The sequence below is a fragment of the Lepisosteus oculatus genome, chromosome 1 (assembly GCF_040954835.1).
Source record: "Lepisosteus oculatus isolate fLepOcu1 chromosome 1, fLepOcu1.hap2, whole genome shotgun sequence".
Classification (NCBI taxonomy): Eukaryota; Metazoa; Chordata; class Actinopteri; order Semionotiformes; family Lepisosteidae; genus Lepisosteus; species Lepisosteus oculatus.
The window spans coordinates 2,919,848-2,972,385 of NC_090696.1; the positions used below are offsets into that span (position 1 = coordinate 2,919,848).

At 41.6% G+C, this 52,538-nt stretch overlaps 1 protein-coding gene and 1 long non-coding RNA gene across 3 annotated transcripts; one reads left to right on the top strand and one right to left on the bottom strand.

Moving 5' to 3' along the window:
• Positions 1-2,634: 2,634 nt before the first annotated feature.
• On the bottom strand, positions 2,635-37,401 carry m1ap (meiosis 1 associated protein). 2 transcript variants are annotated; one of them, XR_001478096.2, is made up of 11 exons: positions 36,624-37,401; positions 32,697-32,963; positions 31,622-31,807; positions 30,937-31,123; positions 17,312-17,494; positions 12,604-12,763; positions 10,709-10,850; positions 9,124-9,330; positions 8,198-8,356; positions 4,851-5,132; positions 2,635-3,642 (listed from the first exon to the last, which is right to left on the bottom strand). XR_001478096.2 is itself a non-coding variant. In XM_015343809.2 (10 exons), exons 2-10 carry the CDS (start codon positions 32,937-32,939, stop codon positions 4,989-4,991), a joined length of 1,611 nt encoding a protein of 536 aa, XP_015199295.1. In that variant the 5' UTR covers positions 32,940-32,963; positions 36,624-37,401; the 3' UTR covers positions 2,635-4,988. The 2 variants fall into 2 exon arrangements, 1 of the variants encoding a protein (XP_015199295.1); XM_015343809.2 differs by having other exon boundaries at positions 2,635-5,132.
• On the top strand, positions 21,917-31,712 carry LOC107076974 (uncharacterized). The gene is made up of 3 exons (XR_001478097.2): positions 21,917-22,297; positions 30,965-31,051; positions 31,630-31,712. It is a non-coding gene; the product is annotated as an uncharacterized lncRNA (long non-coding RNA).
• Positions 37,402-52,538: the final 15,137 nt, after the last annotated feature.

The window sequence follows — 52,538 nt, forward strand, 5'->3', positions numbered from 1 at the left end:
TGTGTCCCAGGGGACAGTTCTGGACACACTGCATGTTAGTTGTATTATAAACATTTACTGATGACCACAATCGTTGTTGTAACCTACATACGCACAATACATAAAATAACAACACAAGTTTCAAATGAAAAATAATTTAAGTATTGATTCATTTGATTTGAAAGCACAAATCTGATTTCCTTTGTGCAGAATTTTCTCTAGCCATACATTTCTTTCCTTGAGTGTTTTGCTGATGCAAAACAACATTACTAGGCTTTGTTGAAAAATGAAAACAACTTTATTAAGACCATATATTTATTTAGTAAATAGCGGGCACTGGAGGTTTTTTTTAAAAACAGAACAGTACAAAGTTCGCACTCACTTTCGCCTTGCCATACTCTAGTCAGTGTCATACATTTTTTTATTAAACCGCTGCAAACCACTCAGTCACTCTTTGCTTCTTCACCCCTGCCCCCACATTTCCCTGAGAACAGGCCAGTGATTATTTATTGATTGTCACAACTCCACAATATAAGAACATAAGAGTATCAGCAAACAAAAGCAGGCCACTTGGACCATTACGTTTGCGTAGTAGCCTGTGGCTAGTACAGTATATCCAAGGATCCAGCTGTTTCCTGAAAGAAAGCAACCACATGGCTTTGTGGCTAGTTCCATTCTCCTACGATCCTTTGCGTAAAGTACTGCCCCTTGTTCACCATTTTAAATGCAGATCCATTAAATTCCTTTGTATTTCCACAGACACTATACTGTGCAAATAATAAAACACTGAGCACAATCTCAACACAGTACAAGCACCTTCATCCACATCCTGGGCCTGGCATTGTGTACCAACAGAGAAAGTCCACAGCCATCACATTAATATTTGAGAAATCCCTTCAGTTTACAATATCACCTTCTGCTGTGGAGAGCCTAGTAATTAATACTCTGATGAGGTGTTGCAATAGATACCATTGGTCCATTTAGACGCCACATCTTATGAAAGATTCATTCTGATTATAATTTCAGATCTACAGTATGTAGTTCTACAGTACATGACAACAAGCTGCAAAAACAGCCCAACATCTCTTAAGCTTTATTTACTTAGTCTTCAACCTGTAAAATGTGTATTTTCAGGTATTCATACTGGTAAAATCACAGAAATGTAGATCAGGTGACATGATAGACTACAAATAACAGAAGAGCCACTTCGTCCACCGCTGAAGTGCTGAAGCCATGCTGCACCAGCAGCCCCGCCCCCTGCAGCAGATCAGGTGCAGAAGTGTGATGTCACCAGTCCCATTCAGCAAGAGCTTTAGAAAGGCCACACAGTACAAACCCAGAGTCTAAGCCAGGACTAATACACCCCTACTCCTAGGCATTATATAATGCTTTGGTCTCTCTAATGATCAAATAGATAAATAGTCATAAATGACCTCCTGACTGACACCAATGCATATATTCCTATATCACCTGAAACCTGGCCTCTTCAAAACTGATTTTCTTATCTTCACAAGGACTGTGCATTGGTCAAGTGGGACTAGCTGTAACCCACAGAGGAATACTCATCCTTTCAACTACATTCACTACATCTTAAGTGGTAATGTCCATCCTTAGGTGCCTGTAGGCCTGCAGGACCTTTATGGTGGAGTTTAATGCATTCCCCTCTAAGTCTAAGTGATTTTAACATGTTGATGTAGAAAATGATTACTCCCAAGTTAGTAAACATAATGCTGTATGATAATTGATTATTGTTTTTAAAAATTAAAACAAAAACAATCCCGTAATTTATCCAATTAGTTCTGTCTCTATATTTTTCCTCTGAACTCTCTGTTCAAGTTCCCAAAATTCCCAATTCCAGAGCCTTTGGGATTGGTCTTTTGTTGCAGGATTTGCCATTTTCTCCTGCTGCAGTTTAAGCTATTCTTAATTGTCCAATACAGAAATAAAACTACAGAAGCTACAACTCACTCATCAACATCAAATATTGCATGAGAGACATTTTAAAGCTGATTCACGTGTATTTCAAATGCTACAGGAACATCTAAATTCTTCCCATGTCATCAGCAGTTTCTTGTTATGACTTAAGCTGTCATTTACCCTCAGATGCAAGCAAAAATGAAAGAAAAAATATTGAACTCTTTTGTTTTTGCATTTATATGTGAAAGAGATTCAGGTATTATTATTTCTGGTTGTGTTAAAACACTGCTGAACAGTATTCAATTGTCATGGTGCAATGTTAGAGGTCTCAAGTTTCTACATTAGGTTTGCAAACACCATTTTTCTCAAATAAAAGTGGCTGAAACGCTGTCATAGTGCTGGCTGTTTCTGTTTGAAGTCAGTGCTTCAGAAAAAGGTCAGTGAGGTAAAGCTTAGTGTTCTGTGCTTCTCTCTTTAACTTCCTCTATTTTTAGAGATTTAAATAAGCAATTAAATACACTTAACCTACTGTGCAAAACATTCTTTGAAATGGAGGTGTACAATCTGAAGATAAGTAAATTCCTTTCTGCAACAAGTGTACCATATTACAGAACAATGATAGCCACCACAAGCCCTGACCCAGAGGAGCTGCAGGGTCTTCTGGTGTAAACTGCTAATTTTTTACAACCTACATAACACAGAGATATGAACACTTCTGTCAGGCATTTCACTTTGCAAACCTTTTAATGAGAGCTGTTTGCCAATGCAAAATAATAAAGAATTACCATAAAACAAAATAATTCCATAAACCACACAACAATCAAACCTTCCCTCCTAGAGTGGGAAAGGAAAAACTCTTAAAATCACACAACACAACTTCAAGGCCAATGGTCAGAGAACATCTTCCATAAATACAAAACATACATTTAAAAAGCAAACACACAATCTCCACTTTTTAAGTGAACTAAAATTAATTTTAAAAATTAAGGTTTTACTTCCTCTGAAGAAATATGGACAAGTAGAATTAATACACTTCACAGAACAGTGAAATAACATACAAATATTGGTATGGCTGTGGACTGTAATATGGATAAATAAGGAACATATCTAAACTGCTGTCAAGAGAGCATGAAAAACAGAACGGGAAATACCATTTAATCTCAAACAGTAATTAAGTACCTCTGAGATTTAAACTACATTTCTCAACAGATATTTTTGTTGAAAATTGTTCAGTTGTAGTTCACTACAATGTCTTTATACACTAGTTTCTATCCACTGAGAATAAATGTTATTAAACAATAGTTATAATAATAGCTTTAGGGTTATTAAAACCCATTGCAAGTTTTAATGTGACACTGTTAAAAGAAAAAAAGGGAACATAGTTTATGAGTGCTACTTCTTTCTCTGAAAACAATAGATTTCAATAGTTATCTGCCTCTTATCTTGAGATTCTTATCTTGTGTTGCTATCATCAGTGCTGAGTCACTGAGTTACACCTTGCAAATGCAGCAGGTACTAACTGGGAAACTGCCTAATGGAACAGTGTAAACAACGCTGCTGGCAGCATTACCTAGTGGGACAATGTGCTCATGTGTTTAACATGTACTTACGGCAACCCTTCTGTGAAGTTCTCTTCACTAATTATAACTGAATCACTGAAAGCCAAGAGAAACGATGATGAACCTCTCCTCTTCAATCTGTAAGGCTCTGGACTGAAATGCAAATGACTGACTCCTTCAAATCACCCTTGAAGGAGTCGAGGCATAGTTTAAAGGCTTTTTTTGTTCAACTGCATCAATATTATATATTTTAAAAAAATGTTTCAGCATAGCAAAAAAAAAAACACAAACCAGCCGCAACAAGAACATTTGCGTGGTAAACGAATGAATTTCCTTTCAAAACAGCAAATGCGGGACTTGTGGAACCTAGACCATTGGTGTAAATGGACGAGCATATTCTCACATATTTAAATGTGTTCTTTTCAGAAAGTTACTCCATACATACAGTCTTTACAGCGGGCGGCGGGTTCTGCTGTGAAGACGTGAGTGTTTCCATAAGAGGCCGGTGACCCTGACTCAGTCTGAACACTATTCAGTCTGACCTCCAGTTCAGGCCTGTATGTAAATGCCGGAGGCTGTGAAAGGGGTGATTATGAGAGGCCCTTGGCTCGTGCTTTATTGTTACACTGGATTGTCTTTGACCTACACATCTTAAACTGCGTAATACTCCTACGTTGACTTTTAAACACGATTGTGACATCATCCTCCGACCTACTGGTTGAAATTATCTCTGGACGACATCAACAATAAAAATTATCCACAGTAGAATTAGCTTTTGATTGTCGGTGAATTGCTTCTTGACCGGCCAGACCATTTCAGGTCCACGCCACCGATAAAAGCCTAATCTAAGATCTAAGAAACCGCGAAGGTTTGGTAACTGACTTTTTAAAATAATCTACCGCTGCCACATCCTAAAGTCCTAAAGGCAGCAGATCTTGCACAAACTTGAATCTTCTATTACAAGAATTCTCATTGTTTCTGCTTTGTCGAAGTCAAAGTCCAGATCGTAGTTTACGAGATAAGCAGTGCATTAAGTAAGATCAAAGACAGAATTCTCAGTGATATAAAAGGATACAATAATAATGTTTTTTTAGGGTTTTGTTTGTCCCTGATGTTTTTGGATTTGTGCTGAAATTTGAGAGACTCGTCCTATTGAACCTGTATAATCAGTGGCGGGGCAGGTAGGCCATGCCTGCGAGGAACGATCAGACTGAACCGCCTCTCCAGGTTAGAGCAGGGCTGACTGAAGCCAGCCAGGTGTGGCTCAGGGCTCAGGGATGCAGGATCTGAGGTGTCGGTAGTGTACCCACTGCCAAGGAAAACACAAAGTGTCTGGGCTCTGCTGGACACATGCTCATTTCAAGGTTTTGGCCGCGTGGTCAGTAGGATACTCACGTGTTTTCAAACTTCCATCGTGTTAGAGAGAAGCAAGTCCGCAGATGGGCACTTTGAGAACCAAAGTGGGAGATAACGCACTGCACTGGTGAGAAAGACAGCAGCTGAGCCCACCTCCCCCCGTGTCCCAGAGAGGCGCTAGAGTGCAGCCAGCAGCTCGTCGTCATCGGAGAGGCAGAGGCTGTCCGAGCGGTTCATGGCGAGAGGCGGGCGGAAGGTCCTGGGGGCTGATGGGAGAGGCGCCACGGTCGCCCTGACTTTGTTCTGGAATGCCCGGCTTGGCTGCACACCAACACAGAAAAGGGGCAAATTCACGTTTTTTAGAACACGACATGTTCTTTTCTCTTGCTTTTATCTCTCTTACGCTGAATCCACTAACACAAAAAGTCATCAAGCCAAGAGCTGCACTTCCTTTTTCCTCACTTCCCTTCCAGCATTTATCAGTGCAGTAGGCAGGGTTCGGTGGGCACTCACTCCCATGAGTATTCCTTTGAAAAGTGAAAACTTTAAAAAAAAAATTAAAAAAGCAATATGTAAAAATGCAAATGCAAACTGAAAGCACATGTCTGGAAATTATAGTGAATCACTTTTTACCATACAGACGTAGTGTGACATGGCCATACAGAAAACCTCTGCATGAATTCACGTGGAGCGTTCCAGCTTTTTTGTATCCCTGCCCAGATTAATACACAGATTTTTATGCCTGCTACTCTTGGACAAGCCTGTATACTTTTAATTAACTGGTGTCTCATAAGCTTTCATAAACAAGATACAGTACAAAGACACATCGCAAGACACAGTGCTTCAAATGAGCCACTTAAGAGACATAAAGAAATGAGAACTACTGTACAAAGAGGATTAACAGAAATGTTGTTCAGGCACCATCCACCTTGGGAAAAGCAGGAAACACAAGGATGTTCCAGGCAAGAATGTCCAGAACAGATAAAACAAGCCTTTCAAGCCATATTTGGAGTCATGACCTGAGGTGTTATGCATACAGTATCTCTGAATACTGAAATATCTGGCCATGCACTTTGCATTATGCCAAACAGAGCACCGTACAGAACTAGGTAGGTGCTCTGCAAGGAAACCTCGATGTGTTGCTATACTTGTGAAATGGAATGTTAAGCAGGAACTAGTCTTACTGAAGCTATAACACTTTTTGGATAGCAAAAAACACTGCTTCCAAGTTATGCATATGATCTTTTTCTTACACCCAAGATGAATGCAATGAGATCACTGACACGTACAGTGTAGTTTACAGACTCTGCAAGCGACATACGTTTTGGCTGAAATTTCAAGTGACATGCTGACCACATAAAAAAAGAAATGTCTCTTGCCCTACCATGGTTTTCATACTATTGACGTCAAAACAATGAAGGAAACACAGAAAACGTCTAAGTCATTAGTCATCTTTTAGTATTATATACAGATACAAGGAGCATTCAAAAAGTTTTCAAGTCAGGCATATAGAAATATAAAAAGGAAGGAAGATAAAACAGATAAGGAAGGAAAATGTTTTGGCTACAGAGCATTCTTTTGGTATGAGAGCTCCATAAATATTGTTTATTTTCAGTTTCACTATTTTTGCATGGAATTAACACCTGCTTATTGCTTTACAGCTCATTTACTGAAGCTGCTCCCTGCTCTAACATAAAATATTTGAAAATATTTACATGCAGAGACCCATCTCCTTCAGAACATAACAGCATTTAACGCTCAAAAATGGTATCTTTTAAGAGGAAGTTGAGGAACTTCTTCTGTTTTGCTGAAAGCTGGGTTATCTGTAAACAAGTTTTATCTGCTCTCAGCTAATGTTCTTCAAAACTGAATAACTTGCTGTTAACTCAAAAGCATGTTGGTTAATAAGAATACTGCCACCTAGTGCCCAAGAGGTTGAATGGCTGAAATCTTTTTAAAAAACATCAGTACTCCCCTTTTTTCAGTGTGTTTTGATAGTGTTTTAAACTGCCCTGCTACAATCTGCTTTTGTGATTCATGGTCTTTCATTCCACCAGTCATCATCAGTGTCTAAAAACCATTTCTGGAGAATCCACCCACCTATCTCTTATTTAGTTCTAGAAACAGTGAAGGACTAGATGCATTAATATTCTAAGATGCATTATTGTTAACAGTTTAAAAACAATCTGCTGTCTTTGAAGCACACAAAAAAGGCAATTTCTTTTACAAATGACCAACTGGGAATGAATGCTAAAAACAGCACATTGGTATTTGTTACTTTTACTAAAATTACAAACTTGAGCACGCCATTCACACTATAAAATGTTTGGTATTTACTTGCTAATTGAACCTTGTTCCACACTCCCAGAACCCTTTGGGTAAAGACGTGGCCCTTGGTCTTGGTTGTAACTGCACTTCCAAAGTTTCCATTTGTGCTCTCTGGTTCATGTTTCATTGAGAATGTTGAAGAAGTCTATCTTTGAGGGATGTGAACGCCTGTGTCAAGTCCCCTTGGTCACTGAAGGCTCAGTTTCTGCAGGCTTTTATTGCAGGCTATTGTATTAAGTGATCGTGACAAATTATCACTTAAGCTTAGGATGCATCTCTGGACAGTTTCCACAGATATTATTGCAGAAACATCTTGTTTGTAACAAGAAATAGGGATAAAAAAAATTATGTTTGATTTTCATGTTTCATGTTCACAACTAGTCTGACAGGATGTCACTATATAGCACAATACAGATTTCTCCTCTTCGATTGTGAGGCTCTTTAATGTCCCTGTCATTGGGAGTTCAAGCAGCACAATGTTTCACCAAGAAAGAAATAACTGGAGGAAGAAAGGATAAGTATTAAAAAAAATGTTCCCCACACCTGTCGTTTCATGTTACAGGCTGACTGGTAAGCACTGCATGGTAAGTTCGTGACTGGCTGAGGCACCTGACTGTGACAATATAACTACAGTATGTAGCTTCTGCATGTTAAGCTCATATGAATACATATACAGGCTGACTGAAGGCTGACTGAAGTATCAATGACTACAAATGTCGATGAAAGTTTGCACTTACACTAGAGTGGACAGAAATCTGTATTCTGGCATGTTTTCTGTTCTGCCAGAACTTTAATTTGGTGTCTCTTGATCACACAACTGGAATTTACAGAGCTTGTTTTCTTTTTTTTAAGGTTTTAAGACAGTTTTCTCTGCAAATGCATTTCTCCCCACGCAGGTTGTCTCGCCTAATGCTGGGGAGAGGGGGTCTCTGCTCCCTGAGCACACCTGCCCCCCTCCCTGCGTTGCTGACCTGCCGGGGACAGGGGGTCTCTGGGGGGCACTGCTCCCTGAGCACACCTAGCCCCCCCCCCACCCCCTCCCTCCCTGGGAGGCTCACCTGTCGGGGAGAGGGCGTCTCTGGGGGGCGCTGCTCCCTGCGCTGCCCGAGTGGGCGGCAGGGCTTGTGGGCCAGGACCCTCCGCAGGTGCTGGTACAGGTTGCTCTTCAGACACAGCGGGTTGTAGGCAGGGTCCTCCTCCAGCACGTCTAGAGAGCGCTGAGCAAGAGCAGCACAGAACAGGGAATTCATGTCCCAATTCATCCTCCACCCATTTTCTAATCACTTTATCTAGTACAGGGTCACAGGAGAGTCAAGGTCTAATACCTGAGACCACACTCTGGACAAGACGCCTGTAATTAATAATAATAATTCCTCACACTTATAAAGCGAGTTTCTGGACACTCCATTCAAAGCGCTTCACAGGTAATGGGGATCCCCTCCACCACCACCAGTGTGCAGCCCCACCTGGATGATACCATAGTACACCAGTACACTCACCACACACCAGCTCTCAGTGAGGAGGAGAACAGAGTCATGAAGCCAATTCACGGATTAGGGTTATTAGGAGGCCATTATTGGTAAAGGGCAGAGGGAAATTTGGGCAGGACGCTGGGGTGACACCCCTATTCTTTTTTGAGAAACACCCTGGGATTTTTTACCACAGAAAGTCAGGACCTTGGTTTTATGTCTCATCCAAAGGACAGCCCTTTTTACAGTATTGTGTCCCCATCACTATACCAGGGCATTAGGACCCACACAGACTGCAGGGTGAGCACCCCCTACTGGCCCCACTAACACCTCTTCCAGCAGCAGCCTTAGTTTTTCCCCGGAGTCTCCCTTCCAGGTACTGACCAGGCTCACGCCTGCTGAGCTTCAGTGGGTTGTCCTAATTCAAAGGATATTAATTAACACTGCAAAGAAGACATGAATATTTGCCTCAGGACCATGCTGGACATAAGTGAAGGAGCTGCTGTATAGCAGACCTGCATTCGGAGGAGGGCCGTTTCTGGGGGCTCCTCACTGGCAATGGGGAGGTGGCAGGGCAGCAGCAGCTCTCTCACAGCCACAGGCTTCAGAAGCAGAGTGAGGGACTCCGAAGGCTGGATGACATAGTAAGAGTACACCTTGGTGCTCCAGCTGGGACCCAAGCTCTGGGGCTCAGATCGTGCTAGCAGAAACCATTCCCGATTCTGCAGTATAGAAAAAAATACAGGCTTAAGAAAATATGAAGACCTAACTTAAACCAGGATCTCACCCAGCTGTCACCTGAAAGAGGACAGGGTATCTTGTTCCAACTCTGTTCTATCTCTTTAACAAAGAACATGTTTTTCTCACTCTTATACAGTATAAAGAAACATGAAACTTTTAAACAGTATAAAGACCAGTGGAAAGAATATCTGGAGTATCAAAATGAATGTGTGATATTGATATTGTTTAAAACTTTTTGGTTTAATTCTGATTGATTATTCACGGTTGACCGTGATTCGCTTGAGTCACTTTGACTGTTACATCACTAAACCATCTTTTTAGCGGGAGCCGGGCAGAGGTTATGGGGTGATGTAGTCTGTTCAGCGTCAAGCCTGGCGAAAATCAAGGAAAGAAAAACACAGAAAGGGCTGATATGCCTCACTAGTAGAACAAGGTCTTTGAGCCACTGATATAGTGAAGGCTGTCGCTCACTGTCTGGGCTGTTCAAAACCATCCATTTCTAACTGGTCAAGACAATACTGCCAAACACAGCCCATGACCAATAATCAAAACACCTCATCAAGACAGATGGGGCAGTCCAAGCTCGTTGGTCAGAGCAGGAATGTCTAGTCACTACAGATAGTTATTGACTGCATGGTGCTACTCTTCTTCAGACTTTCTTAAGTTTCTGTCCTTGCTGCAGGCTCTTCATGTCCTGACAACCTTCCAGCAGGACAATGTGACAATGTATGTTCTGATGCTGCGGGCAACAACAGATTTTCTTGCGAGATAAGAATATGATAGTAATGCCATAGATCCCCCACACACCAGACCTGAGCCCACATTTGTGATGAGGTGGTACAATGTGACATCTAAGGTTCAAGAGACTGGTGAACAGGCCCAGGGTCTACAACCCAACCAGGGATGATACAGAATCCCAGGAAACACCATCTATAAACTAGTGCAAAGCATGTGCCCAAGATGTACACAGATGCTCTGCTTCCAATAGTAGCGACACATTTTATTAGTCTAAGACTTTTACAGTAGATCCACTGTTGATCAACCATGTTGATAACAAATGTTAATCAGTATAATACATTACATATGTTATGTTTAATAAAATGTCTGCTACAATTGTTTGTCATTTCCTGACCATGGTAAATTTGTTGCAGTTGTCAGTGATTTGTATCTTTTAATGTGAAGTATAGTTATTGATCTATAGAACAGCATAGATCTTACACATCAGATGAAACACTGTACAAAAATACCATGAAGTGAGCTTTACTGATGAAAATTATTTGCTACAATTTTTTTAAAAGACAGCTTCTTTATGGTGAACTGAGACTTTGCAGTCCATGCATGCCTTAATCCTAGACTCACTCTGAGAGTATGGCACAGAGCGTGGAAATTGTGGTGGTTGGTCTCCAGCTCATCCCAGTCCAGCTGCCAGCAGGTCGTGGGCCTAATGATGAGTGGAACCCCATAGGAGACTGACTCACACATTCCCTCTGACTTCAGGGCTCTGGAACACGCATGCAGAAAAAACACAAAGACACACAAAACATGCACAAAGGGAATTATACCATTATAACATTAAAATTGCCTTCAAGTAAAAAAAAGACTGACCTCTGAAAACTAAAAATTAGATTTTTTTTTGCTATAGTGCATATGGATATTTACAAAATACATTTTGGTTGTTTTATTGGGTATAAACCGATTCTCCTGCTACTACGGTTCCTTCCTAAAGCTTGAAAAATTAACTGTGAATCTGACCCCAAGCTTCCCTCCCTGTCTGTTTGTCTCATGGAGAGCAAGTTGGGGTATGCGAAAAGACAACTTCCTGATACAAGAAACTGTATATGGCCAATAAAGTGATCTTATCTTATCTTAATGAGCCTTCCTCCAGTATCTGTCTCAAGACTAAATCTTCACTCTGACAATGAAGCAAATAAGTCCATTTAAAGTAACGCAATTATGGAGACTTTTGAACTGGTTTTCTTGCCTCTTCATCAGTTCTGTATTGTTGATCAGTGCTTCCCCAGCTGTATGCCACAGCATGCTGGTATGCTGTGGAAAAGTCTCAGATGAGCTGTGGTGGAAAGGTCTCAGGTATATTGTGGTGGAAAAGTTTTAGGTGTGCTGTAGTGGAAAGGTCTCAGGTGTGCTTATTGCTGAATATTTTAAAAATCTTTTGGTGTGCTTTGACAATTTTGGTAAGTTAAAAGTGGGCCACCAGCTGAAAAAGCACTGTTCTCAAATTTAACATTACTCAGTGTCTATGTTGTAAGTAATATAATGACCTATTATTAGCTTCAAACCGATATTCAAAGTGGTTCGCACTTCTGCAACAGTTAATGCTTGTGCACAGTAAAAGTGAACTGTGACATCATGAGATCTTATCAGCAGAAACACCTTAACAAGGTGAGGTGGAATGGTAACTGAAATTTGAAGGGTCAATAGTATGAAAATCACATGCAAATTCAATGACGGAAGTTTAACAGGGACACAATACAGTTTTGATGTTTCCAACAATGTTGGTTTGCAGGACAACATTTCAAACAGGACAACACAGAGGCTTTATACACCTGACTGAGTAAAAGAATAACACAACTTCAGAGATATTTTGCTCTGCACATACACCTTGCAAAGCCAACAAGGGTGCAGAAGGAAATTAGTGAAACTGTACTGTAGAATCAGTCTGAATAAGTAGCTACAGGAAATGGGTGCTTAATTAGCTGGGTTCTCTATGACTCCAGTCCTTCAGGGCCTAAGGGTCCTCTATTTTGCATTCAACACCTAATTGAGTCAATAATTTGGATAAGACATTAATCCATTATTTTAGGTCTTGACAATGAGAGGTTTCTAACTGAAAAGTACATATAACATCTGGAGCAACCCTTCCCTGGAAAGGACTGGAGGTGTTCAAGTCAATTTTCTTTTGTTAAAAAGGCTCTCTTGTTTCTGAAGCTGCAAAACCTTGAAAAAATATACAACTATTTTATTCTTTATCATATAATATGTATATCATAAACAGGATTCCTGTTGTTTATTGAAAAAAAAACAATATTAAGGTAGAATAACATGCTTACAGATTTTTCACATGATCAAATTGAAAAAAAATATATTTTGCTTTGTTTTACACTGCTCTTGCAAGAACACATTACGAAGGTTATAGCAAGTCTGGCCATTCAAGGCTGGCTTGTCTGCTACAAGCCTAAGGTGACGAGGCCTAGCGATGCTGGGGGCAGGGCTGTATCTGGAGGGAGGGCCCTTACTTGATAACCCTGAGGCGGTACAGGGGGGCAGTACGATTGCCGGGCCCCTTGCTGGGCTGGAGCACGTCTTTGATGCTCTCAGTCTTCGTCGTGATGCCATCAGGACCAGGCAACAGAGCGGGGCTGAGGAGTCTCTCTTGGACATCACACTTTAGACAGACTAGCAAAGCAAAGACATTTTTTTCAAGTAATCTTCAAGATTCCCCTTACTTAGAGATCATTCTACACACATAAGAATACAAGACCATCTAGCCCTTTTGGTTGCTAGTATCTAATTGATCAAAGGATCTTAGTTAGCCATTTCCAGGGAGAGACTAGTGTATCTGGTTCAACAGCATTAGGGCTATTTTTTTCCACATCTCCACACTTGTGAGTAAAAAAAGTGTCTCCAGTTCCTAGTTTTAACTACTACTTTACATGTTTGCTGTCACTTGTGTCCTCTGTCTCAAGTTTAATTGTTGATACTGAAGAAATAATGTTGGGTTATCTCTTGCCAATGCCTTTGAGATTTTTAGATACTTGAATCCCCTTACAGTTTAAAACTGAAGAGATTTAGTAAGTGTAGGACCTCTTTTCTACAACTTGCTGACCACAATTGTACACTATTTTATTTACTAGTCTTACTAGTGAATTACACACTTGAAACATAAAATTCCTCATTATAAATTCTGTATTCAAACTTTTTATCCTAACATCATGTTTGTGTTTTTTATTGCTTCGGTATTCAGTACACAAAGAGTTTCGTGTGCCCTTTACTGTTGTTTAATACAGCTGTTGTTTTACATGTTTAAATAATTCTAACAAGTTAGTTGAGCTTTTTTTAAAATCCATTTTGACTGTCCCTTAGAATCTTTGACATGCAGATGATCCTCTAGTTTTGTTTCGATTATTGTTACTATAGCCTTGGATGTAATAGATGTATTTTTCGTTGGTCTTATTTGGCTCTTTTGTGCAAACAGCCCGCTCTGCCACATCTGGATAACTTAAATAACACTGTCTAGATGACTAGTGTACTTGAAGGCTTTGTAACCAGGGAGCTACCAGGGGAGACAGGAAGACTCACATGAGGAGTAACAGAAACTTATTTTCTGTAAAGAAAATAAAAAATGGTTTAGCCCTTTAAAGGCTATAATACATTAACAAAGGCAAATGAGCAAACAGAAGCAAGCTTAAACATAACATAATGTAAGAGCTTAAACAATGAAAAATGTGAACTTGAACTAGTTCACTCTTTGATTCCACTGATCCTAACTGTGTGGAGCCCACAGGAGAACTGAGCTGAGGCAGGACCACCATCCTTTTACACAGTAGGTGCAATCTGCACAGTGGCAAATTGGCTCATGTCCTGCGTAATGAACATGAGGCCTGTGTCTGGAGTCAGGCAGCTCAAGGAAGCAGCAGTCCACCAACTAATTAGGACAGGATTTCATTTGCTCAGGTTCTGTAAGTAGTATGAAAACACCAACTAGTTTGAACAGTGAAGCACAGAAGGGCTTAATGAGTCATGTGTTGTCCTTATGCTGCACTTTCTACTGTAACCCATTTTCCTGAGTCTAGTTTATTCAGGACATCAGTACATTGAAACACAAACAAAAATCCTAAAGTTCACTCTTCTAAGGAAAGCAAAAACAATCCAAGTTCCTCCTTTCAGGATAAGCACAACCAAACTGCAAGTCCACTCTTCCAAGTAAAGAAGCATTACTGGAAGGCAGGAACTGTGAGAGTTTGTAAAAGCCAAACATTTAATAACTGATTAGTGGCACTGTTATTTTCAGTTTGGATCATCAGCAAGATCATGAAAACCCCAAAGCAGATTTTTGATTAACAGTATGTGCAAGAGACACAGGGAAATACACCATAAATCCAAATGAAATAAACACCCAATATAGTACTTAGCAGTTAGGGTAATTATTATTTTCCAAAGTGGTAACAGTCTAAGCACACTGATACATTTGGTAAATGACTGTCAGGCAGTCATTACTTTAAAGTGGTAAGCTAATTAATGTACTTCATACTGATACTTTAAACAATTTCAGGAGTAATAGCTAATTTAAAAATGGTAGTAATAAGAACAGCGCCAGCAGCCATGTCACCCTGCAACTCACAGCTGGTGTGAGCCTGGTCAGTACCTGGATGGGAGACCTCCTGGGAAAAAGGTGTTAGTGGAGCCAGCAGGGGGTGCTCACCCTGTATCTGTGTGGGTCCTAATGCCCCAGTATAGGGACGGGGACACTATACTGTAAAAAGGCGCCATCCTTCGGATGAGATGTAAAACCAAGGTCCTGACTCTCTGTGGTCATTAAAAATCGAGAGACTTTCTGTAAGTAAGAATTCCATTGTACCAGTACCGGTTACATATGGCAATAAAGTTCAAGTTCAAAAATCCCAGGGTGCACTATGGCTGCTGTCACATCACCCAGGTGGGGCTGCACACTGGTGGTGGTGGAGGGGATCCCCATTACCTGTAAAGCGCTTTGAGTGGAGTGTCCAGAAAAGCACTATATAAGTGTAAGCAATCAATTATTATTCAATACTAGTTATAGTAAATGTAATGTAGAGCAGCAGAACCAGCACTAGCAGCATTAAAACCAGTGGTAGACTAAATGAAATTTCTGTTCTACTATTCCTGTCTGCCCCAATCATAGTAGCAGGCTATTACTGCAATCACAGTCCTTTGTAGTTAAATGAATCAGTTGCAAACAGACTCATTGTGACAAATTCCTTTGACAAAGATTTCAATCAAACTATCAAAGGCTCTGAAGAACTGGGCTTTAGTGTGGGCTAACATAACTGAAATTATAACATATCCACATAAACTCTATAGTTCGTGTCAACACTTTAATTATAGTTCCTTTTGTGTACCACAGCTTGAGTAAGTGTTGCTAGATCTGATCTGCTGGTTACAGATTTGAGAAGAGCCTACCTCCTTGTGCTGTGTAGTTGAAAAAACAGTCCCTTTTCCTGCCGTCAAGGCAGAGGTGTTAAAATGATGTCCAAATGGATATTCTGCCTTCATTTTCTTAGTAGTCTATTAAGACTTTTTTAGTCTAAAAATACCATATTATTCTATGTATTTTGAGTCTAATAATACCATAGTGGTGAAAAATACTAAGAAATAATATTTACAGTCTGGTCACAGGAATGCAATTAAAAAGGACGAGTATCTCATATTTCTCATCAAACAACACAAGTTTCAGAGTCCAGTAACGTATCAAAATATTGGCTGCACTAAATGTTTAGTTGATTATACAAATAGAAAGAGCCATTTTAGCACAAGGTGTCAGAACAAAACATTTTTGCTTAATTTAGTTTGGTACAAAAACCACAGTCAACAGCAATGTCTGCTTCCTTAACAGTTGTGAGATTAATATTATAATACCTGAAATTTTATTCTGGTTGTTAGTCTTCTTTCATTAATACAAAGCCTGAGTCATAGGTTAAAAGGAATGCTTTGTCTGTGTTTCGCTGTGGGTGCCATTATGTTTTGCTGCTCAAAATCAGCAGAGAAATTTGAGATGAGATGGTGACAGGGATGGTGTACAATTCTGTAGGACAGAGCAGTGTGAAAATGTTCATATTTATTGAAACCTGTGATTTACTTAATACATAATATGCTGTATTTTTCAGATATTTTCAACTGACACTATTTTCTCGTTTAATGATGAAAATATCTGCCTCAGACTGATAGGTTTAATTAAGGTTAAAAGGAAATATGAAAGTCTTAGCTCAATAATATTTATTACTAGTCACATTTATTACTAGTCACTAAGTAGTGACATTCCATTATTCTGTTTTCCTACAAATGTTCATTCAAAAGATTCTTTAAAGTTCAGCCAATGTATGTGGGGAAAGAGAAGATGTTATAATCCCAAGCCTTGTTATTCCTCTGTCAGAACAGTTTCTCACTCAGTATTTACTGCAGCTTGTTAAATAGTTGATCTAATTAAACATCATCCTGCCCTGCACCATTCTTTAAACATTTACTTACATTAAAGACTATCAAAGGGTTCAGATATTTGCAGAGCAAGAACATAAGAAAAGTGGAGACTTTTGGGCATCTCTAGCTCATTTCAATACTAGCAGGTAAGTAATGTCAGAATCTATGAAGTCACTTGTTAAAAGATGCCAGGACATCACCAACATGACTGAGGAACTTTTTCCAGACTCCTAGAGCCTTCTCCAACAGCAACCTAGGTTGAAATACAGTCTGTACTGACAAAGAAACCCAAGGAATTTAGAACAGAAAACGTTATGCTAAGTCTTGATGCTATGCTAGGCTATCCTTTGCCTACATTTCCTTATCCTTTAAAAACCAGTGGGCAGCTACATGCTGTTAATGTGCTGGCAGTAACAGATAGTCACAAGGAAACACATGGGCAGAGGTATCACCGGTCATACAGTGTATTAATGTGGACACAAAGAAAAAAATAATCTAATTCCAGGAAGTACAAAGCTGTGAGCTGCGGGGTGATATGGCTGCTGGCATAACATGGCAACTTACAGTACTTTCACAAAGTTCATGATTTTGTTCTTAATTCAGAATTTGTAAAATTTTGCAATACTGTCAATTAATGTATTTTCTTACCGAGATAACTGCTCTGACAAATTGGGACTTCAGTTCCACTTTAATTGTTTTTCTTCCATTCTGGCAATGCAGCTCCTGACATGCTGCTTGTGAAGCTGAGGCAGAGCTCCCCGTGCACCATACCTGGGGCGGCCTTGTGTGGGGGTCCGTCAGCTCTGCCCCCTGCTGGCGGGGCTGGGAGCAGCAGGTGCAGGTGCTCCTTGTCCGCTCCAGTGTCGTGCAGCCAGGCCTTGAAGAAGCTCTCCAGGCTCACGGCATCGTTCTCCACTGTCTGCAGGTCAATCTCCACGCCCAGGTGAAGACCACCTGTGGGACACAGGGACAGGGAGGGGACAGGGGATGGAGGCAGACGGGGGGGCAAAAGGGGGCATTGCCCCCTCATCTGAACTGCCCCGCCCCCTCAGTTTTAGACTAAGGATTTCTGAACACTTTCGCTTACTTAACGTGCGGCCTAAAAAAATTAAAAATAGTTGTACTTTGTCAATGGTCAGATAACTACACTCACCCCGAATTCAGTTACTACATTGGACTATTTGATGTGGAGGACGGCTATCCATCCAGGAATGGCACATATTACATTGTGTCTACATTACTGAGTGTCAACATCATTACAATCTTGTTTGCTCAGGTGGACCAATTTCTTGCAGTAGTTTATCCTTATACTTACAATCGTTATACAGTATAACTAGGACTGTAGTTATAGAAGTTGGTGCTTTCTGTTGGTTTTACAACTATTTTTTCTTAAGGATTCAGAACCTCATTACCGTCGATGTAGCTGCACAAATGAACGCATGTCATATTTTGTGGCTCCAGGCAATAATAATTGCGAGAGTGCTGATGAACGTGAAACTGTACTTCATTGCTTAATACCAGATTGCTCATCAGTATTGTTGTTGTTTTTTGCACATTGTCTGTTGTTGTTTTTTGCACACTGCCTGTTGTCTCTGTCTTTCTTTTGCTACACAATTGTATTGTAGTTGTTTTTTCTCTCTTTGTACTACTTATGTCCGAGAGCTAGCTAAATAGCATTTCGTTATACCATATACCATGTATATGAGTGTAATGACAATAAACTTGAACTTGAAAGTATCTTCTATCATGAAGCACTAATCAGTGGCATGGTTGCGAGATTTCACTTGGGTAGTTGCAATGGCTCCGTTTCAACCGAAATATCACCGCCCCCCTCGGGATTTCAGACACCCCCCTGCAAATTTATCCCCTGGCGCCGGTCCTGGATGGAGGTGAACACAGGAAGAGAGCAGAGCGGACAGCAGACAAGGGAGGTGTGAGGAAACAGGTGCGGAGAACAGGTGCAGAATCTAAAGAAGGGAGAGAGACAGCCAGGGAGTAGAGCACAGGCAGTTCCAAGAGAAAGAGAGTGAGAGAAGAGATGAGGTAAAGACAGAGGAAAATTACAGCAGTTATGTCAAGAATTAGGTTAAACTCGGTGGAATGGAGGAATAAAGCAAATGAGAAATTGAGAAGAAAACAAGGCCATTGCTAGGAACAAAAAAAAGGGAGAAGCACATAGGAAAAAGAGGAGGAACTTTAGAAAAGTCAAATAATGCATAATGTCTTCCCCTTTTCCAAGACTTTTGTTATTTTAATGCAGACTCCATAACTGCACACCCCAGATGTGACAGGTCATGTACTATAGGTATATGTATAGACCCAGAATAACTAAAAAACATGACATTGTACAGTGAAATGAAAAATGAGCCACAAAATAGCCAATTTAAAATTCTTCAAAAATGTATCATCCCCAGTATAGGTTAAAGAGCAGAAACAATTTGCATACGGATATAAATCAACACATATTTATTTAAATAACCTGAAATTCTCTGTAAGAAACCCCAATTTACAACATCTATTTTCAAAACCTCTTCTTGTTGTAAGAAACAGACATCTAAGTAACTGTACAGAAACAATTGTTAGTATTTTTCTTTATACACTCATACAGTACACCTGTTCTTATGAGCAAATTTATGAAAAGGGACTGCCACTTTCTTTCAGTTGCTACCGCTTTTCCTCTAGAGGGCAATATAGGACTACAGTATTGCTAAAGCATCTCTAAACACAGTAACAAGTTTCTTCACAGCTCAGGCAAAGGCATCCTGATATCCTGAATTCTCACTCCATAAAGTTCTATATGCAGCTGCATTAACACTGCAAGTACGAATTAAAGCTTTAATCATTATTTCCTCCAAAACACATGCAGTTACTTACATGTCCATTTCCCATTCTGTTTTATATTCCCTTGTTGTTTTACAATGTTCTGACAGAACCCATTTGTAATTTCAAAATACACTCAATACAAATTAAAAACACACCTGTCTCACATTTTTCAGTTTTTTTTTAAATGGGCCCTACACGGTGCCAGAATTTTAAGCCCATTTTGTCCAGACTAACCAGGTCAGATACATAAAAGAATAAAGACCAGAAGTCAGTGAATACAACTAACTTAAGGTTGGATTTTTTGTGGTGTAGGTACTAATTCTAATTATTTTTCAGAAAGATTTAGCCAATTGTGATTTACTAAAACACATTTTACCCACATTTAACACTAAACTCTTGGAAAAACAGTATTAATACAATGGTACACATTGAGATATTTAGACAAAAAATCAAAATAAGCATTGTCTTCACTATGCCCATTAAAAGGAAACATGCTTACCTTCCAATGCAATGAATAACCCTTAATTTAACACTCAATCAAGTATGCCATTATAATAATAATACTACCATATTTGGTTAAGAGCATTGCTGGTGTCTGACTCCTCTCTTCACTGAATTTAAAATGAATGCAGTTTAGCAGTTTCCCTCTATTTCTGTCTACTGATACTACCTTAACTCGTATTCAGGTTTTGAAATAGATTTTTCCCCAGAGAGCTCATTAAGGAAAAGGGTGTGAAGAAAAACTGCAGCCTCCTCTCCCAGCATCCATTGTTTACAAGGTTATCAGTGCGAAAAATACAGCACTTCTCTACTGGCAAAGGCAGTGGAACTTGAGAGGAGGCAGCTTAGCCAGTCTCAAACGTCCCTGTGGGCTTAGCTGACCCAGGGACTGCAGAGTGCTTGTACTGCGGGGTTTGCAGGTGACCTTAAAGCAGTCACAGGAGAACATGTTCAAGATGGGGGGGGGGGTCTATAAATTGCCTGTAGTAATTAGTGCCCCTTACTTTGGAATGGGATTTCCACCACTCCAAAACCCAACACCAGGGATCAAGCAAGATTACAGTAGGCTCAAAGGGGTCAGGCCACGTCAGATCACAACTATCCAGAAAGGTCATGCCTGGACTAGTAGCCAGTGCACCCATCGGATGTTCTTGGAAAGACTGCATAGAAGGAAGTACTGTAAAGAAGTCAGAAACAGAGATGTATGTGAGGAAGAGAACAGTGGGGAGAGGGAACAAGCAAACTATGGTTTACCATCCAGCTTTATCACTGCATTCCTCTTGCAGAAGCAAAATAGGTATTAAGCACTCAAAGTTCTATTACAAAACTTAAGGGAATGTATTTTCTTATATGTAGTGCTAGTTAAGTTTCTTTTTGTAATATTACAATGTACCCACCACCATGCTTGACAGTAGGCATGGTGTTGATTGGGTGATGCACTGTGTTGGGACTGAGCCAGAGGAAACACTTTGCATTTATACCGAAACCTTCCAATTGCGTATGTCTTGTTGCACCTCACAATGTTCTGACACAGGTTTACAGTGTGACTTAAATGCTTTGTTGAAGAGTCCGGTGGTATTTGAAATGGGTTTGCCACCCTGCCATAAAGGCTAGTTTTGTGAAATGTTCCGGATGTTGCTTCGTCATGGACACAAGACTCTCCCATCTCAGCCACTGCTTTCTGCAGCTCTTGCGATGCTGATGTTGGCCTCAGGGTGGCTCCCTGTCCAGCTGCTCAGTTTGGAGGGACAGCCTGATCTAGGCAGTGTCTGAGCGGTACTACAGACCTTTCTTGATTGAGTAAATGGTGCTCACTGGAATTTTCAGACTGGGATTTTCTGTACCATTCCACTGATCTATGTTTTTCAATGACAATGAATCCCTTACTTGCTCAGAAACTATATTGGAAGTACATTTAAAAAGGAGACTAGGAAGCCCTTCTTTGCCCAAAGGGGTGTAGGAGTGTAGAACAGCTACAAGTTGCTGAAGCCATTACCCTGAATGTTCTTTTAAGAAATGGCTGGATGGGATTCTTGGATCAATTAACACCTAAGTATCACATGGTCTAGATGAGCCAAGATCACTTCTTGTTTGTAACCGTCCTCAAGTCCTTACCAAAGCATCTTGTTTGAAATTCACTACCTGACCAAAAAAAAACCTCACAGAGGCTCGTGTTTTTATTCTGAACTCATAAGAACCACTATTATTGCACACAGAGGCCACGTGTAACTTTGTGTAACTTTGTGCACCTTAAATAATTCAGATTTGTCAAAGCAAAGGGTTTGAATACTTATGCATTCCATCCATAATTATATGCAGTATTTAGCTTTGTTTCCTTGCATTGAAATTGTGGAGTACGTTGTGCATATAACAAATATTAATTTAAACAAAATGAGAGTGCTGTTGCCATAGGTCTAAATACATTTGTAATTGTATACTGCCTGACAAACTGCTTTAATCCAGACTATGCATAAAATTATTTCCTAAACAGTTTAACATACAATTAATCAATTTAATAGATAATTCTATACGCTTTCTTGAACAGATCTTGTCTTTCTCATGCATCTCATGCATAGGTCACTGAACACAACAAATCTCTTTACAGGTTCTCATGTAAAGCTGAGGCAGGCACCATATCAGTTAATTGATACATACTGTATTTCTGAAAATGATACATAATGAATAATGGTTCTTAACATTTGTCCAGTGTGTATATTCTAGGTTGTGAGAATTGTTTCCAGAAGTGCTCATCCATGACAATACAGTAAAATAAGAAATAGCAAAGAGGAAATGTTCCCGGCTGTTTGGTGCTCCTCTGGTTCACTCCCTCCCTTCACTGCTCAGCTGTGCAGCCAGGAGCTTCAGGAGACTAGAAGAGCAGCAATGCATCGTGATCAAGAGCCCCGGGCGCAGCACTGGCTGTCCTCGCACAAGGTCAGATATTTCGTAAAAATATATTTTTTTCAGCACAGTACGACAAAAATTAATGCTCTAAATTTAAAAACTGCTCAGCGGAAGGAGTAGAAATCATTTACTGCAGTGCTTGTTGCCAGAACATGTATTTTTGAAAGGCTTGGGAAATCCAGGTTAATTAGGCTCATTCACACTTTTGTGATTATGGACTACCAATGCCTCAATCAATTCACTAAGGCAAATTAAATTAGTCTTTGACTAATCAGTCTTTCAGTATGCTTAGTCCCCTTGTGGAATCGGTGCAAATCAAGCTTTTCACACGCTTAGAAAACCGACCACTGTGTTTCTGTAAGTTACCAGCAGCTGCCAGACAGAGAAAATTGAGTGGTTTCCAGAAGGAAAGCATAATGCACGAGGCTCAAAGCAGGTTTCTGTTGCAGTACCAAACAGGCCAGCATGGCCTTGGAAGGTGAGAGTAAGTGAGAAAAAACACAGGGGCACAGAGAGAACATGCAAGCTCCACGCAGATAAAAAACAAAAAAACAGACACTTTTTTGAACACATAGTTATTTTCTCTAATAAAAAGAAGTGTCGTAATTTTAGAATTTATCTGATGTATTTGTCATTGTGGTGATATTGACATGTGATAGTTTTATTATTGTGGTTAAAGCAAAATACTTTTTCATTCAGGTCTCAGGGTCTTCACTGCCTGATGCTATTGCTCTTGCAACTAGTAGTTTTTAGTAGCTTAATAGTACCAAGGACTATAAAGTAAAAGTATAGCTGTATAAGAAATAGCATGGTAAAAAAAGAAAGTCTCAGGAGTGTTTCTGACCAACGTCGGTGCCTTTAGGCACAGAAACAGATTTTCAGTTGACTGAATTGCAATTGATTTCTGTCTGTCAGTTTCTCCCCTTCCTTCACTGTTAAGAATTCATCATGGCTTTGGGAATGCAAAAACAAAAATGTTAAAGTGTAAACAACTGAGTTAAATTGGAAATGTTCTGGTCTAGCATATTGTATACTATAGTACAGTGTGAAGCACCACCGTGATCTCATACAGCACCTTCATACATATATAAAACAAGGAAAACTGTAAATCACAGAGGTGATTCCAATATCCTTTTGCCAGCCTCATTAGTAAGCATTTAAGATATTTAGCAACTAATGACTGTTTTTGCCCTAATGTAAGGCTCCTTTGTGCTGTGTAGTCAAGCTTGGCTATTCTCTTGTGGCTGTTCTATCCTTTTAAACTGTTTTTTACTAAGGATGAAGAACCTCAAAAGACTGAAACTGGACATTGAGCAGGGCTGTATTAACTACACTCTCAAATATTTCCAGAATGCACAACGAATCAATTTGATACAGTAAACCATTATAGTTTTGTCTTTGTTGCATCTGTCAGCAAATATGAAAGGGCTGTCTCCATTAAAATGTGAGACTGTTTTATTGTTTATAGATTTTCACAAAGAGATACATGCAGAAACAGGCTGTTAAATTTGATCTCAAGTGTTCTGCTCTCTGACGGGCCTTAGTTAAAATTCTGTGCAGGGATGCAGTACGCTGAATATGCTGTAGACATTGCCCTGTCAGCTCATCTCTTTTCAGACACTGGTATAAATTGTTTAATTGCATGAATTAATGAAGTGTCCACACATGGTCTCACACGGTTAATTGTGCTTTTTGTGTTTAGCTTGAAGTTAAACATCTTTCTGGAGTATTCCCTGTATTAGATGGCTCGTTCTCAAGCACCCCTTCTGAAAGGCAGTGAGAATGAAAATGTCAGGTGAACAACAGCACTCGGGGAGATGGGCGCATATTTGGCAGCCCTCATGATTTTCTGAAGGCAAACCATAATTGTCCCAATTACGGTATTGGAAAAGGTTACTGTTGTGCTACAGACATATTTTACAAAGCAGCACTTCATCTAAAACGAAATTCTGAAGAGCTATACCGCTGCTGTAGTCTTATGTATAACCTTATAAATGGATGGACTACATTCTGCCTTTACTCAATATGGTATAGACTTCACATCCTAGATGAAGCTGCAACCATCTTTTAATATCTGTTTTCACTAAAGCAGTCATTAATAACTCACTCAAATTGTATTTCAAGAGGTAGACAGGGGACTGTGACAAGAACATGCGACTGTAGTTGGTGAGAAAGCTGCAAGTGTGAGCCCTATCAGCACTTAAGTATACAAGCTCCACTGTCCCTGATATAGCTGGCTAGGTTAGCTTCGATCTCTATGGTGCGCGAGAGTGCGCGAGAGTGCGCGAGAGTGCGCGACTCACACTGGATAGACTGAGGGCTGCTGCAACCCTGACCAGGGAAAGGCATGATACATGATCCAAGTTTAAACCCGAATAGAAACGATCCACAGAATGCTCTTGTTTGAAAGGGACAAAGCTTTGACACAGCAGGTCTCTTCTACCTCATGCTTCTCTCCTCCAGAGAATCCGAGCGCAGCCCTGTGGGCCCGTCCTGCCCCTCTCAGCCCAGCCCAGGAAGCTCCCCGGTTCAGATCCACTTTTGTTCCACGGCGCTCAGCAATCCTTTTGAAAATAAATGGTATGAAAAATGCAAAGCAAGGAGCAGAACGATCAATGGCAAGAGAGTTAAGAGGACATGTTGAAACAAAAACATCAACTGCCGCCAACACAGAGGCTGGATAGATGGATTTTAAGTGTATTTCTTCAAAAGCCCGAGAAGGATTGTGGCACTCGCCCCAAACAACTACATAAAACTCAGGTATGAAGGTGATATAAGAACAACAGTGCCACGTCTTGTCTGTGGTGCTGTCAGATCTTAAGGGTTTACAGGCTTCTATGCTTCTAATTCCACGACACCCTATTGTGTGAATGAACTAACTTTAACTTGTTTTCTGCACCTGTCTGAATAATGTAAGACTAACATCACTTACAGTACATGCTGAATTGAAAGAGCTCCCCATGTTGTACCTTATTTTTAAAAACATGTGGGAAACGTCCAAGGCAAAACAAAATTGTTTTTACTTTTCAAAAGCTGCTCAATAATAGTCAAGCTGAGAATAACTGAAACACATGATTTCCATTATGGCATATTCATTTTTAATGAAGTTTAGTTGTTCAATGGCACTGTGATTCCCATGGTAACCATCATGGAAGACATCAATACAGACAACTTAAGAATGTTTTAAAAACCACCGAGAATAGCATCTTACAGTAGGCTATGCCTCTGTTTAATGTGTGTGGCTGTTGTAGCTCATTTCTCAAGGCCTTGTGAGTTTCTCTGGAGTTTGAGAGCATTGCATGCATTTCACTTCACAGCAATATGAGAAAAAAAAAGCCATGCAATTTTAGCACAAAACACAAATCAGATGCTAACCAGCTTTGGTTTGGATCACACCAAGTATAAGACTCATTACAAGAACACTGTAGTACAGTTTTTAGCTACAGAACATGGTGAAAATACTGACACAAATTTTTAATATATCTATAAGTATCTTAATACAATACGCTCTTGATCATACTGACTCAGGAACGCTTACTGATGAAAAGAGCATTCTTGTTCCAGTGGACGTCATCTCAAAATCTATTATTCTATTCTTTCTCTTTCCAACCATTTAAAGAAGCGTGATTTGGCAGAAGACAAATGAAACCTAATATTGTACATGATGTGTGTGTTCATAGCATTACGGTGGAAAAAACTAAGAAATGTGTAATTGAGAATAAAACAGATACTGAACCAATATGATTTCCAAACAGGCTGTACAGACATCTTTTCCTCTGTCAGAGGCGTGACAGAAATTATAGTTTAAAGTCAGGTGACATCTCTCTAGTGATTTGTTAGTCAAAAACACAAGAATGGAAATGAAGCCTAGATTTTGCATTCAATAGGAAACAAAGTGTCCACAGAAACAATTATATTCTTTCTTCATCAGGCTATATGCGGTATGCACATATCCCCTGAGGCCAAAACCCAGCTCTTATTATCATATGTTCAGAAACATGTCAGTAATGCTATGTTTAGAGCTTGCATGTTATTAATTTACACCTCATGCTTACCTTACTGTATTGTAAAGGATAAACATAAACAAAACTTGATGAATCAGACAGCACTGTCAGACTGAAGACCTGATCCTAACAAGGATAATTCACCACCCTTATTGACAGAACAACAAAACAACAGAGAGAGTTTGAAGTCAGGATTGCCACAGTAAACAACTTTCAACAAGATTCAACCTCCAGGAGAAGCAAAACCATTATGAACCTACAAAAAGGACAACGGATACTCAAGGTGAAACTACACATGGTTTGATGACTGAGAGAGCTGAGACTTACAATGAATGGATTTACCACAATGTAACTCGACCTGATATCATGAGAACTGATCCTACAGTTGGTTCAGTCCACATTTGATAATTGAGTTTCAACTATTAATTCCACAGACACTTTCAAAAAGAAGCACAGAAAGTTTAGTCAAGACCTAGTGATTGGCTAACAAAGTATATAACAAATACAGATTTTAAAAGCAGATTTAAAACCAAAATCTTCTTTTTTATTTTTTTTTACATATGCATTATTTCCAGACCCAAACAAACATTTCAATCAACATATAATTAAAAAAAATGAAAAACGACTTCAATCAGACATTTTTGCCTACAGAGATACTTTGTCATGCTTCCAGATGTAACGTAGACTTCATTACTTTCTAAGCACCACATACTGTACCATCTCAATATGGCCACGCTATGGGAATCAGGTGGGGCAGTGACGAGGCTGAAAATTCTCACCTTCCTCAGGACTGGTTCAGTACAGGTAACAGCTAACCGGGAGAGGCCCTTTGTGAACACACATTCACACACATCAGAAGACTGGAAACTGCTGCAGCCCTCTAGGTCACCTCCTGTAGGTTTAAATTCTAGTCGGACTGGGATCTTTCTGGGAACCAACGCTATGTGGATTGAGAGGTGGTTAGCAGACAGAAGACGGAGCATGAAATGGGGTGAATGACCTCATTAGTGGGCTACCAAAGGGATCTGTACTAAAACTAAAGCTCTTTATTTTTTATTTTAGATCATTTTAGTGATCTAAATCTTGGTATGATTAGAAAGTTAGTCAAATCTGCAGATGATACCACAAGAGGAGAATTAGTATGCATCGTAGAAGCAGTCAAAACAATCCAAAATCCCAAAATTATTTAATGAAACAGACAACATTTAATTTAGAAGTGGAAAGCATTACTGTATATGCATGCACCAAAATATAAACATTAGTTTATAGCATTAACCCTTCTGAATCAATGGATCATTGGCAACAATTAGAGCAACAAATCTTTTTGGACAAGGCTCTGTCCACTTTGCACGCCAGGATGGTTCTATTTTCCATTATTCTCTTTGCAAACTAGCTCAAGTTCTGTCCAGGTAAATACATGATGTTGACAAAAAAAACTCAGGAGTGACGACAGCAACTGTTCACTCTTACTTCATCTGTGCAAACCCGTAATTATTCCTATTCCTACATTATTTCCTAAATATAAAACTTTAAATACAATACGTAATCCCTTTTTCCTTCACACTAATCATTTACAACCCTCCTCCTCACCATCTCCACCTTTGCAGATACTTCCTTATCCTAGGAGCAGGGGTTTGCCTTCAGCCAAGTTCGTGAAGACAAATCATGCTACCACTAAGCACTCAATCAACAGCTTTCAGCTTTGCGCTTAATTCATGGGTGTTGTTTTTTCTAGGGAGATTACAGTGGCCGAGATGTGTGGAACACAAAAGCAAAAATGAGTTCACAAACATAAAAAATGACACAACACAAACAAAAATGAGTTCACAAACATAAAAAATGACACAACACAAACAAAAATGAGAGCACAATGAAAAAGCTTGCACAAAAAACCTACGCAAAGACATACAAAAAAAATATAAAAGCGTGTTTAAAATGTAAAAAGGTTCTAACAACAGACAAGAAACCTGTTGTAAGGTAAGAGGGGAGGCTACAGACCAGTGTGAGGTAAAGTATAATTTATCTGGGCTATATTAAAGGTTAAAATCAACAAATATTTACATGTAAATAATTTTCAAAAGTAGTAAGAAAGCCCATCATTTAAATTAAAATACTACAGACTTCATATTTACATTTCTAAATCAAATACTAAAGGTTTTAGAGTTGCAAAAAACTTGCAAAATCCATATATATGAGCTTCTCGTATAAACACGTATAAACAAACTCTGGAGAGTTTGGAGCACTTAGCATATTGCTTTGACCTTATATTGCTTTGTTGTCTTTTTTACACTCCCATTTTTGCTTGTGTTGTGTCTTTTTCTTTGTGCACTCGTTCTTTTTGTGCTTTGCATGTTTTGCACTTCTGGGCCACTGTAGGAAATACAATAAAAGAGTAAAATTTAAATGGTATGTTATATGTGTATAATATTATATATTCAGTAAGACCTAATTTTGAATATTATACATTTTTGTTTAACCACATTTAAAAAAAAGATACTGATACAATGGATTATTTCAGAGTAGAGGATCTATACCAGCAGCCATATCACCCTGCAGCTCACAACTGGCAGCCCACTGAAGCTAAGCGGGTGTGAGCCTGGTCAGTACCTGGATGGGAGACCTCCTGGGAAAAACTAAGGTTGCTGCTGGAAGAGGTGTTAGTGGGGCGCTCACCCTGCAGCCTGTGTGGGTCCTAATGCCTAAGTATAGTGGTCATTAAAAATGCCAGGCTGCACTATGACTGCCGTCACATCATCCAGGTGGAGCTGCACACTGGTGGTGGTGGAGGGGATCCCCATTACCTGTAAAGCGCTTTGAATGGAGTGTCCAGAAAAGGGCTAAACAAGCAATTATTAATCAATCATTAGGTACATTTTCTGTCTCAAGGCAATGTCCTGCACAGGCACACTAAAATAACTAAACCTTCTTTCTAGTCTTGAACAGAGAAGACCTGATTCAAGTATTCAAAATCCTCACAGGCACTGAGTTAAGTGAAACATGAATCAGAGGACACAAGTAGAATCCAAGCGGAAGTGCATTTTAATCAGGAGTTATACGTTTACGAAAAGGTATAAGGAGTAAGGAATGAGCTATACATCCATTTTGTTAAAGCTGATATCCCAGTTTCTTTCAAATTATGGCTGGATGAGATCACTGGGTCAATTAGCCATTAAGGCTTAGATGGGCTGAATAGCTTCCTTTCATTTGCAATTAAGACATTCAGAGAAAACAGGCAAGATAGAGGAATTAGGAATCAATCAGGAAATCTGAGAAAGCTCAGATAAAATAAATGGCACTGAAATTTTTGACTCTATATTTACAGTATAGTCTTTGTCAGTGATAAAGACAGAAATCAAAATAAGTGCTTTCAGTTTGCCTTTCACAGAAAAATAGATCAATTGCCCCTGATTTGCATGTCAAATGATGTTCAGCCCAACAGTTTGTTCATTGATAAGTGTTCTGAGTTGCTGGAATTAAGCAGAAGTTGCTTCAAACACTGTCTTCCTTGAATTTAGTAGAATCTGCTATAAACTCACAGTACTTGGCAAAAGTTTTAACATTTTTACATGAAAGTCAAAATCCAATCAGGCACATAAAAGTGCCTTTCTTCCCCACTAATTTCATTTCAGTTCAGATGAGATTAAGATTTCTGTCTGATTAAATGCAGACAAAACAGCCTGATACTGCAAAGACTTCAAAAAATAAGCTCAAGTGTTTTATTGTGGAGTAACACAAAAGAAAGCCATTCTGAATAGTATAGTTTGTTTCTATATTCTATGTACTACAGAACCCATTCTGCATTTATTCTCAATCTTCTGCTTTTACAGATTTAATTATCTACTATTAAAAACTGAAAATTCCATGTAGTGATAAGCCCATAGATGTAGGTTGCTTTGCAGTGTCATTTCTTTGATGAATGTTTTAGCAGTCCATCTCTTTTAAACTTTACATTAACTGTCACACAGAAATTGCTTTCTCAAACATTTTTGAAGTGCAGACAAAATGTTCTCACTGTTACGTCAGCAGAACTCTCTTTGATGTACAGTATGTCCTTGTAAGTCACTTAGCATTATCTGTTGCTGCTTCATAACTCTCTTTAATAAACTGTTCAACTTGCTCTCTCTGCATCTTTAATGAACAAAAGAAGCCAAGCAGATCCAAAGTCTTTCCTTTAGGGTTATAGTGTATAATCTGTAGCTGCTATTACCTTGCATTAAAAGAACAACAAAACTCTTTTACACATTTATAGTATATTATTTAACAGCTTAAAAATATTTTAATTACTTGATCTTTTCTATCACATAGACTTTCTGTTTAGGTTAGCCAGGGAAACTCATTAATGCTTGCTTTTTTCTTGTTTTAATAGCTTTGGACAATTTTCAACATATCATTTTTATCAGTTTCACATGAGGGGATCATGTAAAATGATAAAACTCGTTGAGCGTAATTTAATGAATAAAAAGCTTTTAAAATAATGGATGCTACAGGCAAAGTGTGCCTTGAAATGTGCACGAGTCCACATTGGTAGGTACAGTAAATTAAAGCATGTGAAAAAGTGCACAAGAAACACAGGAACTGAAAACAAATCAGGCAACTGCTTGAGGCTGCAATGCTGTACTGTATTTAAATTTAACATTGGTTGCAATGGCTCTAAAGCCCACTTACTCTCTGTATCTATCCCTTCTCCGGACAGCATCTCAGGGGTCCAGTCCATGTTCGCCCCCAGCAGAGCTCTCCCTTGGGAGATGTGGATGACCTGCAGCTTCCTTAGTCTAACCAGGTCAGTGTCCCTGAGGCCCGACTCCAGCAGACTCACCACACGCCTGCCCATCTGGCTGGTCAGCAGAGTGATCTGTCAGAGACACACACCTATTCTACATTCTGTGATGGCACAGCCTCTGCCCTGAGACATGATTATTAAAATATTTGATTTAATATAAAGGATGTTGTAAAAAAAAATAAAAAAACATAACCTTAAATTTTAATGTGCTGTTTTTTCCCTTAAATCCATTCCATTATCCCTTTCCAAAGAAAGATTTATGTTTAGTATGTATAGTAAAATGTGGTGGCAGGTTAAAAAACATTTACTGTCATCACCCCATCAAGAGATTGGGATGTAATTAAGTTGAATTGCATGTCATTGATTCTCCAATATTTGCCTCAGATAGTTTCAATTACTGCAGGTAACACAGAAAATAATTAATTTTTGTTCATATATCTGTATGTTCTCTCTTCATAACAAGTTTAAGAAAAAGCTAAAATCCCACAGAAAACAGCAAAAAGTAGGTTGAACACTCAGTTGTCATTCTATGTGATAGAACTATCTGATTTTCACTGAAAACTGCCTGACCTCCACAGAGCAGCTGCTGAGAGAGCCTCCTACAGTCAGGTGACCCATGTACTGCTTGAACTGCTGCACGCCGTCTTCCACAGCCTGCTTGAAGGAGTCCGACTTCTGCTGCACACTGCCCTCCTTGGGCATTGAGCGCAGCTCTGTGACGCAGGAGTGCAGCCGAGGGAAGTTACCTTTCACCGGCTGGAGAAAGACAAGAGCTGTGAACAGGACCCCGAGACACAGCTGACATCCTGTCTTCACTCCTCACAAAAAGGCACAAAACACTCAAGTGTTCTGAAATACTACTTGTTTAATCATAACAAAGTCTTCTTGGACTTTAAGCGTCATGATGATCAGACTAAACATTTTTAGAAGTCAATAATACTGTATCAGGAAACAGGGTGCACACTGCCTTTAATGAAGACATACAAACTGCTCTAATTAAAGACTCTCACAACATACAGTATCAGGAGGAGTTTTACAAAACGTAAGTCCAAAACAATTAATGTCCTTTTTTCCTCAGTCCCATAATGATTGTTTTTAGAATTTAAAAATAAAAACAATGATTTATGTTAGGCAGTACTCTGCAATGAGATGAAACCTCTAGAGTGTTCAAAAAAGGAGAAAGGATGTGTCACTTAGTCACTGGGTCTCTCGCAGAAGATCTGCAGATTCTCCAGACACTTGCGATTCTTCATAAACCATACAGACATGACCAGACAAGAACCCAGTCACAACTCTTCCATGGCCCAGACAACTATTAAATATGCAAGGGTAGCTCAGATCATCAATTGTTCATCAAGTCTAAATCTAAGTCTCAAAATCGAAGCCTGCCTCCGAAAGCAAGGTGCCTTGATGTTTCTTTGACAGATCAAGAGTATGATGAGCTGGAGAGATATTTTTACAACAAGCACATCTGAATGGACCCAAGTCTTTTAACAATAAAACTGAAACTAGACTAGAAACAGCCTAAATCCTATAGGCTAGTATGAGGTAGTTCAACCTTTAACTAAACACACTGCAATCCCTTGAAGGCTGACACCAACTACATAACTGTATTTCAAACAGGGGCCTCAGGCCCCACACTCACGGTGAAGGGCAGGAGACACTCCTGCTGGCTGTGGACAACATAGAGGCTGAGCAAGGGCAGTCGGCAGGGTCCAGCCAGGCTGGAGGTCAGCGCGAAGAAGTTCTCCAGAGCTTCACAGAGGTTGGAGCAGGTGTCTGACCAGTATGGAGGAGACACGTCCACAACGAGGATCCGCGGAGGCTGCCTGCTGAACACAGAGGCGTACGTCTTGTTGTTGTAATCTGCCCTGATCCCTGAATTCATCGTGGCAGCTGTGGGAGTTGATACCTGTGCAGAGGAAGGAAAAGTGGCAACGTACTGTAATTAAAGAGAGAAACGCAGCACCTATATCCCTCTTTTCAAGCCAGAGCAAAAGCGCAATTTTAATTTAAAAAAATGCTTACACACCAAACAAAAAAATGATGTCTTTTCCCACTTTACTTTTCATGTTGTTTTTGTTTTAAATGTCCTCAATTTTACTACACTGTACTTGCTGTTCATTCTGGTTTTCCTGTTTGTACAGCACTTATTTTACTTTCACAGATAGAGCATGATGTGCTGTACAGTTTCTGCCTTTATTTATTTTGAGGCAGCAGGGAAGAACTCCTTTGTCTGTGTATCGGGAGTTGAAGCGTTGGAGTTGCTGGAACAATGATACACCCCATCTACAAATCTGCAAACCGATAATGTTGAGGAGGAAGATAGAGGAGATCATGAGAGCAGCTGATAAAAGTCTTCAAACGCCTGAAAGGTACTGAATGAGCCCAGCAGATTACTTCACACTCGGCAAAGAAGCAAGACCAAAGTGTGAATTGCTGCTGGGGATTCTCAATCTCTTCTATGACAGTTCAAGAAGCAGGTGGACACGACTCCTGGAGATATCAGATACTGGAGGAACATGATGGGCCAGGCAGGGTCACCTCTTTTAGTACCTTCCCTGTGTTCATCACATGTGCCTCTAATAGACCAGCCAAGACCTAGCCAGTCAGGACCGAGTGTCTGTCTGTATACACTGATGCACACTTGCAGAAGAGAACACCTCTCGCACTTGTGGATCTCTCTTCTGTAGCGTACACAATTATCAAAGAAAGAAAAGTCTCTGGTCCAATTTATTTTTAGTGCTATTTCTAGCAAATTACACAAAGAGCCTGAAAAACCCATTCCCGGAGGCACTCTGTGCAGCTTTATCCCCTGAAACAAAGACGTACTGTCTGCTTCCTTCTGCACAGCAACTGTTTTCAGCAAAGACTTCTCATTCTGTTAGATTCATTATATAACTGATGCAATTAAAGATACAAAAATGCAGAATACAACATCTTTAACCATTTTAATTGAATTATGACATTTCTTTATCCTAAAATTGAGCATTCCCGCATTTGCTTTTCTACTTAAAAAGGTCTTTCACTATTTTTCAATGCTTCGGCATAACGAAAGTGATTATTCATCAAAGCCTTTTCCATAATTCCTACGCTGTACACATTTCATTCATTCCTTCAAAGGATTTTTAAAAGGACTGCTTTCTCACAATGTGAGATGGTGTAGCTCTGCCTCCCACACACTCATATTTCTTTAATCCCTTAAAATGTATTGGTAGGCACTGGCACAATTCAGATCACAAACAAATCCTACCACTATAGCTGAATGATGCATACCGTACCGGTTTTTCAATGTAAAGTTCATGAATGGTAGACTTCATTAAATAATGGAGTGTACAATATTGGGAAAATGACCATGCAAAACATGCAACTGAAATTCCTTATAAATACCATGTGACACAAGAGCAGATGCCATGAAGTCAACTTGCTCTCTTGAAACAAGGCAGTGTTTTAGGGAAACAGACACACCAAAGCAGCAAAGAGGTACCAGATTGTGAGCTTATAATGACACAAAAAGAGAAAACTGATCAAACCAAACAGATCCCAGCTTTTTTTCCTCTCTGAATGACATGGGCTTGCTAAGCTGCTTTTACTGGCCACTAAACAACAGTGAGCACAACCAAAGTCCATTTCAAACATCAAAACCCTTGACCACATCCAGACTTGTTTTCTCCCTTCTCATTCCTGTTACCTTTCTCCCTTGGAGCATGGCCAGAGGACTATGCTCAACAAGAGGGAGTAAAGATAGATGGCCTGTGTTGTCCTGTCAGGAACATTTGCTGAAAGGCAAGCCAGATATGGGATATGTAGACACGGGTATAAACCAGGCTATGCTTCCTGTTTGTATGAGGTCACCTGATCAATGCCAGATGCTAGCCTGGTCAGGTGATAGCAAAGGGCAGGTCATCCCTACAGCCTCTTCCTCTTAACTATATGACACAGCTAAAGCACAAACAAAGTGCAACACACAAGAAATGGATTAAATCACATATTTCACAGATATCAAACAGTGCGTGATAAAGCTTCGGTATGAAATGTGTCATTGTCAAGTCAAAAACAGGTCAGGTGCGATCAAGCAGAGTCCTTTATTCATGCGCATGGGAAGGATACAATCATGCAGATCTGAGAGCAGCCTCTCATACAGATCTGAGAGTAGCCTCTCCGAGATGGTAAATGCAATCAGTTTTATACAGCAAATTCACACAGGAAAGATCGTTCTAAATGTCCCATGTTAGGAGTTGTTTTTCTCTCTACAAACATTTCTTTGTAATTGACCACTTTATTCTTAAGAAGCAATGTTACCTTGTAAATAGACAAAATGAAGTATATAAATAAAAGGTGTGAAATTTAGCTAGACATTCTGCAGTTTCTAGCATTAGCATCAAAACATCAAATAATATGCTTGCAATTCTTCTTTCATGTTGTTGCTAGGCAAAAGGCATTTTTCAAAGCCAACTAGTCACTATCTTACACATTTAAAAAAGGTAAATGCTAACATTCTTACTGAGATGAGATCAATGAGCTCCTAACCACCACAGGGCTGCCAGTCCTTTTCTCATGTTCTCTTGGCAGGCCCTCTCACAGACAGGCCACATTCAATCATGCGGATGGCAAGCAAGAAAGTACTCAGGTGAGGCACGGCTGTATCTTTCAGTGTCCTGGCAAGTGAATCAGGTATTTTTGAATGGCTATTTAAAACACATGGCAATTTTAGGCAAGCAGACGACGTCAGGTCAGTGTTTTGCCAGGAACCAAGGAACATTACTAATCAATCAACAAACCTATATGCTATTTAAAACATTAAGATTTAGAACTTTAATATAATACCAAAATGATATCATGTTCTTAGATGTAAAGGAAAGGTGCTGCAGATTAATCTTGTTTTTAATTATCCCCTTTATAGTGAATTAAACAAAAAGAATATATGCAATTATGTAAGAGGAATTCCGAGACTCTTCAATTAAGTGTTCAAGGACTAATTAATCTTCCAAGCGGCACAGAAAATACCCAGCCTCCCAGCAAGAGAACAAAGGAGCAGTAAGTCCTTCCAAGATCTTGCCAGATCAGGCGCTTCAGGGCAGACAGAAGAAACACCATCAGAAAGCACTCTGGACCCAAACCAGATCTGTGGAACTGGAGATATCCACTTCAGGGATCAGTTCACGAATTCTCATTGCATGGGCAGGTACAGGGGTAACCGTAGGTGTTTACCCAAGAACAATATTCATATACTGTGATCTTAGCAATATGACAAGTAATAATTTACGCCTGGTGGTGTCACATGCAGTCTGTCATTGTTTTGCTTAGAAACCGGTATTTTTCCCCGAGAGCACCAATGATTAAAAACAAGAAGGAAAGTACGCTTCTCCTCCATTTTCAGCACATCAGAAACACCTCTGAACAGCGAAAGGATGGATTATGGTTCAAAAAGGTATTCAAAAGGGAGATTTGTCAAATGTATAAGTCTCCCTGAATTATTTTTAATACTGAAAGACTCGCCTGCAAAACGCACCCTGTTAGGCAACACCTAATCTCGTCTGATCTTTATTAAAATCAGAATCATCGAACTTACCGCCTTAGACGGTGTCTTTCCGAGTACTGTTCTCAGCTTGGTTTTATAAAACGTCGATTTTGATTTTTATAAGCGATGGGCACGGTTTTAAAACGTTTCTGTGGCGCTAGTCTGGGTTCAGACTGGAGACACCCGGGTCCGGCTCGCGAGCAGCACCGCGAGCGCCCCGGCCCGGGGGGCTCGAGCTCAGGGTCGCGCGGCGGGTCAACCCTGCAGGGGAACCATGTGCTGGAAATGAGCCCGATCTTTATTTACCTCACTTTTCTTCTTTTATAAAATTCATCTGTATTATATACCCCGATGGTGTTATATGCACTGTTGTGTGGGCTGTTTTTTTTTGTTGTTGTTGCAATATAAATGTTTTTTTTTAATCGATCCTACAGGAAGGTTTCCGCCGTCGTCACTAATGGCTGACTGGGTGCACCGAGAGACTCGTTTTTAATTATCGCTATAACTCCAAAACAGCCTGCTTTCGCTGTTCTTAACTCCTTCAGGCAACAATCTGCTGCAAACCATTTCTTTCCTCTGTTTCGAGCCAGTTCTGGTCCTCCAAGCGGAGGTCATCTCTCACACGCAAAACCGCGGAGAGCCCGCCCTTCCTCGCGTCTCCTGAAATCACGCAACACGCGGAGAAAGAACATGAAACAAGAGTCTTCCGAGACACGCACGCCAGCGCAGCGGAACCGGTTCGAGGAAAGAACGTTTCTTTTGTACCGTCCCTGAGATTTCTGGCGTTTTTTAGTGTATTTCTGCTTCTTTGCAAGATACACGCGTTTCCTAATAATCAAGTAAATAAAAAATGGAGATCTAACGTGGGAGTCTCAGCCTTAGTCGGATACTACTAATTCGACTTGATTACGACAGGCTTGACGCTCGTATTAATTCCTCTTGTAGTGGTCACGGGGTAATGGGGCTTTGCACCTGCAGTAATGCTGCAGTAAGTCTCTACAGCAGGGTGGCCCGGTCCTTCCTGAGTCAGGGGGTCTTATGATTCATCCTTAAATATCATCCAGCTACAAGTACAATATTGGAAGAGTTTCATTTTCACGTTTTTCATTTTGTCAGTTAATTAGCTTAGACATCACATGTAATGAAAATATCAACACCTTGTAGGCCTTAAGCACGACTGTGGCCCAGTGAATTACGTGACTGAAGTGACCAGAGCTCGGCGAGTTTAGGAGTGAGTTAGTGACCTGCTGGACGGTGGCCAGGAATATGAAGTGAGAGGAGGCTACTTGGCCCCTTTGGTCATTAGTAGCTAAAAAATCAGAGGGTCTCGTCCTGCTGCTTCCTGCCTGGCTCTCAGGCTCAACATCAGCGGAGGGAGGTTTGAGAGAGTGCACTGGTGTCTACATCTATCTCCGGCTGTGTGCACGTGATTAGCTCAAAGGCAGAGATAAAGCTGCCTAAAATGCGATCTACATTAAAGTACATTACTGCTGAAAGGATTAAAATCATTTTAAAAATAAATACAATTAGGAAAAAGAGGGTGGATTTCTGGTTTTTGTAATTTAATTTGCCACTTCCTAAGGCAATTACTTTGCACCAGTGTCAGTCTTACTGTGTTGCCCTCCAATGTAATTTGTCATTGATTTTAAAATGTGGCTTTTAGCTTCTAAAGCTCTCAGATGAGTGACTCCTGATTACATCACGAAGGCTCCTGATTACATCACAAAGGCTCCGTCTTAATGCGTCTCCTTGGAGGCAGAAGTCAGAGGGCTTTGATCCTTTGAACACTAAAGGTTACTGTTAAATGTCAGACAGAGGGAAATTTGGATTATCGTTCCCTTGAATGGGGAAGCTGCATAAGACACAGTTCCTTTCTTTACATTTTCTGTGCCTGAAAATTAAAATTTGTTCCATGGTCTTGACACATGATTGAGCCTAGAAATGAGCACACAAGAAAGGTTACAGGTTAGAGAAAGAGGCTGTTGGATCTGTCTTGCCGGTGTGATTGCTAGCCGCTGATCATTCCCAGAATCCCTTTCAGAAGATTCGCTGTACCACTGGAGGTAGTTTGTTCCGAACACTGACAAAACGTTGGTGTACAGTAGCTAAATTCTCCACCAAAATTGCATTTCTTTGTTAATTATTCTTGTCACTCTCTTGATGCTCATCCAGAAGTAGCGACGACAGTAATTTAACGGGCTTCTGTAAGATCATCTTCAAAGTACTTAGCAAAGGTTCAAACATTTGCATTTCTCTGGCTCCTCTACCCCGGCATCGATGTGCGTGTGGGCGGAGAATTGAGAATTGTGCAGAACAGTTCCCTGTCCCTGCAGTGCAGTACCCAGGGCTGCCCAGTCCTGGTCCCGGAGCACAGGTCTGCCTGCAGGCTTACATTTCAAAAATAATTGGTCCCAGGGATCAAAATATCATGTTTCCCATAAGGCACAAATATGTAAAATAGTTTAGGTTAAATTCTGAAATGTGCAAACAGGCCTTCTCAGATACGGAGTGTCAGGCACAAGAACTCTCCAGTTTTGACAATTGCACGCTCTGCTTACAGCACTCAGCTTAACAGGTCTGCTCTTTGGTGACTTGTTGAACCAGTTGAGCAGCTTCTCCCAGCTCTTCAAATGCTGCAGCTTCAAAGCACAGCGCCCCCTGCAGGGCTCCAGGTGTAAACCATGTCCCGCACAATCTGTCATCAGGGCGGCAGATGTCAAGCGTTCGGTTGTGTCTTGACATAGACTTCATGAAAATAAATGCTTTACTCCTTTTCTCGTGTCTCATGGGATGAGCTGATTCCTCACGCATGTCGCAAAAGATGTGTGAAATTGGACTGGACATGCATTTCACAGCAAGCAGCCTGTGTATGAATCACGCATATCTGTTTCTGGAAGATAAGATGACAAACTTAAACAAGTGCCATCATTGCAGGCGTTACCACCAGCCTGATAGCGTGAGTAGATCGGCAGGCTGGAGGATGCTTAATTAATCTCTGGTGTGACTAATTACTCCCACACAAGTGCAAGTGGTACGAAGCTGGTAGAATTGGTAGTTTCCTGCCGTCTCCTGCTACTTTGTGCTGTTAGCAGCCTTTAGGGTCCCTGTATATCTCAGGGTGAGGGCTGTGAGCTCGGACCAGGCCGGGGGACCTGGAAGCCCTGCTGGACTGGGGACGTCCAGGACGAGGGCTGGCCAGCCCTGGATTCAGCTTGCTCGTGCTGCTGGTTGGAACAGTGATAGTGGCCTGGCCATAATGAGTCAGAGATAATCGGACTGGCTGACTAAGGATATCGCAATACATTGCAACACTATCCTGTCCAAATCATAGGAGACCACAATCCCTATATTCCAGATCAGGATTTTAAGGGAAGTAAACAGGGCAGGGAAGTCTGGGCTGTGCCAGTGAGAAAGAGCTCTTTATGGTTTTCAAAGTGTGAGAGTCATTGCTCCAGCTTCTTCAGCTCCGAGTGTCTGTGCTTTAGAACTGTAAAACAGCTGTATTGCCGTGAGTGGAAATGCAGCTTTCACAGTCCTCGCGGTTCTCGTTTGCAGCACGATGTCCCGCGTCACGGTCCGAAAACCTTGCCTCTCTTTCGGTTGGCCTTATTTGTACTGACTGCACAGGAAGTGGCTCCAGTCTGGTCTGTATAGGAAGGATTGTAACTGGGACCTAGAAGCAGTAATTGTTTAACAAGCTTCCTCTCTGCAGCAGCTTGACCAGACAAGGCGGGTGGAGAGAGCAGAGGTGAGCGGTGCTCTGCCAGAGCTCGTCTGGGCACCGAAGGGAATTTCCTGCCACACTGATACTCCTCCAGCCTGAAATAACTGTAAATTAACGTCATGATTTCGGAGACTCGTGGCAGAGGCAGAGGGTCCTGCGGATGTGGTACAACGCCCAGGACCCCAGATCCCGCTTGTGCTTTCACTCCAGGGTGTGGCTGTAGAAGGGCACGTTAAGAGCAAAGACCAGTTGAAAGTGAGAGCTGGCTGTTCAGTTGGCCTTGTGTGTATTTTGGGTCACCTTGCATTTTTCTGCATATAAATGTAATCTCTCAGGTGTCCGGCCAGTGCTGTATTTGATGTTTACGTCTTTCTGTTTTTTGCTTTGAGTGTGTGGCGTCAGTTGTGCTTCTAACACGTCTTAATCGCTACTTCAGTGTCAGTCCCTCAAGCTGTACAGCAGCACAATGTGAAAACGGTGCAAGAGTCTGAACCCTTTAGCAGGGGACTGAGCACACTTTAACTGGGCGTCCTCTGATGGTGAAAACCGCGCTCATAGGAGGAGGCAACTGATGGGTCAGTCTCTTGTCCTCTCAGGAGGTGTCCTGTCACCAGACATCAGTCTCTGTCCACAGCCTGGGAAAAGGCAGAATTCAGCCCCGGACTGGCTGGGACATTCAACTACATTAACCGCAGGGAAATTAAATAAGCATTTGCTTTACTTTAAGATGTCAAATAAAAGTTTTCAATGGCGGAAATGGAGCAGACACTTGTGAGTCATTGAATAGTTAAGGAATATCCTTGAAGTGTGATTTCGAACTTCTCCGGTAAAAAAAACTGCAGTGGGTGTTTAGAAACTGCACTAACAAAAAAATAGAGAATATCCGTGGTCATGGGTCAGTCTGCCTTCAGCCTCCTCAGGTGATTGCACAGGCTGCATATTGCAGTACTGATGCTTCCAGATGTTCACAGATATTGGTGGAGACATTAGACACTTCCAGTAGTCTTCTCATAGGTTCTGAAATCTGCTGCCTATCTCTTTGTCCTAGTAATTTCTTGCATCTGAAAATGCTGTTATTGTTAGTGGTTTGTTATCTGCCTGACACTGACTATTACTGTAATCCTAAGGCTGTCTGAATTGACACATTAGTCAGGTCAGCTGTTGCTTTCAACTGTAGGAATGCCAGAAGTCACAGCGCAGTTCAGTGGAGGTTTGAAAAGAAGTTTATTGTGTAACATTGGGGCTTACTAGAGAACAGAGCGATATTCTCTCCCTACCTGCATACAAATGTTCACAAGCACCTTAAACACTCTAAAACATCCCCTTCAATTACCATGCATGACTTTTGGAGAAGCACACATTTTAGGCCCAGTATATTTACAGTGTATGTTCTAATCCTTTATACAGATTTCCATTAAGACAACGTTACGCCATAGTTAGCTGAGCTGTCAGGTTCTGTTGTGAATACAACAGGTGTCTACACAGCATGTCTGTTTCTACAGGCTGCAACAGAATCCTACACCCAGAAATGACAGAGATCTACCCAGCGATCCAGCAGGGGCAAGTGCACCAACTATTGTTGTTCAGGTCACATTGATCTTTCCTGTAGTGGCACACTGTAGTAATGGCCCAATCTGCTTCTGCACACAGTTCACAGCAGCCATGGGACATTGCAGAACCATCCCACTGATCTGGATGTGATTTCGCCCATTCTTTGGGAAGGAAGTGCGTCTCTAGCATGATAAGAGAATGAACAAGAAAATGAAAAGGCTGTGCTTAAGCAGCCTTGAAGCTTCGTCACTTGCGCTGCAGAGACAACGTGACAGAAAGGATTTTGTGCAAGAAACTAGTAGCATACCTCTCAGTGTCCCGTTGTCTTTGACCAGGACAGACGTCGGGGTTTTTAATAATTGAAACACAGCGCTGACCTGGTGTGATTTGATTTGGCAGTCCCAGAGGTGCAGTGCTGCAGGTCTGCTGCGCATATTAGTGAAAGCCATCTGGATCCTTATCCCCTGGGGAATCAGATTCCTATCTCTTTTCACACTACATTTTATTTTTGGGATGACAGAGCCTCACCCCCGACATGAATTATTATTGACAACTCAAACCGCACTGTCTGCAGCTCTGCTGTTCGAGATGGTGGGGGTTTGTGTGAGAAGTGCGTTGCGGTTCAGTCGAATGCCCTCGTGCAGTTCTTACAGCGGGAGCGCAGGCGGCAGTGATGGCCAGTAAGAGCCCAGCCGCTCTGCCGGGCCTCCTGCTGGGACCAGTGGCTTCCTATAATGGATGGAGGAATGGAAAATAGGCTTCCGATGCTTTTGTCAAATAAATGGTTTTTCCTAATTAGCAATAACTGCCTGACGAACGGGACAGATTGTGCTCAGGAGGGCATTTGCTAGAAGCTCTGGTTTCCTCCCACCTCTCAAAGGCCTGAGAGCCTGGCAGGGATAATCACTGTCTCTGAAGCGTTCCTGCATGTGCATGTGTGTGAGTGCGTTTGCGTGTGTGTGTGCGTGTGTGTGTGTATGGGTGTGTGTGCGCACGTGAGTGTGTGTGCGTGTGAGTGTGTACTGTATGTGCGTGTGTGTTTCTTCTCTGCAGCGCACCGCTAGCAGGAACACACTGCACATATCGCACAGCAGACTGAGCCGCAGGACGCCGCTCCTGACAGGGACCTGGGTGTTTCTGGGTATACAAAGGTGTGGAATGTAAGTCCAAGGGAGTTAAGTTAAGCTCTATAACACACTAGGAAGACATGCAGAGGTTATACTACAGCCATCGAAAAAGTCTGAAGAAGAGCAACAAAGATGACCCCTGATCTCAGGCCACAGTCGTATAAGGACAAGCTAAATCTCTTCAGTCTGGAACAGAGGAGATTTGATCCATGTAAAAGCATCTTAAGGGGTATAAATAGGCTCAGCCCAGGGGACTGAAGTGCAACAAGATCATGGGGTCACAACTGGGAACTGAAGGGGAATTCATTGACGACAGAGAACAGGAAACATTTCTTTACTCAAAGAGTGGTGGGTGTCTGGAAAAGGCGTCCTAGCCAGGTGGGTAACAGATAGAGGATATTATAGATTCACTCAGCTACTAAATGAGCACGACAGACTGAAAGGCCTGCTGTCGAATGCAGAGCTCTGATGTCTGATGAGTGGTGTCCTGACTAGGGTTGGGTGCTGCTCTGTCACAGGGGTATCATACCCTGCAGCTTCCTGGTGAAGAGAGATGGGTGCACACAAGTAAGACTCACCCACATCTAACACTTTCCAGATGGTAGTTTTCTTTGTTTTTGTTTTGAAATGCTCCATTTGCTGAAATCTCATTACATTCTGAGGAATGTGATTAAGAAAATCCCATTAAGCAACTTGCTGTTTGTACTCTACTCCCTTCCCCACAACGTGCAGAAATAGAAACACAGGGTACAAACAGCAGAAATCCAAGATATGGATAAGAATCATTAACCGCGTTCTCATTGTTGTACTCCAGAAAGCTTTTTATTGAACCCTGCAGTAACCGGCAGGTTAGTATTGCATCTGAAAGGGATCTGTTAAAACAGAGTTGTATCCCTTGGAGTGATCATGATAATTCTTGAACATTTGAAAGCATGACTACCACAGTTTAGTGTGGGAATCTTCTGTGTGTCTTCTTTGAACAAGGGGATCCTTGGACAGGGCTCATAAAGCTGTCGGTGATCCTGTTGTCGAAGAAAACTCAGTCTTCAATCAAGTTAGGAGACTGTCAAACAGAGATCTTGCCATGGTAGAATTCTGGCCATCACAGAGGACAGTCACCACCCCGGGCATGAGCTCTTCACCCCACTGCCCTCAGGCAGGAGATACAAGAGCATGTGGACACTTACCACAGATTCCTCAATAGCTTCTGCCCACAAGCAGTGCGATCGGAGAACACATTTAGCCCTGCCCCTTGGACCACACCTACACCATCTACCTCATTATGATTTCTTATTTATTGCACATCTCTAGTTGTTGTTTACACGTCTGCATTGTTTACATTCAAACTGTTTACTTGTTTACTTGTACATTGTCTACTGTTTGTTTGTATATTGTCTTGATGCACTGTCTGCACTTTGTGTTTTTACACTTGTTTTACAATCGAGAGACTTTCTGTCAGTAAGAATTCCATTGTACCAGTACATGTTTACCATGTACCGGTTACATGTGGCAATAAAGTTCAAGTTCAAGATCTTTAATTCAATCAGCTGAAGGGGAGCATATCACAGAAAAAGGGTTTCCCCTAGCACTCAGTAAGACATGGTCACTGGACTGAAGTTACACTTTCCTTTTTATACATTAAAAGTAGGCATGACTTTAACATATCAAAGGAACATACAGGGAAAGGGGCAGTGTCAGAAGTCAAACAAACAGGACAGGGAGATGCCATTTGGCATCCTGCAATCTCTTTCATTTCTCTCTGGTTGAGTGGGTGTGAAGAATCAGTGGCTTTAGACATAGTCTTCGGTGCAAACAAAACCTTTCCCACTCACTGTCACGGTCTTGACCTTTTCACTCGGTCTTCCACACTCTAATCCCAGGGAAATGCTTTCCCTGTAAAAGGTGCCTACTCTCAGGCCTGTCCCTCGGATGCAGTTCGCTGGCCCGGCGACAGACTGAGAAGAAAGCTGTTATCATTGCTGGAAAGAAGAAAACTCAACCGGCTGATGTCGCAAGCTCTGCAGCGGTGCCATTTTCTCATACAGTTAAGTCTGTGCAAATGTGCACCTTTAAAGTTTTCACTCTTTGTCGGTTTAAGGATACCCCAGCAGCGGACCCAGCAGCAGACTGAAGCAAACTCAAGATCATCCCACCTGAAGAAACGTCCTGACGCGCCAGTCCCGCAGGAGTCCTGCAGGGGGCGCTCTCCAGGACCCGTCGCTCTGCAGGATGGTGAAGCTGCTGGGTCTGCAGGAATCGCTCGGGGCTGGTGGAGGACTGGGGGTTTCATCCTCTCTAATACCTGCTGCTGGATGTGCAAAGATCATTTAAAAACAGAATATTAAATTGAATACAAAGTAAAAAATAAGAACCATTTTCAGTAGCTGATTGCATGTATGTAGAAGCTAATAGAAATAACTTCTGTAATGTAACAAATTACCGTTTTTTTTAAAAGTCCACATATATACAGTAGATACTGTAGATATTTGGGAAATCTGTATACTGATTGCACTGAAGGCCTATTGTATCCCTTGTTAATAAATTAATAGAAAGACGTGATTTGAGAGGCTTCCCTGTCACCTCTGCTTGACCTCTGATCTTCCTTGGTAACACTTTCACTGTTGCTAGGGGCACAGGAAACAGGTACCACTCCTGGGCTGCAGGACAGGAAGTCAGAGCCGATCTGCCAAAAACAATAGAGATGAGATACAGAACACTGAAATAAACACAGAAGGCTTAGAGCAGCAGCAATCCCAGAGTTATGAACCACAGACAAAAGAAAATGTTCTCAGCCTCGGTACATTGAGATCAAGGGAGCTTTTTATACTGTATTTTAAAATGAACAAACCAAGCTGATTGAAGCTGTCGTTTCAACCCACAGTGATTCACCATAGCTTGATGCCGATTCTGCTCTGATACAAGACAACTATTTTTATAAGGACTAATTAATTCATGACGGACTTCGCCAGGCCATGTTGCAGATCCTAATAAGCTGTGAATTCTGAAAATTCACTTTACGCTGCTCTGTGAAGACTTGAGCCCTTCCTGCCCATTCTTATCAGGAGCTTTCTTATGTAGGGGAATAGGGAACATCTTTGTGTGACAGTCATCTTTGTGAGCAGCGTTACCACCACCTGACCAGATCTCGCTGGCTCTCAGAAGAGAGGAGAGTGGGAGAGTTAAGCTGCTGTGGTTTGCTGGTGGACCAGCAGGTGGGGCTCTTTCCATTGGGCCAGGATTTTCAAGCTAGTGTTCCAGTACACAGACAGGCGCCTCTGTGTTCATTCAGGAGACCTCAGGGCACTGTTTGTAAGAGTAGGGGTGTTAACCCTGAGGTTCTGACTAAATCCCACCATGCACTTGTTGAATCTTGCTTTGCTGCAGGTCAGGAGAGCGAACAGAAACCTGACCAGAATGGCCGTTGTCTGTCGACTGGGAGGATGGTGCACTTCGGAGGTGGATGAAGTGAGTCCCTTTCCATATGCAAAGCACAAAGCAAATCCATTCATTTTCTAACGACTTTCTCCAATACAGGGTTGTGGAAGTGGTCATGGTAGGATAGACCCCTGACTCCAGTCCATCGCAGGGCCACACACACTCACACTCACACCAGGGCCAGTTCGTCACAGCAGCAAATTAAACTTCCAGCATGTCTTTGGACTGCCTGGAAGAAACTCACACGCACACCGGGAGAACATATGAACTCCACACAGACAGCAGGAGTGAACCCAGGGCCCCAGTACTGCAAGGATGCAATGGTCACCACTGCGCTACCGTGCCGCACTCCGCATTGAGATCCACCAGCATGAGAAATACCACCTCAAATACAGGGAATTGTTATTATTGTTAGCATACAAAACTCCCCTGCTCAGAGGACGGCCTGGAAAGAAGTGTGATACTCTAGGCCCAGCTTCTCTCCACGCGCTTAACGAAAACAGCTTATCCTAACGTGTCCTTAGAATAAACCTAATTCTTCCTGATGCAAATTACTCCACGGCTCAAATAAATCCACCCACGGCTCTCATAAATACACAGCTGAGCCGTCTCCCATTCCTAGAAGTATTAATGGAGAGTGCTTCCTGGCTGGCCTCTCAAGAGGCTCATCATTCATATTCCACAGACCTGCAGTGTGGCCAGGAGGAGTCACCTCGCAGAGTTCCTGCCAAGCTTTTACCCTGTTATTCCTGTGGCCCTGCAACCTGCCATTGGCCCTGCCAGTGACTGAGGACACAGTACGGCCCTGCCAAGCTCCCTGCTGTGCTTCATTCATGCACAGACTTTGAGGAGGCACTGCAAGTTCACCTTTCAGCTCATGCTGTGCTCTGAGCTTCATTGCTGCTTCGGAATTTGAGAGGAAAGTGCTGCATCCTGACTGAGCCCGCCAGCAGCCCGTCCTGCTCCAACAGGGAAACACGTGCTCAAAGACGCCAGCCCCCCCGTCTCGGGGAAGGATGAGGCGAGATTTGCTGTGGGGGGGAAATATATTTGTCTCGGAACATATTTTTTCTGTTATGTTTGGGGAAAAACTTAACGTGGAAACATTTGCTCACAAAGGCAGCAGTCTGTCTCAGACTTGAAGAAAGTTCACTGACATGTAGCAAGACAAGCTACAGAAAGGCCTGTTCCAGAGAGAAAAAAGAAAGTGTATGGAAGTTGCATTATTTTTTAAAGGCAATTATTGATTGGTTCTTTGCATGTTTTTGGCAATGACATGATATTACTGTACTAAACTAAAGAATCAGCCCAGAGCTTGTGTGATAGAGCAAGATACAGATTTTCCTTCCTCCTTCAACACGTACAGTACCTGTATTTATTTAAAAATAATACAAACCCTCAGAGGTTCAGCTACAGCCTGAAGCAATTGGCTTCTCGGTTCCTGGTGTCAGACAAAATACTGTTGTCAGGCCACACACACCTGATCTTAGCCAGACAGCCCGAGACATTACCCTTTAACAAGTTACTGCCACATCAAGACCAGCAGGGCCCAGGAATCACTCTGTGCCCTCGGGAGAGCCTGTCCTGAGGTAATATGGGAGTTCTGGGATCAGTAACTAGCAAGGCTTGGTTCCAGGATGACACATCTTGGGTTGTTCCACATTTGTGTTGCAAATGAACTCATCCCTTAGTCAGAAATCAGCTGAGCCGGATTGCTTTCCCAAATGATCCAGCAGCTGGAAAAGGATTAAGGGATTTGAAAGCTGCTTGCTTAATTTCTATGTCTCATCGGAACTAATCAATACCTGCAAATGCTTTTTTGCGGGATAATTATTGTTCATGTGCACTATGGTTGGTCTAGTAGTTTCCTCCCGTGGAGAGACAATAGTGCTCTGAGTGCTGTGCTGTAGCAGGGTCACATGCTCTTTACTGGAGGATTAATCTGAGGACTTAATCACACTGAAGGGTTTCCTAGTCCTAGTGGTGGTTCCTTACCTTACAGTTTTGAAGGCAGAGGGGTCTAGATGCACATTGGTAATCAATGTCTGAGGTTTCAGACTACTTGTAAGACCCTTAAGGAGGGAACCACTCAAAACAAAATTAATCCACACTGTCTTTAAGTATATTCACAGCTCACTCGTGTGATTCTATAGATATGCTAAATTGCTGTGGACACCCTGTCTCGTGTGCACTGTCTCAGCTCTGCTGTGAGATTTCTCCCTGCTGGCTGCTCACCCTCAGAGTTTATCCAGCCTTGAATCATAGCCCATCCCTGCTCTTCCAGAGGATCACCTGCTGGCGAAGAATTTGTGCAGTTAAGGTACAGAGAGAAACTGAAGTGTGTGGACCTGGCGGCAGATGACGGCCCCTCCACACTCCTTGGGCACTGGTGGCTTGGAATGTGGAGCCGGACATTGCAGACGGAACAATCCGAATCCTGCAGGAGGAGCAGTACGGAACAGTGATCAGGGTTCTGGACGCCTACCTGTGAGGTTGTGGGTTCAAATCCCAGGTGAGACACGGCTCCTGTACCCTTGCCCAAGCTACGTCCCCTGAGCTGTTCTATGCGAATACTCATCTGTGCAAATGTAGTTGCTTTAGATCAGCATGTCAGCCAGCTAAATTAGTAATTGAAAAATAAAAGCTTAACATATCAACAGAACTGTATGTTGCTGTAAAGCAGGCGAAGACAGCACTCAAAAGCTATTCAGCTCTGGCTGCGTTGCTGTGAATGGCCAAGTCTTAGAAGCTGGGCATCACGTCATTTTATAAATTAAAGCTGAGCCTTTTGTTTTGCTGTCACCAGAACTGTGCATCAGTGTCTGTTCCAGGACATCTCCAGAGATTATCCCAGCCCCCTGGGGATGTGCATGCACAAGTTCTGATCAGGAGAACAATGACCCAGACTGTCTCCAGCCAGCCCTCTGCAATTACTTTTATTTGATATTAATGAAATACTGGCATAAATTATCCAGACACCAGAGTTACAATTTCACCCAAATAGCCTTATCCAGCCAATGTCATATGTATATTCTGCATTAAAAAATTGCAAACTGATCAGAACAAATTTAAAAATGACAATAATCTTGTGTTTGACCAGAGAAATCAGTTGAGGAAAATTATAATTTACAACAATGACCTAGACCAGTGTAGCACAGAAGACAATCTCTAAAATGAAAATACCATACCAGGACAAGGGCTGTGCTAGAACTGATTACATAACTGAGAGCCCCCTCATTAGAAAGGTACTGTAGAGAGGTTACAGGAGGGTACAGAGGGCACAGAGAACTGCAATACAATGTGAAGACAGAAATGACAGAGCCTTGCAAAAGTATCATCCTACTCATCCTATGATGTCCCATTTTGAGAAATTAAGAATTGCTAAGTACACATTTTATGATGTTTTACTCAAAACCTGAATGCTCAAACTGAAGACTTCTAAGGCCAAGATCGATCCATTCATACTTTTTCTTACCACCTTTCCCAGTTCAGGGTCACAGGGGAGCCAGGGCCTATCCCAGCAAGCGACTGGCGCGAGGCAGGACACGTCCTGGATGGGACGCCAGTCCATCACAGGGCTCACACAGACACTGACACTCACACCAGGGGCAATTTAAACCACAAGCATGTCTTTCGACTGTGAGAGGAAACTGGAGCACCCGGAGCAAACTCACACAAACATGGGGAGGACGTGCAAACTCCACACAGACAGCACCCCAGGAACGGAACCCCGGGCTCCAGCACTGCGAGGCAGCACTGATCATTATTGTGCTACTGTGCCGCCCCTCAATAACAGTAAATGTAATTCAAAGAGAAAAAACCGAAATGATCACTTACAGACACTGTGTTAGTTCAGGAACTACAATTCCCGAGGCCCGTGGAACAGTCAGGTACAAACCTCTCATTTATAACCTCCCTTCTGTTCTTCTGCCCATAGACGCTGAGGGGCATGCTCTGCAGCTGTGACTCTGTCACGAAGCCCCGTTGTGGGAAGAGGTGAGTTCTTGGATTGGATTGCATCTCTTGTAGTCAAAACTGGGAACATGAGGCAGATCTGTACACAAAGGGTTGTGGGAGTCTGGAACAAGCTACCCAAACATGCTAATTGAGTCAATACACAGGCTTTCAAGACATTTCTGGAGCTGATCCTCAGATCAATTGATTATTACTGCTACATTTTTTTTAGAGACGTATAGCGATCAGATGCAGACCTTGGTAAAACGTTTGGAGTTTGTTTTTTAAGAGAGTTAAAGACGTCATTTCTCACAGAGTCTGGGAGGGTCATTATTCAACATGGGAGCAGCGACTGAAAGGCGAGGTCACCGAGAGGCTGAGATTCAGACCAGGGTGCCATGAGCAGAGGACTGGCCTCAGCTGAGCAGAGCCCTGGGGGGGAGTGTGAACATGGAGGAGCTCAGAGAGGCGTGATGGAGCCAGATTGTTGTTTTGTCTTGAAGGTCGGTAACAAGATCATGTGTTGAGTATGTACAAGTACAGGCAACTCATGTGGAGACTTAAGTGTGGCAGTGATTTGCTGCCAGGGTTAAGTGTGAGTACATAGTCCAGCTGCAGAGCTTTGGACATATTATAACTGGTTGAGAAGAGAGTTAGGGAGCCCTTGAGTAAAGAGTTGGAGACGTCAGGCCTTGATGTTATAAATGAATCAGGCACTCAGCAAAGGACATTGATAGAAATTGCCTAATGCAGGCAATATTTCTAAGGTGAAAGAGATCTTAATCAAGTTTTTCACAGGTGGCAGGAAAGACAGGAGAGGACCAAGTGTGACTCCCAGATTCCTGACTATGGCTGACCACCGTTACTGTGAAGCCCTTGAGCTTTTCCAATTGAGATTTGCCGCCCACCGGTAATATTTCTGTTTTGTCACAAATTCAACTATTCTGGTTGAATTTGATGTGAGCCAGACTTTGATCTCACGCAAACAAGAGATAAATGACCAAAGGGGGAGACCAGAGGGAAAAGAAGTTTTAACATAAATCTCAGAGACATACCAGATATTTGGGTGGAATGGCCTCTTGTCTTTTGCACATCCTTTCATCCTTGTGCTGTCTGTGCACGTGGTTGACGGAGGTATTACTGGGATTCTGGCGTTAGCGTGTATTCATCTGCTTACAGATTCACGCCTTATTTGGATTAAAAAAGAACCGCATACTGCATGAGTGTTTTGTACGTGAAAGGAGCACATTTAAGGAAGCAGTACTGGCAGGAAAGAGTAAAATAGGCAGATCATTTCTACAGTCCGTTGATCAGACACACGCTTTGGACAGCAGTTTAGAAACTGCCTCCTTGATGATAACAGGATGTTGCACTGGATAAATAAATAAAAAAGATAAATGAGTGATAGAAAATAAAAGGAACTGAGCCCTGTTCATGCTTAATGGCCATTAGTTGTGCAGCTGTTTTTCTGGTGTAACTGATAGCACATCATTGTGCTGTCATAGTGGATGGAATTCCCCAAGGCACAGGCTCTGTGGTAGTAATAGTAATAAAAATAAAACCGTACCTTTATCTTCTTGCCACATACATTAACACATTACCCTATTGCAGTACAGCACTTTCAGTTGCTATGAAATAATAATATCCCTTCATTCATCCAAATGAGTCAGTTGAGAACAGAATCTCATTTACAGTGATGACCTAGAATCGCTCCAGTGACAACTGCAGTAATGTTTCCTGTACAGTAAGTGGATATCTTTCATAGTTCACTCAATATTGTACTGTCAAGAGATGGGATTTTCCAGTCCCACCCATTGCATGGTCCAGCCACTCTAGACACACTGTCGGTCAGTCTGTCACATGTCTTTCAGTTTGTCTTGTGTCGGTCAGTTTGTCACGTGCTGGACAGTTTCTCACATGTCGGTCAGTCTGTCACATGTCTTTCAGTTTGTCTTGTGTTGGTCAGTTTTTCGAGAAGTTGCATCATGCCACACAGTGCAAAAGATTCTTTTTAAATGTAACGGAGCACAGAGGTGACACGTTCCAGTGGGGACTGTCCTGTACATGTAGGGGCCAAGGAGCCAATTAGCAAAATGAACTGTAGCTGAACCTTGCATTTCGAACCTGTTGCCTGTCTGACCCCACTGTGTGCCCTACTCTGAGGGTTTCAGATGG

Coding starts and splice junctions, on each gene's coding strand:
- m1ap (XM_015343809.2), bottom strand. CDS start 32,939: ATGAATTCAGGGATCAGGGCAGATTACAACAACAAGACGTACGCCTCT. Junction 12,764..17,311: donor CCCACACAAGGCCGCCCCAG/GTATGGTGCACG, acceptor TTGCTTTGCTAG/TCTGTCTAAAGTGTGATGTC. Junction 9,331..10,708: donor CTCTGTGCCATACTCTCAGA/GTGAGTCTAGGA, acceptor TCTATACTGCAG/AATCGGGAATGGTTTCTGCT.